The 62,493-nt window shown below is 46.0% G+C and overlaps 2 protein-coding genes across 4 annotated transcripts; one reads left to right on the forward strand and one right to left on the reverse strand.

Annotated features, from left to right (window-relative positions):
• Nucleotides 1-30,113: 30,113 nt before the first annotated feature.
• NT5M (5',3'-nucleotidase, mitochondrial) lies at nucleotides 30,114-39,728 on the reverse strand. Of its 3 annotated transcripts, none has more exons than XR_014541523.1 (5): nucleotides 38,673-39,728; nucleotides 36,333-36,433; nucleotides 34,397-34,457; nucleotides 32,339-33,423; nucleotides 30,114-32,082 (listed from the first exon to the last, which is right to left on the reverse strand). XR_014541523.1 is itself a non-coding variant. In XM_083585904.1 (5 exons), the coding sequence occupies exons 1-5, from the start codon at nucleotides 38,979-38,981 to the stop codon at nucleotides 31,703-31,705; spliced, it is 729 nt and encodes a 242-aa protein (XP_083442030.1). In that variant the 5' UTR covers nucleotides 38,982-39,698; the 3' UTR covers nucleotides 30,114-31,702. The 3 variants fall into 3 exon arrangements, 2 of the variants coding, with proteins under 2 accessions (XP_083442030.1, XP_083442031.1); XM_083585904.1 differs by having other exon boundaries at nucleotides 30,114-31,845; nucleotides 33,309-33,423; nucleotides 38,673-39,698; XM_083585905.1 differs by lacking the exon at nucleotides 32,339-33,423 and having other exon boundaries at nucleotides 30,114-31,845; nucleotides 38,673-39,720.
• Nucleotides 39,729-43,467: 3,739 nt separating this feature from the next.
• Nucleotides 43,468-60,416, forward strand: COPS3 (COP9 signalosome subunit 3). The gene is made up of 12 exons (XM_083585808.1): nucleotides 43,468-44,090; nucleotides 51,848-51,977; nucleotides 52,243-52,355; nucleotides 52,451-52,500; nucleotides 53,559-53,651; nucleotides 54,830-55,009; nucleotides 56,144-56,284; nucleotides 56,907-57,080; nucleotides 57,384-57,470; nucleotides 58,336-58,449; nucleotides 59,579-59,659; nucleotides 60,112-60,416. The coding sequence occupies exons 1-12, from the start codon at nucleotides 44,036-44,038 to the stop codon at nucleotides 60,163-60,165; spliced, it is 1,272 nt and encodes a 423-aa protein (XP_083441934.1). The 5' UTR covers nucleotides 43,468-44,035; the 3' UTR covers nucleotides 60,166-60,416.
• Nucleotides 60,417-62,493: the final 2,077 nt, after the last annotated feature.

Genomic DNA, 62,493 nt, shown 5'->3' on the forward strand with positions numbered 1-62,493 from the left:
TCCGTGATTTTTACGTTCCTATGTACTACAGGAAATGTGTGGTGTGTTTCTAAAACAACAGAGCCATTTCTTCTAATTTTGCATAGAGGCATTTAAATCAGCACATGCAAATGTCATGCCAAATCTGTGTCCTCTTTTCTGACAATGCAGAAGTAGCCTTCCTGGAATATCCTTAACAAAAAGCCACAAAGACTGGGGAAAGAAGGAGTTGATTTATGCAGTGTCCGTTGGAGCACATCTTGCCTGGGATCACCTGCTCTGATTGATTGCAGCTCTCCAGGGCTCCAGGTATTTACAACCTGCTAACTTAAACCCTCGTTGACCTGGAAATGCCGGGAACTGAACCTCAGACCTTCTGCACGCGAAGTGCAGGCTCAACCGCTGAGATACAGATCCTTCCCTATTTTGACAAATGCTCTGCTTGGACTTTGAATGCAGAAGAAAGCAGGAAACCCAAGAGGCATGGCTCGGATAGGAAGGCTGGAGCGCAGAAAGCGACAGGAGGGCTGCTAGATCTCATGGACTTCAGAGCATCAGAAGAGATGGCTGCATCAGGCCAGGGGTCCAGCAGCCTGTTCTCACAGTGGCCAAACTCTGGAAAACCAGCAAGCAAAATTCGAGGGCAAGTGCTCTCTCTTCTCCTGTGGTCTTCACCAACTGGTATTCAGAAGCATCACCATGGATTTGCCTAATCCTCTTCCAAAGCCATCCAGGTGGGTGGCCATCACTTCCTCAAGTGGGAGAGAGTTCCATAGGTTAACCATGCACCATGTGATTAAGGACTTCCTTCTGCCTGTCCAGAATTGCCCAACACTCAGCTTCCTTGCACTAAAGAAGGCTGATCACCGAAGAATTGATGCTTTTGAATTCTGGTGCTGGAGGAGACTCTTGAGAGTCCCATGGACTGCAAGAAGATCAAGCCTCTCCATTCTGAAGGAAATCAGCCCTGAGTGCTCACTGGAAGGACAGATCGTGAAGCTGAGGCTCCAATACTTTGGCCACCGCATGAGAAGAGAAGACCCTGATGTTGGGAAAGATGGAGGGCACAAGGAGAAGGGGACAACAGAGGACGAGATGGTTGGACAGTGTTGTTGAAGCTACCAGCATGAGTTTGACCAAACTGCAGGAGGCAGTGGAAGACAGGAGTGCCTGGCGTGCTCTGGTCCAGGGGGTCACAAAGAGGCGGACACAACTAAATGACTAAACAACAACAACAACAGCTTCGTTGGATATCCATGAGTTTTGGTGTTATTACACAAGGGAAGCGGGGACTTTTCTCTATCTGCTTCACAGCTGAATGGAGCTTCCATGTTAAGAGGCAGTCTACCTCTGAATACTGGGTACTGGGAACAAACTAGAAGGTGCGGCATTGCTGCATTCACAGCCTGCTTGTGGGTTTTCCCAGAAGGTTCTAGCTAGCCATTTCTTACATACAAGCAGCCTTTGTGTCTTGGTTCCGAAATCTGCCTGGCTAGAGAACTCTCTCGAAGGGGTGAAGGACAATCAGCCTGACCAAGAGGCACAGAAAGGACTTGCGGAGGGTCTTCTCTCTTCCCTTCTGCCCTAGATTTGGTCTCCAAGGCACTCAGGCCACCCCAATTAAGGCCAAATATTTTCCTCTCCTCTTTTCTGGAAATGACAGTGCGTCAGGGTGTTATTTCATACATTCACACAGTGACCTACTTCTGCAAGAAGCATAGCGGTGACACAGCATTACGATGACAGCGACTCTGTCGGGCCGAGAAAACTCAGCCCAATCAACGATGAGAGCTTCTCCCCTCTCCATCGATCCGCGCCAAATCCAGAGATGCAACTTCATCCTCCTTGCTCCCACCCAATTTTCTATCAATTTCAGCTTAAATGGACGAAAATGATGTGATTTTAAATAGGGCATTTGCTGTTTGTTTGTTTTTTTAAAAAGGCACAGCTGACTCAAGCTCTTAATGTGATGAGCAAAAAAATATATAGGAGTTTTCAGCTTCCCTCCACCCCTTCTGAAGGAGGAGGGAAAAGCAGTTACATCTTCCATTTTGCCTCCTCGCTTTACAGATAGACAGGTTTCACCGCTTTAACTGAAGCCTGTCAGTGCTTGGGCAGAAAGGACTTGGCTGAAGCTTCCCCAAACGAAAATTGCAGCAGGTGGGAGAGTGTGCTTTTTGTCCAGGTAAAAGCAAAATTAGTTTTTCTCACGCGTGAGACTCCTGGAGGAGAAAGAAAAGAGAAGGCCGTGTTTTCGTTCCAAAAAGGCTGCTCCAGATTTCTCCAGAAAAGAATAGCGAATATTTATTATTCTTATTATTTTCCACAAAGCACTCCCTGCTGCCTCGGCCTGCAGGTGTCCTGGGCTTTTTGTGTAGTACAATAAAATCATATAAACCCTGAACCAAAGCCGTTGTGAGTGTTTATAATGGGAGAAAGAAGGCATGAAGGGTAAGGACATTAAAGAGGGAACGCGAGGTGGATCCTCTGCAAAACAACCAGAGAACAAAAACAGCTTTCTAATGGCTTTTTGAAAAGCAAAGAGGGAAAGATAAAGGGTTATGTGTAGAGAGAAGGTGAATGTCATATTGCGGTCTGGGATCCGGGCGACAATCGCACTGTGCATTTAAAGCATTACAATACCACTTTAAACAGCTATGGCTTCCCCCAAAGAATTATGAGAGCTGTAGCTTGTTAAGAGGGCTGAGAGTTGTTTGGAGACCCCTATTCTCCTCCCCTGGTAAGAGGGATAGATTATTAAAGCACTCTGAGAAATATAGTTTTTTTTTTTCCATATTCAGTTTTTTCAGCGAAATTGCTTCTATAGGTTAGGGTTGCCATATTTCAAAAAGTAAAAACCAGAACACCTCAAAAGTTGTTGAGCCAAAAAAAAAGTGATTTTTTCGATTTACTAGCCCAAGATCCAGGACAAAGTGCCACCTTTTGGAAATTTCCCCCGGATGTCAATTCCGCCTTTGAAATCCGGGTCATGCCCAGGAAAATTCGGATGGCAGCTCTTCTATAGGTGAAAGCCATAAGGGTGTTTTCCTTTCCAGCATGTTTTTATATTTCTCTCAAACTCTATATAAGTTTATCCTAATTACACGGTTCAAAAACTTTTTATGTATTTTAGCTTTACCATACCACAAACATGCATGCCAGCCAAATTTGATACCATACCCCTCCAAGTCTAATAACTGAGTGTTCTCCAGCATTATCCAATCCTTTAACCAACACAGACATGCTGCCTCGTAATATAAATGAGTCATCTCAAAAGCTGCTCCACTTCAGGGGTGGCGTAACCTTTGGCCCATTGTCCTTGGCCACTGGTCATGCTGGTTGTCACTGATGGAAGTTGGAGACCAACAACAGCTAGTTCCCCGCCTCAGGTGAAGGCAATACTGAGGCAGCAGGGTCTCACTTAATCCCCATCCGCACCACACCACTAAAGCAGTATCGTACCGCTTTTGACAGTCATGGCTTCCTCCCTAAAGAATCCTGGGAACTGCAGTTTGTTAAAGGTGCAGAGAGTTGCACGGAGGCCCCTGTTCCCCTCACAGAGGTACAGTTCTCAGAGTGGCTTAACAACCAATCCGTCTTTCCCAGGGAACTCTAGGAGGGGAACAGGGGTCTCCTAACAACTCTCTGCACCCTTGACAAACTACAGCTCCCAGAATTCCGTGGGGAAGCGGCAATTCCCAGAGTTCTCTGTGAAGAGGAATGGTTGCATCACTCTGAATTGTGGCTCTGGGAGGGGAACAGAGGCTTGCTGTTAAATTCTCAGCACCCTGAACAGCTGCCAGGATCCTCTGGTGCAAGCCATGATTGTTTAAAGTGGTATCATCATCATCCCACTTTTGACATGACTTTTTGAAGTCATCTGAAGGCAGCCCTGTATTGGAAAGTTTTTAATGTCTGGTGTTTAGTTGCGTTTTTATATTAGGTGGGAAGCTGTCCAGAGTGGCAGGGGCAAGCCAGTCAGATGGGTGGGGTATAGTAAATATCATCATCATCTTCATCACCATCATCATCATCATGGCCTGAATGTGGCCCAGGATCCCGGCAGCTGCAGCTCAGGGCCCAGCCTCAACATTTACCACTGACTTGAGATACTGCATGCTCCAACTGTCCAGACCAGCGCCGGCCCTACCATTAAACTAACCTGATCTCGTTTTTTGACAGAATTACAAGCCTGGTAGATGAAGGGAACGCAGTGGATGTAGCCTACCTTGATTTCAGCAAGGCATTTGACAAGGTGCCCCATGATATTCTTGTAAAGAGGCTGGTAAAATGCGGTCTTGACTATGCCACCGCTCAGTGGATTTGTAACTGGCTGACTGACCGAACCCAAAGGGTGCTCATCAATGGTTCCTCTTCATCCTGGAGAAGAGTGACTAGTGGGGTGCCACAGGGTTCTGTCTTGGGCCCGGTCTTATTCAACATCTTTATCAACAACTTGGATGATGGACTCAAGGGCATCCTGATCAAATTTGCAGATGACACCAAACTGGGAGGGGTGGCTAACACCCCAGAGGACAGGATCACACTTCAAAACGACCTTGACAGATTAGAGAACTGGGCCAAAACAAACAAGATGAATTTTAAGAGGGAGAAATGTAAAGTATTGCACTTGGGCAAAAAGAATGAGAGGCACAAATACAAGATGGGTGACACCTGGCTTGAGAGCAGTACATGTGAAAAGGATCTAGGAGTCTTGGTTGACCACAAACTTGACATGAGCCAACAGTGTGACGCGGCAGCTAAAAAAGCCAATGCAATTCTGGGCTGCATCAATAGGAGTATAGCATCTAGATCAAGGGAAGTAATAGTGCCACTGTATTCTGCTCTGGTCAGACCTCACCTGGAGTACTGTGTCCAGTTCTGGGCACCACAGTTCAAGAAGGACACTGACAAACTGGAACGTGTCCAGAGGAGGGCAACCAAAATGGTCAAAGGCCTGGAAACGATGCCTTATGAGGAACGGCTAAGGGAGCTGGGCATGTTTAGCCTGGAGAAGAGGAGGTTAAGGGGTGATATGATAGCCATGTTCAAATATATAAAAGGATGTCACATAGAGGAGGGAGAAAGGTTGTTTTCTGCTGCTCCAGAGAAGCGGACACGGAGCAATGGATCCAAACTACAAGAAAGAAGATTCCACCTAAACATTAGGAAGAACTTCCTGACAGTAAGAGCTGTTGGACAGTGGAATTTGCTGCCAAGGAGTGTGGTGGAGTCTCCTTCTTTGGAGGTCTTTAAGCAGAGGCTTGACAACCATATGTCAGGAGTGCTCTGATGGTGTTTCCTGCTTGGCAGGGGGTTGGACTCGATGGCCCTTGTGGTCTCTTCCAACTCTATGATTCTATGATTCTAAACAGAATGAGGCAGTGGCCTCAGGCAGCAGATGCTGGGGGACAGAGGCCAGGAGTATAGTAGGAAGTGTGGGAGAACATAGCTGCACATAGGAGCCAACTCCTAGGGGCTGAGAGGTCTTCAGCTGCCCCAATAAAATATTTGAGTGACCTGGGAACACCTCAAATTCGGTGGGCATTGCCATTCAGATGGTGTGTTTGTGCCGTGCCATGTGATCGATTATGCAGGGTGGGGTTTGCCGACCCACGCAGCAATATTTTGTACAGGATGGTACCCCTGTAGCTGCCTGTGCCATGTGGTCTGCCCTACATCCCCTCCTTCCCCCAGGCACAGCAGAAGATGCTGACCCACGTTATATAAGATTCAGTTGTGCCAGTCCACTCGCCTTCTGTAGCTGGGCACCTCTACAAAGCCCTTGGAGTTATCAGCTGGACACTACACGGAGCAGTGCCCGGGTCACAGTGGAGGCTGGTCTCAGCATTGCCCCTTGTGGGACTCAGCAGCGAGGGAGATGGGAGAGGAAACTAGAATGAATTGCCTCTGCCTGGCATTGGCTCTCTAGCGCCACCTACTGTTGGGCTCCCTTCTGCCCTAGCAGCTCCAATGGGCACCAGGCACCATTGCATAATTTTTGAAATAGTGACTAGGGCCATGTATAATGCCAGAGGGAGGTATTTGATAGGGATTCCCTTTTCCTCCTGCTTCCCTCTTGTATCTTGGTTGTTGACACCGGTTGTGATGGACTCTGGCCATTTTTTATCAGCCTGGGATTTTACAGTCTCTTGCCACGGACCACAGCTGAACGGGGAGTGATCTTTGGCCCTGTGCGGCAGGTGATCACGGGATTACATTTATACCTGCCCTGGATTTATATCTCACCGTTACACAACCTGCAAGTCCCTTAGCTTTGGAAAGACCCTTAGCTCCAGATTTGGAAACTGGGTGTTTGTTTATCCACCTCCCGGTTAGGGGAAGGGGAGAAATTTGATTCAGGCAACTTGACCTAATTCTCCTTTTCCATGACAATACAAGAAATGACACACAGGCACCTGTTGAAATTTGCACTTCTCCATATTTTGCACTCCAGTTCTTCAACTGTGTCCAGAAATGTATATACTGTGCAGACATATACTGGTGGAAAGAACATACAAAGATGCATTATATTAAGGGAAACAGCTTTGCAAAAATGTGTACCTTAGGAAATGTTTCTCATTCGCCTTCAGAATTTCACTGGCACAGCTGAGAGATATGGCAGCATGTGGTTCTTTTCTGCCGAAGCATAATATCACTAAGAATTAAAATAGGGAGATTCACAAAAAGGACTTAAGGGGGAGGGGGGACGTGTCATAAGTGAAAGGTTTACAGGCCGATTCTTTTCTCTGTTTTGACAGAGTGCAGACCCAATGGCAGTTATCTCTCTCCAGACACCCCACAGATGGAATGGCAGCCTCGTGAACATGTTGGCTTAGCAGGTTTGCTGTTCCCGTTCGCTCTGATTGATAACCCCAATCGAGTGTCCAGGACATAGTGTTATCATTCTCTGCTTATCAGGCATTGTGTGTGTTTCACAAGAGCTATAGGAACTGAGAATTGCCATTGATGCATTGCCCGTTATGCTGAGGGAGTCGTATTCAACGCGGGTGGCGCTGTGGTCTAAACCACTGAGCCTCTTGGGTTTGCCAATCGGAAGGTCGGCGGTTCGAATCCCCACAACAGGGTGAGCTCCCCTTGCTCTGTCCCAGCTCCTGCCAACCTAGCAGTTCGAAAGTACGCCAGTGCAAGTAGATAAATAGCTACTGTTGTGGCAGGAAGGTAAACAGCATTTCCGTGCGCTCTGGTTTCCGTCACGGTGTTCCGTTGCGCCAGAAGCAGTTCAGTCCTGCTGGCCACATGACCTGGAAAAACTGTCTGCAGACAAACACTGGCTCCCTTGGCCTGAAAGCGAGATGAGCACCGCAACCCCAGAGTCGCCTTTGACTGGACTTAACCATACAGGGGTCCTTTAACTTTCTGCCTTTACCTTACCTATTCAAGTGTGTGCAGCTCCCGCTTACCAAATGCAATGCCTTCCCTGAAAAACATTTCTTAGGCAAGTGTTCACATAGCGAATGCATGATTTCCATCAATTCCTATGGGAACATTTCTAATCTGGGGTTTGTCCCATCTCGCCCCGCCTCCTTTTTTTCCAATGGAGTCTTCCTGAGACGGCTTCAGCCAACCAGCGAAAGAGACAAAAAGGAAAAACTAACTTGTCCCATCTCTCCTCCTCTCTGATTTGTCTGATTTTGCTCCTTCCCTGCATGGTTTCTGCCTGAAAATAGCTGCCGCCGACCAGCAAGGAAGTAAGGAAGTGGGCAAACTCCGGCTGTTTGGATATCTGAATCTGCAGAGTGTATAGTGAAGTTTGAGCATAATTCTTACTTTTGGATAAGTGAATTTTCACATAGCAAGAGGCTGGATGGTGGTACATGCATGTACCCTTCCTATCAGGCTGATTTCACTGGAGCTGTCAGAAACATCCCTACTTTACATCCTTGCTTAGCAGTGGGAAGATTTTGGGCTTGTGGGTTCAACTTTGTTTTTTACCGGAACCCTAAGACCCACCGTCCAGGGCCAAGTGAAAAAAAGCGGCTGAAGTGGGTGGACGCATATCAAGAATTAAGGAACATAATACAATGTAAGAACATAAGAAGAACCTAGGGGTTGGTACCTTTATGCACATGTGGTGGGACTGTGCGAAGTTAAGAAAATTATGGGATATATTATACATTGAACTCAAAAAGATCTTTAAATTATCGTTTCAAAAAAAAACCTGAAGCCTTTTTGTTAGGCGTTATGTCCATTGATATAAAGGTAAAAGTAAAGGGACCCCTGACCATTTGGTCCAGTCATGGCCGACTCTAGGGTTGCGGCACTCATCTCGCTCTATAGGCCGAGGGAGCCAGCGTACAGCTTCCGGGTCATGTGGCCAGCATGACTAAGCCGATTCTGGCGAACCAGAGCAGCACACAGAAACACCGTTTACCTTCCCACTGGAGCGGTACCTATTTATCTACTTGGACTTTGACATGCTTTCGAACTGCTAGGTTAGCAGGAGCAGGGACCGAGCAACGGGAACTCACCCCATCGCAGGGATTCGAACCGCCGACCTTCTGATCAGCAAGTCCTAGGCTCTGTGGTTTAACCCACAGCGCCACCCAGGTCCCGTCCATTGATATACCAAACAAAAAAACCCCACAAAACCCCCTTTATGTACGCAACCACAGCGGCGAGGACTTTAATAGCAGAAAACTGGAAAGGTGATGTAATCCCCACAAAAACTGATTGGCAAGCAAAGATGACAGAATATTCAGAACTTGCAAGGGTGACTGAGAGAATAAGAGGAAATTCTAACCAGAAATTTGGTAACACAAATAACACAAATTTCCCGACAGACTTGGTTTTTGCAAGGGGCAGCTGGAGTTAGGGCCTCGGTCTGCAGAGGCTGAAGTCCATTGCTGCAGTGAAGGAGATCTCTGCCTTGCTGCTCTCGAACCCTTGGAGATGTTACGTTTCGTTGATGCCCAGTCAAACATGGTGAAGCCTTATTCCCAGAAGCTGCAGCATTTGGGAAAGATGGTTCACTGACATAAAAATGTGGGTGGATGGTCCAGTCTCCGGTGGCCTTGAGGTGTCTATGGGGTCAATAAGGGCTGTATCCCAGGGACTGATACAGTCCCTTCCCATACCAAGGTCTCCTTGTCCCCGGCTGAAGTTCAGCGGCTCCTCCAATGTGGCGCTGGTCCAGGGCGGGTTCTGCTTCCAGCCTCCCCCTTGGCAGGTGATATCCCTCCTGTTATGGCCTTTGACATACTCTTCCCCTAAGAGAACAGATTGCTCTCACCTTTCCTCCTCTTCAAACACTGCAGGTTCCCCTTTGGCCCGTAAAAATACCTGCTCGGGGAGTCCATGTCTGAGCAGAAAGCTTCTGCGCAGTGTTATCGCTCTCCCCAGCTGAGTCCTTATCTTTGTTTCTGCTGCATTCAAAACATGCGTGAGAAATTACACCACAACAACACAATGCTGAGGGAGAAGGAGCGGAGCTGTGGACTTTGCTGAGCAGGCTCTAGCCTTGCCTCCGTTTTCCAAGGGAAGAGCTGTGAAATTAGGTCACTCTAATAAGAACATTTATTAAGAGGAGACCATGGAGAAGCTGCCATTCTTTGAGTGAGACCATTCGTTTATCTGGCTCCTCAATGTGTACACAGACGACCAGCCACACTCCTGGATTTTAGGCAGGAGTGTCTCCTGGAAAGCCTGTGAATTGAACTAGGATCTTCTACGTTTTCTTTCATGGCAGCTTGACACATTTTAGAGGTTGCACATTTTATATCACCGTTATGCCTTCCCCTGCTAGAGCATTGTTATATATTGCATTTTCTGTTTTACAATTTAGAATACTCATTTAAACTTACTTACATTATCAATGACTTCCCTTCTTCTCTTTCCGTAGTTCATTTTGCATATCATAAATCCCTGCATGTTTTACATAAACTAAACCATTCAGTATTCCATTATTACATCCATCATAACTTATTTACACTGTTGAATTTATCTTAATGCTGCCAGCGTTTTCAAGTGTACACAATTCCGCCCCCCCATATATTCAATAAACATTTTCCAATCTTCTTTAAACGTATGTTCATCTTGTTCTCTTATTCTATATGTTAAGTCTGCAAGCTGCGCATATTCCATCAGTTTAAGTTGCCATTCTTCTTTAGTTGGTTTTCCATTTTTGGGCCAACAAAACACGGGCCGCAGTAGTGGCATACATAAACAACCTTTGTTGGCACCTGGGAATTATCCCCAACAAAAATGACCCCTTTTTGGGGGGGTGGGGAAAGTACTTTTTGTTAAATGGTTTATCTAAATATTAAGGTTCATTATTGTTCCACAAGATGTGTATCTCTTTAAAGGCCAGAGTAAATATCATGACCTAGTTTTACAGCCGTGAAGCAGTATAGCAGGTGCTGTTAAGTTGTGTTAATTAAGCTGTGTCAGCAATTGGGTATAGTATATAAAGAGCAGCGTGTAAGTCTCTCAGTACCCTGGTGAATGGGTCGGGTCATGCTTACAGATTTAATGTAAGAGGAGTGTTAAGTTGTGGGTGAACATATCAGACGACACAGCGATTCTTCAAACAGCTCTTGTTTATTCACAGGCCAGGACAGAACTGAAACTGAAGGGCTCAGTCAGCCCGCTTATATAGAGCTCCAGTACCACGTTACTGTAACAACTTTCTAAAACTATCCGATCACTGAACGTCACTTTCGATCCTTCATTTGCATAACTATCTACAGTATCCCCCTGCTGGCCCAGGGTGAGAACTTCAGTACATAACAAGGAGTTTTTGTTTTTGTAATTAAAGCCAAGCAAAATATATTTTTGCGTTTCTTCATTGTTTCCTAAACGTGTGGTCTCCCCAGCACACTTTCTGCAGTGCAAATAATCTGCTAATTACGCAACACTTTTAAACATTTTTTTCCAATTCATTACAGATTATTTCCCAGCACTCTTTTTACCCTTTTACAGGTCCACCATGCAATGGGATATTTTTAACTGGGCACCCCTAAAATGCAAAATCAAGATCTGGAACAGAGACCAGAAAAGTGGGCCTTCCCGTAAATAGGGACTGTTGGAGCGTCCAAAAGCTGGTTTTGACCATGTGGCCATCAGAGCAATAAATTCCCCTTTCCCTCTGGGGTTGCCACTTGAGCGAAATATTTACAAGGATGCATCGGTTACCTTTCCCCCAGAGCAAACAGCAATAAATCACAGGTTGGGAAGTTTTGCAGAAAAAGTCAACAACGCCGTGGGGCTACCAGCTTCCAGTTCAGAGCTCCAGGGGGGTTAAAAGTATGCAAACCTTTCCGTCACATTCTCTCCTCCTGCATCAGGTATTCTGGTAAATCAAGAGGTAGGATTTCTCCTCTCTTGGAAAAGCCGAAAATCCGGAAAGTCCCCTCTCTGTCCCCACTGCTAAACGCGCAAGCCACGGTCGTGTGCTGTGATCTTGTTGTTGCACAATAACTCACTTGGGGCTATTCTACGTAGAAAGTGTATTCGAGAGCAGCTTCTTTACGGTGGTTTCACGGTTGTGCCCTTTCATTATACTCATGTCAGATTTCTACACCCAAGGCTTTTCAGAAGACCCCAAAGACTCCCCACCCCCCGATTGACCTGCAAGACATGGGATCGTCTGACTGAATTAGTCTTTCTGGCTCCGTTTATTATTATTTTTAAAAATGGTGTGTTGCTAAATCCTAGTTTTAAGTTTTCCAGTTTTGCATACACTTCGAGTTTTATGGCAAGCTGCTTTAGATGGGCATTTTGCATAGAAAGCAGCCTAAAAGCATTTTAAATAAAATAATATAAAATATTTGGGTAAAGCCGTGATGTTTTTAAAGCGATTATGGTACTGTTGTAAATGTATGGGGACAGATGGGGACTAGGCCAGACAATGATATGGGGCAGATCTCAGTCAAAAACGCATACCATCCAACAAGACGTGGCCCAAATTCGGGACACCACCTTCTGCGTCTGAAATCCCATCCAAGTCACGTGACCAGTGCAAGACTGTGGACCAGAAAAAGTAATTTACCCTGTATAGTGGTACCTTGGTTCTCAAACTTAATCAGTTCCAGAAGTCCGTTCCAAAACCAAGGCACACTTTCCCATAGAAAGTAATGCAAAATGGATGAATCCATTCCAGACTTTTAAAAACAACCCCTAAAACAGCAATATAACATGAATTTTGCTATCTAATGATTGAGCCATAAAATGAAAGCAATAAACAATGTGCTACAGTCACACAATCAATCAATCAATCAATCAGTAGCTGAACTGGTTCCACACAGTTGCAAAACCCCAAAAACAAAAATGCAAAATAAATAGCAAAAACAGACAGACCTCAACGTAACACTCAAAATGGAAGTGTGGCACTCAAACAGGAAGCGTAACACTCAAAATGGAGCACATTCGGCTTTCGAAAAAAGTTCACAAACCAGAACACTTACTTCTGGGTTTTGCAGTGTTTGGGTTCCAAGTTGTTTGAGAACCAAGGCGTCTGAGAACCAAGGTTCCACTGTAATCCTCAGTCTGGTCTCTGACATCACCACACAAGATTACAGACCCAGTAAAAAAAAAAGCTTTTTCGGGCACAGCACCCAAAATGTGTGTTTCAGGGTGCTGTGCAAGATCGTGGATCCCCCCCAAAAGCTGGGGGGCAGGATCTTGGCCCAATATCATGTTAGAGGAAGGCACCCCAAATTTTTGTCGTTCACTTGTGGGGCAAAATTGGATGTCCCAATTTTTCCGGGACAGTTGACAGGGATGTAAGCAAATGTCAAAATACTTGGTGTTCACCCAACAGTAAATCTGGTTGAGTTTACATGGTCTTTGTTTACAAAGCAATCTGGTGCTTAATTTTGAAAACGAGGCATGGCAGTTCTCCAGGCCACAGACCTGATTCCTGGCAGACCTGGCAGTCTAGGTTGCATCATCTACACATTTGTTTAAAAGAATTATAGCCAACTTGATGACCCAAAGAGACTCTCAAACAGGGGTTGCAAAAGTTTCCCACAAATCGCACTAGCAACCGAAACATAAATTATGGTCCCAGGCACACCATACGTTCAAACCAGATTTAACGCATGTTTAAAGCACATGGCTTACTCCAAAGAATCCTGGGAACTCTAGTTTGTTAAGGCTGCTGGGGAATTGTAGCTCTGAGGGGGGTAAACTTACCATTCCCAGGGTTTTTCAAATAATGTTTATTAATTTTCATACAAAAACATAACATAACCAAAAAAAAGAATATACAGTAATAAAAAAGAGAAAAAGAAAGAGTAGAGAACATAAAATGCTAATTTAATCCTAATTTAATACTAGGCCTAATTAGTTCTTTCGAGTGGTTACATATCTTTAATATTACAATATTTATTCAAATAGTCTTTAAATTTCTTCCAATCTTCTTGGTATTCCTCTTCTTTCTGATCACAGATTCTCCCGGTGAGATCGGCCAGCTCCATAAATTCCATCATCTTCATCTGCCATTCTTCTACTGTTGGTAGTTCTTGTGTTTTCCATTTTTTGGCTAGTAAAATCCGTGCAGCAGTTGTGGCATACAAAAATACTTTTACATCTTTTTTACATCTTTTTTGGGCAATTCAGAACCTGTTATTCCAAGGAGAAAGGCCTCTGGTTTCTTCATAAATGTATATTTCATCTTTTTTTTTAGTTCATTATAATTTTTTCCCCAGAAGTCTTTTACCTTGGAACAAGTCCACTACATATGATAGAAGGTACCTACTTTTTCTTTACATTTCCAACATAAATTATCACAGTTATGATATATCTTCGCCAGCTTAACAGGGGTTAAGTACGATCTATACATCATTTTCATAATATTTTCCTCTAACATTGTAATTCCCAGGGGGGGGGGGTTTAAGGGGGGGGAGCTATGGGTTTTAAATGTGGCTCCCAAACATAGGGTGTGTGTAACTTCCATGTTTGTCTGTTGGGAATGGGAGAAATTTGGTCAGATCGGCTTTCCGTGTGAACATCCCTAATTCTTATCCAGATAGCAAATGAAGATCATTCCAGTTGCAGCTACCCTAAAAGATAAGTAAAAGTGATTTTTTTGTGAGACGAAAAGTTCTATTCCCAGCTTCATTTGTCATTACCAATACACCGTGTTTAGAAACCTGTGAAACAGCAGAGATTTTTTTCCAGGGTCAAAAAATGCAAGAGGGAATAAGCTTTAAGAATCTGTGTGGTGTGGACAGGGGACAAGGCCCTAGCGAATCTCTGGGATGTTGGAGGAGATGTCTTTATAAACTCAAAGCCAGGGCTATGATTAAATGGGCACAAGATATTGGTCACAACATTATGTTTGCTGACTGGGAACAGTTGTGGACCACCGGTATGAAATTTACGGCATGTAATGCCTTAAGAGAGAATATTATGAAAATGATTTACAGGTGGTACGTGACACCAGTCAAGCTTGCAAAAATATATCATTTGCCCGATAATAAATGTTGGAAATGTAAAGAAAATGAAGGTACATTCTTTCACCTTTGGTGGACGTGCCCAAAGATTAAGGCTTTCTGGAAGATGATATATAATGAAATGAAAAAGGTATTTAAATATACCTTCCTGAAGAAACCAGAGGCCTTTCTCCTGGGCATAGTCGGCCAATTGGTGCCAAAGAAGGATAGAACTTTTTTTATATATGCGACAACAGCAGCAAGAATACTTATTGCAAAGTATTGGAAGACACAAGAGTTACCCACCCTGGAAGAGTGGCAGATGAAGGTGATGGATTATATGGAATTGGCGGAAATGACTGGCAGAATCCGAGACCATGGAGAAGAGTTGGTGGAAGAAGATTGGAAGAAATTTAAAGACTACCTTCAGAAACACTGTAAAATTAATGAATGTTAAAATGATGTTGGACTGAAAATAAGTGGCATTAGCAACAAAGTTAATAAGAATATGCAAAAATGAATTGATAAATGGATGGAAATATAGAGTTATAATATATTAAGATATAGAGTTAAGATAAACGAAAGAAGGTAAGGATTTGCTGATTTGATTATTTAAATGGGAATACAAAAAGGGGAGGTGTGAGGAGGTCAAGGAAACAAGCTAATGAGTTTAAAGTTACTAAAAACGGATTTGTTTTTTAATTCTTTTTTATCTATTTGTTTTTTGTATTTTGTATTTTTATTCCTCTTTTTTCTCTTTTATGTATTTTTCTATGTTTTCTTTTTTGTATCTTTTTCTTTCTATGTGACTTTTTTCTATTTTGTAAACTTATGTTTTTGTAAAATCACAATAAATATCTTTTAAAAATACATATATATATAAACTCAAAGCCAGAGATGGAGAGCCTGTAGCCCTCTAGATACTGTTGGACTTCAAGTCCCACCATACCTGGTCTTTCAACACGCAGTGAGGGGCTGATGGGAGGTGGCCTACAGGTTCCCCATTCCTGATCTAAACTTAGGGTTGTTGAGTTTGTTTAATACACCAGGCCTTTGATCTTAAGCACATCTTAAAGGGACCCCTGACCGTTAGGTCCAGTCGTGGCCGACTCTGGGGTTGCGGCACTCATCTCGCTTTATTGGCTGAGGGAGCCAGCGTACAGCCGGGTCATGTGGCCAGCATGACTAAGCCACTTCTGGCGAACCAGAGCAGCGCACAGAAACACCGTTTACCTTCCTGCCGGAGCGGTACCTATTTATCTACTTGCACTTTTTGGCGTGCTTTCAAACTGCTAGGTTGGCAGGAGCAGGGACCGAGCAACGGGAGCTCACCCCGTCACAGGGATTCGAACCGCCAACCTTCTGATCGGCAAGTCCTAGGCTTTGTGGTTTAACCCACAGCGCCACCCGCGTCCCTAAGCACATCTTAAGCCTGTAGAAATCCCAGTGGTGATTCTTAGGCAGACAAATCCACTTGCTAAATACCTTGTTATCACCCAGCTGTTATAAGCACCATAGCATCCATCTGTCTTGGCAGACAATGGAAGAGTGCATTTCTGGGGATAAGTCAAACTGCTGGAGAGTTACAGCACCTGCTGTGGCTGTAGAGACTGATATGGGAGATGCAGTATAGTGGGTTCCCAAGAGGCAAGACACAGTGATAACAGCAAGAGCCTTTATTGAACTAACAGAACTAGACACCAGGGGCAAAGCAACTGCTTATATACATTTCTGAAGGCCCGGGCCACTCCCACCCCCAACGCGATTGGCTGTCTAAACTTCCAAGCTGCAAATCATGACTCAGAGTTTAAGGGCCAATGGCAGAGGCCCAAATCCTGAAATGTTCTGTGATTAGATATTTTTAAGTTGTGGGTGAACATATCAGACGACACAGTGATTCTTCAGGCGGCTCTTGTTTATTCACAGGCCAGAACAGAACTGAACTGAAGGGTTCAGCCAACCTGCTTATATAGAGCTCAACTAAAAAGCAACAGTAACAATTTTCTGTAACTATCCAATCACTGAACATCACTTTCAATTCCTTATTTGCATATGCAGACCTGAGTGAAAACTACTGGTCAGGGTGAGAACTTCAGTACATAACAGATATCATGTATCAAATCAGAACACAGGGGCTCGGAAGCCTTAGTCCAGACTCAAGCTCAGGCAAACACAGACTACAGTGGACGCTCGGGTTGTGAACGTGATCCGTGTGGGAGGCACATTCGCAACCCGCAGCGCTGCATCTGTGCACACGTGGGTTGTGATTCGGTGCTTTGTGCATGTGCGAAGCGCCATTTAGCGCTTCTGTGCATGCGCGACCGCCAAAACCCGGAAGTAACCCGTTCTGGTACTTCCGGTTTTGGCGGATCTGTAACCCAAAAAATGCAACCTGAAGCATCTGTAACCCGAGGTATGACTGTACTGAATACATAACAGGGGAGACATGTTTTGTTGCAGCTGGGGCAGATGAAGACATCCAGGTGCGCTGCTGCAGCTGCACCATGGCGTTTCTTCTGTCTGCAGTCCTCCTAGTGGTCATTTCTCCTCGGGCCACTGCTGTGGATGCACAACCTGACTGTGTGTCTCCAGGCACTGCGATCGTTTGCAAGGAATGCCCAGATGGCGGGGTTGATGTCGCCAGCCTTCATATCACATTTCCAGGCATCTTTGTAACGCAGAGTTGATCTGCCAGCAGGGCCTGATGCTTGAAGCCAACTCCCCATAGAGCACATCATTTGGGGACCCTGCCATCTTCCATTCTCTGGACATGACCAAGCCAGAGTAGTCGTCACAGAGACAGGAGCGCGAGCGTGCTGGGAATGTGGGCTTGGGTGAACACATCATAGTCCGACACACTGTTCTGCCATGTGACGCCCAAACTCCAAATAAACACGAGAGCCTTTCCCAGAGAAAAATCTGGTTACCTGTCTTGCAGGTGGCATCTTCTCCCTAAAGCGTAACCTGCTCACAAGTTTGCCCCGGAGCTCCTGATCGCATCTCATTTTCCCCAGGCTTATCTTAATTGACGTGAAGGAGCTCCTTCTGTGTAGATTTATTTCCTTTACAGCTCAGCTCTTGCAAAGGTTATCTGCCTTATCTTAATTGCTGCGGGCAATACATTTGCTTAGCGAAAATTAATGATGAAATAAATACACTCTGACGAGAATGAAAGCACAATTCAAAAGGCTTTTTGTTTTAAAAACCCCCAATAGGGAGTCATTGTGGGTTTAGGGCCCAAGGAGGTTGCGCTGGCAGCCTGCCCCAGATTTTTGCAGCCTAACTGTACCTTCAGGAGATTTGAACCCAGAGACCTCAGGAACCAGAAGCCAGCAAAGTGAAAGGTTAATTCTTGGAACATGGCATCTTCTTTGTATTGCTTTGCTTGCGGATTCAATGATTAACTGAAGAGGACGGATGACGTGGAAAGTCCTTTTCGGACCGATTACTTCAGTGCCTTTACTGAGCGTGTTCTTATTGGTGGATCAGTGCAAGGCTGCCTGTCTCTGTGTGCATCAGGGAATGGGTTGCCAACAGGGATGGAGTCACACTCAATAGTCAGCTGTTGCCCCATATGCTCCAATTGTCCCAACCAGTGGAGGCCAATACCCATTGAGACTGGTTGGGTGGGTTGGACATGGGAAAAAGCTAAGGGATTTTGGGAAATGATATATATTGAAACGAAGATGGTGATGTTAAAATTGTTCATTCCCCCAAAACCTGAGGCTTTACCGCTCTGAGCCCAGCCTTGGCTGGGGAGGGCGGGGTATAAATATATTATTATTATTATTATTACTTCTAGGGATGCTCTCTGATGTCCTTGAGGTCTACAAAGAAGATGGCGCTTTGCATGCCTCTGCACCCGAGACACGCAGCCTCAGCTCTTCAGTGTCTCTTGAAGCTGAAGTTGAGTAGCTGCATCACATGGTGCATATTGTCTGCAGCAGGCATACCTGCAGACATCTTTTAAAACAACCAGAACCATGCATTGCATAAAGAAACAATCAAACCCATGTTTGCCAAGGATAAGGACAGTCAAAAAAACAGAAGCCAGAATTTGCCTGCATGACAAATTGTCGTGTCAGCAAAGTTTGGCAGATTATGTTAGCTGCGGGGGGCAAACCTCACTGTAGAGTTGTTTGATCAGAGAGGGTTAACTAAGAGAAGCCATCTATCAGGATTCCTCAACCTCAGCCCTCCAGATGTTTTGAGACTACAATTCCCATCATCCCTGACCACTGGTCCTGCTAGCTAGGGAACATGGGAGTTGTAGGCCAAAAACATCTGAAGGGCCGAGGTTGAGAAAGCCTGATCTACATTATCAGATTATCCTCCACCAGGGCCAGGGCCTTCTCAGTGATGGCTCCGACCTGGTGGAATGCTCTGTCCCATGAGAGCAGGGCCCTGCAGGATTTAACTTCCTTCTGCAGGGCCTGTAAGACAGAGCTATTCCACCTAGCTTTCAATTTGAACTTAGCCTGATCTTTTATTCCCCTTCCTTCCCTCCCCCTCCCCTTTTTATGAAGATTACCCGCTCTGGGATCTCACAGCTGCTTCTCCCCTGGTCTCCTCACTGGCCCAAGTAGGACTAATTTAGCCAACTAGCCCTGGTGATCATCTAATGTTTATTGGATGGATTTCCCCCCTAAATTGATTTTTGAATTCTGAATTTATTGTTATTCATGTTTTATACTATATTTTATGCTGTTTTTTTGTTGCATCAATTAAGTGTTTTAAATTTGTTGTCAGCCGCCCTGAGCCCGGTTTCCTAAACCGGGAAGGGTGGGGTATAAATAAAAAAATATTATTATATTTATTATTATAGTTCCTGTTTATTGAGTATGCATGTGATGGATCAGCCACCAAATTCACAAGCTCCTTTTTGGACGGAAGCAGAAACGAAAGCATATAAACCAAGTTGCATAAGAGATATTTGCAAAACATCAGAAATAAAGGTTCAAGCACAAAGTTGGCTGCAAGTAAAGCTTCTGTGGCTTTATATCATTATTGTTTACTGTTCTTTCATTTTATGAGTGTATATTTATATATACAAAACATAGCTAAAACTGAAACAGGGGGATCTATTGTTCCTCTCTAGCTTTTAAATGAAGGAGCTTGGCTCACATACACAGCACTGTGAGAAGATCTTTGTGTCAGATGACTTTGGACTCCAACTCCCATTATTGCTGACTGTTGGCTATGGGAGCTGATGGGAGTTGGAGTCTAACGACATCTGAAAGGTACCTGATTTGGGGAAGGCAGTGTTAAGAGTGTACATTATTCTATTTGTAAAAGTCTGTGTTTAAATTTCATTTTGCAAACTCTCTCTCTTGCAAAGCAAAACTCAAATGTAAAAGCTCTCTTGGGGGTTGCAAAATTGGATCTAGCTATACCAAGTTTTCCACCAGAAATTGGGAAGAATTTCATTTCTGTTCACATTGATAGGCAAACCTCTTTCTAATTTGCACTAGCTGGAACAGCATGCAAATTAAAGCTAGCCTTCAGAATCCGCACTTTTCTGAAAACAGCAGTTCTCCAGCCAAGGAATGTGTACGAAAATGTATATATTAAGGTAAGGCTTGCAATAAAATGAAGATAATAGTGAAGATAGCATACAAGAATGCATTACATTAAAGAATATTGCTTTGGGAACATATTAGGCAAACTTGCATGAAAGAGTTTGTATATATTGGACATTTGCATGAAAAGGCTCATGACTACTTGTTTTTAATAAATTCTCAAATGCATTTAGAACTGTGGGGATCTGAACTTAACAAGTAGAAAATTGAGAAATCAAAACTGATAGATTTGCCCATCTCAATCTGCCATCCTTACGCACCACCCCTCCCTAAACTTAGAAAAACCCCAATGCTTTAGCCTGCCAAAATACGGCTGGCAATGCCATCATAAGAACATGAGAGGAGCCTGCAGGATCAGGCCAGCGGCCCATCTAGGGCAGCATTCTGTTCTCACAGTGGCCAAGCAGATGCCTGTGGGAAACCAGCAAGCAGGATCTGGGCACAAGAGGAAGTCTTCCCTCCTGCGGTTTCCAGCAACTGGGATTGAGAAGCATTTATTGTCTCGAACCAGGGAGGCAAAGCATAGCCATTATGAGTCTGTCCACTCCTCTTTTCAAGATCTGGCGGCCTGCACTGTGTCTTGTGGGAGTGAGTTCCATAGTTTAACTATGTGCTGTGTGGAAATGTCCTTTTTTTATCCGAAGAAGAAGAAGAAGAAGAAGAAGAAGAAGAAGAAGAAGAAGAAGAAGAAGAAGAAGAAGAAGAAGAAGAAGAAATTATTTATACCCCACCTATCTGGCTGGATTCCCCCAGCCATTCTGGGCGGCTCCCAACAGAATTAAAAGCACAATAAAACATCAGACATTAAAAACTTCCCTCAACAGGGCTGCCTTCAGATATCTTCTAAAAGTCAGATAGTTGTTTATTTCCTTGACATCTGATGGGAAGGCGTTCCACAAGGTGGGCGCCACTACCGAGAAGGCCCTCTGCCTGGTTCTCTGTAACCTCACTTCTCACAGCGAGGGGACCACCAGAAGGCCCTCGAAGCTGGACCTCAGTGTCCGGGGTGAACGATGGGGGTGGAGACGCTCCTTCAGGTATACAGGGCCGAGGCCGTTTAGGGCTTTAAAGGTCAGCACCAGCACTTTGAAGAGAGCCAGCATGGTATAGTGGTTAAGAGCAGTGGACTCGTAATCTGGTGAACCAGGTTCGCGTCTCCGCTCCTCCGCATGCAGCTGCTGGGAGACTTTGGGCTAGTCACACTTCTCTGAAGTCTCTCAGCCCCACTCACCTCACAGAGTGTTTGTTGTGGGGGAGGAAGAGAAAGGAGATTGTTAGCCACTTTGAGACTCCTTAGGGTAGTGGTATAGCGGGATATCAAATCCAAACTCTTCTTCAAATCCAAACTCTTCTACTTGGAAACATACTGGGAGCCAATGTAGGCCTTTCAGGACTGGTGTCATACGGTCTCTCCCAACATTCAGCTTCATTGAATGTCCCTGAGTTCTAGTGAGGGAGACAAAACTTTCTCTATGCCATGCATAATTTTATAAACTCTTCACATGTCGTTTCTTCCTTGCCTTTTCTCTGAACTCAAAAGTCCTGAACACTACGACCTCTTCTCAGATGGGAGTCGCTTCATCCCTTTTATGTTTATGGTTGCCTTTTTTTCTGAACCTTTTCCAACTTCGCAATACGTTGTTTGAAGTGAGGCAACAAGAACTGGACATGGTGTCCAAAACATCAGGACACATCGCATCCAAAACTTAAGGTGAGAGCATTAGGGAATAGTGCATAAATAAATAAAATGGAGGCTCTTAGCTGCATATTCGATAGTTTCCCCTTATCCACCCCATCGGTGCTGGTGTTTACAGGAACAAAATGCCACTGAGACATAAGCAAGCTCAATTAAATGTCCGTCCAGCTCCCTGGCTCTGGCTGAAGGATGAAAACAACCCCTTCTTTCAGACAGCCCTAGAACTCTGCCAATTTAATTCAGCAGCCGAGGATTTGAAAATCCAAGGGCACCGTTTCCCCAGCAAAGGGACAAAGCTGACCAAACTCTCCTTGACGTCAAACCACTCCAAAGTTTCCCTACTTGAAATTTGGCTGGCTGCAGGCTGCGGATGCGTGGAAAAAATAAAAATAAAAGGAGTTTGTGTGTGTCTTTGGGGTAAGGAAGGACAAGAGGGCTTACAAACCTCTGGGTGCATCTACTGTCTGGAGCAGGGAAAGGGGAAATACCAGGGCCATAAATCATAGGAACCTTTACGAATTTCCTTTGCACAGACGTGCTTCGTAAGAGTCTTCTTCTCCCCCAAGAGATGTCTGCAGTGCAGGTGTCATTTATAGAGTAAGCCTATGCTCACCTCTTCATAAGGAAGTCCCATTGAGTTCAGTAGCAGTTGCATAAGTTTTATGCATAAGATTGCAGCCATCGTGATTTTAGACGCAGCAACAGAATCACAAATGAAGCACAGATTCAAGCAATTGCCCTCTATGTTTTTTGGGTTGTTGTTTTTTTGCTAAACCTGTATGCTGGGAACAGTGTGACCACATGCAAAGGAAGATGGGCCCCTGTGCTTTTGATATCTCTGCCGTAGAAGGGAGATTTGTGGGTTTAAAACCAAAGCGGCTAATCCTGTGTTTGAGGATTATCGTGCACATTGTGATGGCCTGGGACTGGGGCTCGGACTTGGAACCAAAGGAGACTCAGTCTGCACCAGATCCTTTGCCTCAGGCACCATCTGAACCAAGTCTGAGGCCTGATCCTGAAGAGTCCCAGTCTGCACAGGTTCCCCTGCAACAAACACCAGCATGGCCGAGTCAGGGGCCTGAGCCTGCCCTGGCTCCAGATGTGGGGATGACCTTGTTGCCTTCAGCTGAGCCATCACTTACAGCTGCTCCACTACAAGTTGGGTCAGGGGAGGCTGAGGCGGCCTCTGGGTCTAGTAACCCACCGACGTCTCCTGAGCTGCAGAGACTAAGGTCTGAGAGAAGGAGAGACCTAAGTACTCGCAGGAGGAGTGCTCACCTTCGGGTGAAACAGGGAGGTGAGTCTCTGGGGGATCAGGACCGGCCGTTACCCCAACAAAGATAAAAGGCTGTCAGACCCCGCCCCAGGTTGCTGTATGCTAGATCCTGCCTGAGATCCTGTACCTGTCCTTGCCTGGTTTCCTGCCTCGTGTCCTGCCTTGGCCCTGTCGGACTGACTCCCAGTGGAACTTTCAGATTCTGGACTGGTCCTGCTCCATGTTTCATGGGTTACCCCCCGGGCCCAGCACACACATGAATGAGCTGAGCATAAGCCCAAATGGCGACGCTGCAGCAGAAAGGGTCAGTGCTGGAGGGGTGCACAAATGCCAGGGGGTGGGGCGCGGAGGGTGAAGGAGCCCACCGCGGAACCCCAGCCCTTGCCACACCGCCCGAGTGACCCCGCACTGCAGTGGAGACTAGCAGGGATGTGCTGCGCCACCTGCCCACCCCCACAGGGATCCTGGCCACCCAACGTGGCACTTGGTGGGTGCAAACCAGGCACCCCCACGCCGGTTCCCCCAGTGCAACCCATCAGGGTGCTCCTCTCCACAAACGTTGGTTCCTTCAATGCCAGGAGAGGAGCGCTGGACTGGGGCATGCAGTGCGTGCCTGGGGGGTTGTGCCTGCTTCACGCCCTGAAAAATCCCTGCCGTGGGCCACTGCCCCTCTGGCAGCCCCCACGCTACGCCCCTGCTAGAAGGGCATCCACAAAAAGGAGGAGGAGGGCACTAGAAAATTTAAAAAGGTAAAGGTAAAGGAACCCTGACAGTTAAGTCCAGTCACGAACAACTCTGGGATTGCGGTGCTCATCTCGCTTTACTGGCCGAGGGAGCCAGCGTTTGTCTGCAGTTTTTCTGGGTCATGTGGCCAGCATGACTAAGCCGCTTCTGGCAAAGCAGAACAGCACACAGAAACGCTGTTTACCTTCCCGCCAGAGCGGTACCTATTTATCTACTTGCACTTGATGTGCTTTCGAACTGCTAGGCTGGCAGGAGCTGGGACTGAGCAATGGGAGCTCACCCAGTCACGGGCAATAGCAAATAGGTGGGCGGCTGAAGGAAGTGTTAGAGCAGAAAGCAGCTTTCTTGCCAGAGGGTCTCTATGAGAACTCAAAGTCTCCCCCACCTGGAACAGGTGAATTTGTCAATTTCGGTTTTTAATTTTAAGTTCAGTTCTCCACATTTATGCATCAGTCTGCAATTAAAAGAAGTCCTTGTGAAAATTTGTCAGCGTTTCTCTTCATGCACAACGCTTGCATGCAGTTTTGCCTAACACACACATACACACACACATTTTGCAAGCAAATTTCCTTAATAGAATGCATGCTCGCGCCTTGTTTTCACCTAATCTGTGCATTAGGTGCACTTTCTCTTAAAATATGCATTTGTGCACACATGATTTCAACGTAGAACTGCACCTCGAAATTCAGAGAAGTGCAAAATTTTGAAGGAGAGCTGTATTTCCATTCTTGCATTGTATTGGAAAGTGCAAAATAGGTAACTTCTCACTAAAATTTGAACTGAAACCACATTTCTCCCCCTTCCCTACTTCTTATTTGCTTTGGTCTCTCTCGTTGGCCCTTGGATGCTACTCTGATCCCCTTAGAGAACCAGATCTTCAGGCCTCCGATTGCTGGAATGCTACCACCCCCATGTGGGTTAGAGAGGATGACAACCACTTTCTGCTCCAGAACTCTTGTTGTGCAGGACTTGACTACATGGACACTATATATACATGTAGCACCACCTACCGGAGGGATATGGGATTCCTTTCAGGCACGAAGAGGATGCAAGGCCTTTTTTCTTTGTTCTTGCAAGCTAATGAATAGGTGGAAGCAAGCGAGACCTGCAACTAAATATTGCAACGCACCCTCATCTCCTAGCAGAAGCGCTCCTGTTCAGAGTTATAGTACCATTATGAAAATCTGGCCTTTCCTCCCAGTGGAGCCCAGAGCAGCAAACGACATTCGATGAAACAGTAAAAATAAAACCATCTTACAAACAATTCCAGTACAGATGCAGACTGGGAAAGATCTCCACTTAAAAGGGTTTGTTGGAAGAGCTCCCTCCATGCAGTCATATCCATCTCCAGGATACTCCATTCCATTTCTCCTCCACCACATTTTCTATTTTTCTTTATCAATAGAGTGATGGTTACTGAGCATCCTTAGCCCTCATTGGGCTGTTTTGGGGGCTTTAAGGAGGTTTTGTTTCGTTAAGTTTTGTACTTCTGCGAACCTCAGTCACCAGTCTACTTGCCACATGCTGAATTAGTTGCAGTTTCCGGGTCACCTTCAAAGGCAGCCCCACGTAGATCTCATGGCAGAAGTCCAAGCAGGAGATAACTAGAGCATGCATCACTCTGGCGAGACAGTCCATGGGCAGGTGGGATTTCAGCCTGTGCACCAGATTGAGCTGATAAACAGCTGCCCTAGACACAGAACTGATCTGCACCTCCATGGACAGCTGCGAGTACAAAATGACTCCCAGGCTGCGCACCTGGTCCTTCAGGGGCACAGTCACCCCATTCAGGACCAGGGAGTTCCCCACACCTTCTTGCCCAATTCCTCCTTCTGTTTTGTCGGGATTCAACCCAGGGGCGTAGGAAGGGGGGCGATGGAGGCGGACTGCCCCTGGTGCCCTCACGGAGGGGGGTGACATTGGAAACGCTCGCCCACAACTCCCAAGCCTACCCCGAGCCATTGGAGTAAGGGGGGGAGCTATGCTGCTTTGCCGGCAGCACTCCCCCCCTTCGTTTTGGCAGCTTGGGGGAGGCTTGGGAGTCGCGGGTGGGTGGTGCGCTGAATGTCCGCCGTGGGCGGTTCGCTCCACCCCCAGCTGCAGGGCATGCGCACCACTCCGAGCACCCAAGCGACTATCCCGCGTCTGGGAGGGCACCCTCCGTGCCACACCCTCCTCGGGAGTGCGCCCGCCCTGGGCAATGTGGGCATATACTCACCCATCCTCCAAACATTCACTGTTGGCACTCACCCCTTGAATTCTCTGTCATGAGGATTGAGTATACAGTGGTACCTCAGGTTACATACACTTCAGGTTACATACGCTTCAGGTTACACACTCCGCTGACCTAGAAATAGTGCTTCAGGTTAAGAACTTTGCTTCAGGATAAGAACAGAAATTGGGCTCTGGCGGCGCGGCGGCAGCAGGAGGCCCCATTAGCTAAGTTGGTGCTTCAGGTTAAGAACAGTTTAAGGTTAAGAACGGACCTCCAGAACGAATTAAGTACTTAACCTGAGGTACCACTGTACCGGTTCGTACATAGCCAGTCATTGCTCGGTAAATCTTTTTGACTCTTTGCGTGTGAATGAGTCATCACCTATCAAAGATCATCACAGTGGATATAATCGGGTTATACATTCAGCTGTGAGTCAACAAGCGTCGAATTGGCGATCTGCATGATGTGTTTATGCACTGTCAGCAGAGGCACTGCATCACCAACTGAAGAACTCAAGAAGAGACTTCTGGATCAGGCCCAATAGCCCATCTGCTTCGTGTTCCTGGTCTCACAGTGGCCAATCAGAGGCCCATGGGGGCGTGTTCAGAAGCAAGGCCTGAACACCACAGGTCTCTCCCCTCCTCGTGCTTCCAGCAAAAGGTACTAGCTCTGAGAAAACAACCCAAGTACAGCGGCCACTCATTGGGTTCTTACAAATGGACCAGGTTGCAGTTCAACATAGGTAAAAGAAAGGTAAAGGACCCCTGGACAGTTAAGTCCAGTCAAAGGTGCCTATGGGGTTGCAGCGCTCATCTCGCTTCAGGCCGAGGGAGCCAGCGTTTGTCCACAGACAGCTTTCCAGGTCATGTGGCCAGCATGACTAAACCGCTTCTGGCGCAACGGAACACCGTGACAGAAACCAGAGCACACAGAAATGCTGTTTACCTTCCTGCCGTAGTGATACCTATTTATCTACTCACACTGGTGTGCTTTTGAACTGCTAGGTTGGCAGGAGCTGGGACAGAGCAATGAGAGCTCACCCCATGAGAGGGATTCAAACCACCGACCTTCCAATCAGCAAACCCAAGAGACTCAGTGGTTTAGACCACATCACCACCCACGTTCCTTTAGCAGTTCAGCATGGTCCTTTGCCAACAAACATGAGCTGCTGCCGTTATACCAACAAGGGACCTTATTCAAACTTTCCCCTCCCTTAAGCTGTACTTTCTATAGTAAAACGTTCTTGGAAGCAATGTACCGTTTGCCTGACAGTGTGTAACTAGCAAAACAAAAAGTACTTTGGGGGTTTGTGCCTTTAAAAAAAATCCATGGAAGCTGGAAGACTTCTCAGGAAAATGCTCATGAAAACAAGGTGAGAAAGTAAATGATGTCTTTGCACATATTGCCCTCTGGTGGCTGACTTTGGGATCGGGGGGAAAGCCACACTGGGACTTTGCCCTGTATGAAGTTTTTTTTTTTAATCTGTCCTGAATTTCCCAACATTCATGTTCCATCAATATGCAGATGATACCCAGCTCTACCTCTTTTCAAGTCAGAACCAGTGAAGGTGGTGAAGGTCCTGTGTGAGTGTCTGGAGGCGGTTGGAGGATGGATGGCGGCTAACAGATTGAGGTTGAATCCCGACAAAGCAGAAGTACTGTTTTTGGGGGACAGCCTGGGAGTCATTTTGGACTCATAACTGTCCATGGAGGCGCAGGTCAACTCTGTGTCCAGGGCAGCTGTTTACCAGCTCCATCTGGTACACAGGCTGAGACCCTATCTGCTCGCGGACTGTCTCACCAGAGTGGTGCATGCTCTGGTTATCTCCCACTTGGACTACTGCCATGTGCTCTACGTGGGGCTACCTTTGAAGGTGACTCAGAAACTGCAACTAATTCAGCATGCAGCAGCTAGACTGGTGACTGGGAGCGGCCGCCAAGACCACATAACACTGGTCTTGAAAGACCTACATTGGCTCCAAGTACGTTTCCGAGCACAATTCAAAGTGTTGGTGCTGACCTTTAAAGCCCTAAACGGCCTCGGTCCAGTATATCTGAAGGAGCGTCTCCACCCCCATCATTCTACCCGAACATTGAGGTCCAGCGCCGAGGGCCTTCTGGCAGTGCCACTCTGGCGAAACAGTCCACGGGCAGGTAGGGTCTCAGCCTGCGTACCTGATGGAGCTGGTAGACAGCTGCCCTCACTGCAAGAAGCCAAGTTAAAGGGAACCAAGCAGAGGGCCTTCTCGGTAGTGGCACCCGCCCTGTGGAACACCCTCCCACCAGATGTCAAAGAGAACTACTACTACCAGAATTGTAGACGATATCTGAAGGCAGACCTGTTTAAGGAAGTTTTTAATGTTTGAGGCATTACTGCATTTTAATATTTTGTTGGAAGCTGCCCAGAGTGGCTGGGGAAACCCAGCCAGATGAGCGGGGTATAAATAATAAATTATTATTATATTATTATTAGTATTCAGCTCACTTGGACGCCCACGACTTCTAGTCTTATGAGAAATGCATTTCTGTTTCTGCTTTCTCCATGCCATGCAAAATTCTATAAACTTCTATCATGCTGCCTCTTCTCCAGAATCTAAGGGGAGCCCCTTCACCCTAGCTCCATGGAAGTGAATGGTCACATTTGTTCATTCATATATGTGGAGGGAGAGAAAAGTAGGGGTGTAAGTAGGCGTTGCTTTCTGCTCCACCCTGTATTTGTGTCACATGCAGTACTCTTTCTGTTCTGCTGCAATTCGCCTTCTGCCCGAAGAATTATTCGTCTCTCTGTCTGCTGTGCTGAAATTGCATTGCGCCTTACACAATGTCATCATTACGTCATCAGTTCTGCACATTCCTTTCTTGCTGCATTATTTTGTCTGTTTTATATTGTATACAGCCAAACTTCGTTTCCTGAACTCCTCCATTTTGGAACGTTTCGGCTCCTGAAAACCTGGAAGTAACTGCTCCAGTTTTCAAACGATTTTCGGAAGCCAAACAGCTTCCAAGCCACATTTTTCATTTCCCCCTGTTGACTTTGCAGCTATCCCATTGATCCTCGGTTTTCAAACTTTTCGGAAGCCGAACAGTCTTCCGGAATGGATTAAGTTCGAAAACCAAGGTTCCACTGTATTGAAATCTGCAGATGGAAGGATGGCACGCAAATTTAATAAATAATGAAATAATAATTCAACCCCATTAATTTCAGTGCAAAGGAAACACAATGCAAACGTGTATGCGAGCAATTACATAGCATCTGCAAACCGAAAGCGACAGCCACAGCATATTTGCTGGATCAATTTCTGTTGCAGATTACAGGCGAGTAAGTGAACGTTGGCAATTTCTGCTCCCGTTTCTATTAACCGCCAGAATTCTCCAACGTCCCTAGAAAATAAAATGGGTGAAAATTAGGACAACGGGGTGTGAGAATTGGGAAACGGGTCCTATCCTCCTAACCCTTAAAAGATTATCTGGATTGGACTGGGAGGCCTGGAATTCTGCCGCCCTGCTAGTTTGACTGTCCATTCATGAAACTCTATCAGGGACGGAGACTTTAAAACCAGGGGGAGGGGGCAAACATGGCCCTCTGGACTTCTCTATCTATCCCGTGGGACTCTCCCCAAGCCATACCCCCTCTCCGCAAGTCACATCCCTCCCCAGCTCTGCCCCACACCCTCATTGAGAGTTTCTGCCTGGCTGGAATGTGTCCTTGACTCAGATGATGGCTCTTAGCCACCTGGGTGTGCAGAGAGTTGTGTGAGAGGGTAGGCAGGAACTGGCTTACCATACAAGGGTATAGCATGTGGCCCTTGAAACGCTGGCATGAAGGGAATGTGGCCCTCAGCCAGAAAATGGTTCCCCATCCCCGCCTGAGAGGAAAGATGGAAAACAATACAGGACTCTTGGATCGTCTGGATGGAAAACAGAGGAGTGTGTGTTTTGTAGAAATTAGCCTACTGTAGAAAGGGTAGATTTCCATTCATTTGCCAGCTGACAGTGTTGGGGTAGCTCAGTTGGTAGCGCATGAGACTCTTAATTTCAGAATTGTGGGTTTGAGCCCCACACTGGGCAGAAGATTTCTGCATTGCATGGGGTTGGACTAGATGACCCTTAGGATCCTTTCCGACTCTACCACTATATGATTCTATGATTTGCTTCCACCTGTTCCCCAAGAGATGCCCAGATGAGCACATTTTCCTAGCTTGAATCAGCTCTGCAGAAATCCAAACCGATTCTAATTCTGTCAGATTTATTTCTCAACATGACTGTTTAGGAAAGCTGCTGAATTTGGGGGTTTTGAACCGGGAGAATGGAAACAAGAGGACAGCGTCGAAGCACGGAATTGAAAACTTGAAAGGGCTGCCTTTAAAATACATTGACGAGCCAATCTTTCCTTCCTTTCTCATTTTGTAAAAGACTCAAAACAGATTTCAAAAGCAGAACTTTCAAAATATTGCAGATTCACAGAGCCAAATTAATTCTGACCATTTGCCCAATTTCAGCTTGAGGGGGAATCCTTTTGGCTTTCGTCCTCCGGGAACAATAAAGCTTTCTTCCTTGTGTGCTGTCACAAGCTTTTTAGCTGCCGGGTGTTGGGAGGGAATGAGAGCGTCTCATGATGGAAGACCTCTGTCCAGTGTCACTTGACTGAGACACTAGTCAAAGACCTACATATACCGCAAATGCTCCAGAAAGTTCCCTTCAAGGCGAAGCTCAGACCTTGCTCCTATGGACAGCAAGTGTGAAATGGTCGGCCTGTTCATGGGCTGCCATATCTGCTTCAGGATATGGGCCCACATTGCAGTGTTCTCCTGTCCAAAAAATAAAATAAAAATTCCTCTGTATAGAAAACCAGCAGGCTAGAATATTTCTCCCTGGCATACTATTCTTCTACCTGGAGGGATCGTTGGTGGGGTATAAAGTCCATTCGGTCTTGTGAGTCTATCCGCGAAAAATGACGTGGATGACCTCCTCTCTTGCCATTTGTGAGAACTGAGGCCTCCTCGCCCAACCTGAGATTCCACAGGCCTTCTTACGTCAGAAGGGCAGTCGATTTGGCTTACACCGAGAGCCCAAAGGAGAACTTGGCTGGAACCAGGTCTCAGCTCAGAAACCTGGGTTTGTCGACCAGCCGCCATTTTGAACCATCAAACGCTATGACAGAGAGGATGTTTCTGGGAGTAAGGGTAGGGAAACTGTGGCCCTCCAGATGTTGACGGACTCCAACTCTCATCATCCCCAGCTAGCACGACCAAGGATGATGGGAAATGGAGTCCAACAATGTTTGGACCGGTGACTGGTTCCCCAACCCAGGCTTTCCCCCTGGCAAATGAGCTACCACAGTTCACACACACACACACATATTTTGGATTTTGAAGTGGCTCCCAGACTGGCCTGCCCCTCAGCTCATTTCAACGTCCTCCCGAAACAAACTAAATTTCAGTCCTGGAGATTGGGAGCGGACGTTAAAGATGGCGGCCATCTTTATGGAAGCCAGATATAAAGCTAAACAGTGCTTGGTGGGTGGTGAACACCCCTGGCTGGGCCTTCCTTTGGGATAAGACGTCTTTTGGACTAGGCCAAGCCAGACCCAGGAAGGGTGCTTGGCAAAGGTCCTTTGGTGGCCCAGCTTTTGTGATGGCTTTAGCAGAATGGCCAAGCTCCTTTTTCTTGGGAAGCCTGCCCTCGTCTCTGGCTCCATAGCTGAAACTAAAGACATGTTTCTTCCTGCTTCTCCCCACGGGGCCAAGATGTGGTTTTCGGGCCTGCACCACTGATTCTGGCCCCTCGCCAGGCACGTTGAGGAGTCTCCCAATGAGCTCTACAATGCCCGCTTTCTATCCAAGATGGCCTTCCAGTCGTCGGCCCACGAGTGCAGCCTACGACGAAGAGGAGGCAGCTGGAGGTGCTTGTTGTGGCAGGCCGTGAAGAGGACGTGCTCCCAGCTCGGACTCTTCTCAGCTCCTGGAAGGCAAAGAAAACAAGGCAACTCAGGACCTTTTTAAACTGAATAACGTCTGTCTGTGGGGTTTTGTTTGTTTTTTTAAAAAAAATCTGTCACCTCACTACGCTATGGAATCTAATAGTGGGAATGAAAAGGGGAGAGAAGTTTCTAGTCCTCATGGGTGTAAAGACTGGCTTTACAACAGCTGGTGAAGTCTCACAATCCACTAACAGAGGTCTGCGCTCCAGTCTGCAGAGCTTGTATATCGTGGGAAGGCAACCTAAGGCCCATGGGCCAGATACGGCCCAATCGCCTTCTCAATCTGGCCCACAGACAGTCCGCGATTCAGCGTGTTTTTACATGAGTAGAATGTGTCCTTTTATTTAAAATGCATCTCTGGGTTATTTGTGGGGCATAGGAATTCGTTCTCCCCCCCCCCTTCAAAATATAGTCCGGCCCCCCACAAGGTCTGAGGGACAGTGGACCGGCCCCCTGCTGAAAAAGTTTGCTGACCCTTATTGTATAGGTTTCATGTTTTGTTTCTGTCCTCAAAGCAGAATTCTGAATTTCTGCAGGGTAGACACAGCCCTGTGTGTGCTATATGCCTGTAAACCCCAAAGTCTGTCGTAAGCGACTTTGCTTATTTACTACAGTAGCAACTGGCAGGGAGCCATATAGTGTACTAGCCAACAGATACCTGCAGCCGGGAGCAATGTGATCTAAACATGCCTACTTGGATGTAAGTCCCACTGCGTTCAATGGGGCTTACTCCCAGGTAAGTGGCTGTAGCCTCAGGAGTGGCTGGATGATGTTTGTCGTGACACACAGAAGAATTGCCTAAAAGCAAAAAAAGATATTCTCACAGCTCCTTCACATCCCTGCCCTGCCAATAACCTCAGAGCTCCTCTGTGTCCCTCCATCCCTGCTCCATTGAAATTCCTGCTGTTGTTTAAAACCATCATTTGAAATCCTGCTTCTCTTTCACTCCCCCTTCACCCTTGCCCTGACTTCATGCGAATCCAGGATTGCGATGCAGGCCCAAAATGGGAGTTGTGTGATGACAGCCTTATGTTTTTATGTCTATAGGAAGATACAAACTGAAGCTCAATCCAGATAAGGCTGAGACACTGTTAGTGGGTGGTTCCCTAGACCGGATGGATGGGAGGTTGCCTGCTCTTAGCTTGGATCTATTGGTAGCTTGGATCTATTGGTCTGGATCTATAGCTGGATCTATTGCTGTAGCTTGAGGCTCAGGTGGCCTCGGTGGCACAGAGTGTCTTCCATCAGCTTGGGCTGGTGGTCCAGTTGTGCCCCTATCTGGGCAGGGATAGCCTAACTACTGTTGTCCAAGCTCTGGTATACACATTCAAATAAATAAGCACAGTATGTGTCAATGTTGAAGGGCTTTTGGGGCCTTCACTGCCTTGCACATCCATCCACCCACCAGCCCCCGATGCCCTTTCCCTTGGGACAACCCCTTCACCTATTATATCAGGCCTGTCGTCGATCAGCAGGTCGCCAGAGACCACCGTCTTATCTCGGGTGAGGACGATCTGTTCCAGAAACTCTTGGCCCAAGTGCTTCTCCACCCAGGCGTACTGGAAAGTGGAAAAGGAAACAGTGGAAGAAAAAAGTTTGTGGGCAGAGGGTGTGAGGAGGATGGAACTGGCACCGGCATGACCAGCAAACCACAATGACCAAAAAAACCCCAAAAATAAACCCCATTATGGGGAAGCAGGGAGAGGGAAGTGGAGCTTAACTTTGAGCCAAGACTTGGGAGACTCCAGATGGGCTGGGTGTCTGCACAAAATTTGACTGCAGTCTTGCACTTGGTGCAATTATGGAACCAGCTCCCCACTGCTTTGAGGCTGATCCAGGAGTCCATGCCTTTTAATTGGCTTTTCATATCAGTATTTTCGTGGAGAGTTCTGCTTTATTCGTCACTTTAATGCCCTCTCCTGGTCTCATCCTGGCTCCCCGGAGTTTCACTGCAAATTTGATCACTTTATTTTCGTTCTTGATTTCACTTACTTCTCAGCAATAATTACATACCGCTTAAAATACAGAACCTCTTTAAGAAGTTTATATAAAACGTACTATAAAATTGCAAAGGTTAATATTAGCCAGGTGTCTTCGTTGTGATGTTTTTGACACCGGCTAGAAACCTTTTTTTTGTTCCGGCAAACACCTCCAGACATAAAATTAATTGTGCACATCTGTTATTTTTAAAACTGTTGATGTTGCCTATATTTTGATCATTCTCTTGTGCCTCCTGTTTTTCAAAGTCTGCTTTTGCCACTAGTTTCAATGAATATTTAATACCAGGAAAACCCAGGAAATGTATTGGCAATTTCCAGCCAGGGAAAGCCTGGCTAAACAGATGGGTTTTCAGAAGGCGGTCAAAACACACGGCTTAGTTCCTGCCTCTCCAGACTGCACGTAGGAGGGTGTTCCCGTCAGAAAGATTCTGAATTTCGTCACTGTCCTCTGCTCTGGGAATCCTTTCAATTGAAAGGCTGGCTACGAATTGTCTAAATGAAGAAATAGTAATAAAAATAATATACACGTTACCTTTTCGTATGGGCAATACCGATACTTCTTGATGGGACTGGTGCATATGAACACATCGGTCCTACCATGACAGAAAAGAGAGAAGGTGAAGCAGGGAAGGAGAGAGACAGTGGAGAAGAAGAAAAAATCCACTTTTGCATTTATCCCTCCTGTATGGATTCTAGCCTTACTGCAAAAAAAAAAAAAAAGGTCAAGTGTGCTCTGCATAGATATAAGCAAAGGCTGCCTCAGATGGACCACTTGGTCCAGGGGTCGGAAAACTAAGGCCTGGGGGCCAGATGTGGCCCCCCAGGCTCATAAATCAGCCTGCAGACCCTGCTGCCCGCTCGGTCAGTCCCCACGCACTGCGGACGCCTCGCCATGCGGGGACTGGCTTTCGCAATGCTGGCACGGCTTCTGGGCGGGCGACGACGCTGACGCAGCTTCAGATTGTCTGCAGGAAGTTTCCACCCAATGAGACTTATTAAGATGATTGTGATTGTGATTATTCATTTCTACACCGCTTTGTATTTAAAAGGGGGAGAAATCTCAGAGAGGTTTACAACATCAAATAAAACAACCCAGAATAAAACAAATTCAAGCTTCCTGGGAAATATTTCAGATCCTTCTCTAAGTGACATTTTGCTGTCCCCATATTTATTTGCCTACTTAATTTATAGAGCTGCCCCATAGCAGAAGGACTTTAGGAAGGCAGTGGGGTGTAGTGGTTAGAGTGTTGGACTAGCATCTGGAAGATCAGGGTTCAAATCCTCACTCAGTCAGGAAGCTCACTGAGTGACCTTGGGCCAGTCCCAGCCTCTTCACCCACCTCACAGGGTGGTGGTGATGATTAACTGAGGAGGGAGGTGAACCATAGACTGGGATATAAATGAGGCAAATGAGCTCTTCTGCTTACCTGCTTAAGAAAACTGGATGGTTCAGCCCGCTAGCCTGGCATCCAGAGATCTCCACGTAGGCGCAATTGGACCCCAAAACACGCCTGGCGCCTGGGGGATTTCCAACACTGGCCAGAGCCAATGACAAACGGAACCCACTGATGATAGTTTTATCCCTATTCTCATCCTCCTTCCTGCCGAATTCTGCAACAGGCATCACTGAGACCGTGGAGGAGGAGGAAGCTGGCAGCCAGTGGATTGCTTGCAAGTAAGAAGGCAGGCAGGGGGGGCCTAGCAGAGAACAGACTGAGGGTTTTTTTATGGGGGCAGCACCCCATCTCCCCTAACAGACTAGCCCCTGCTGCAAAATGCTCTCAGGCTGCTTAGAGGGAAAATACAGAAACAAAGGCAAGTGACCGATCACAAATCAACAGAATAAGAAAAAGCAGCAGTTAAAATAACAACTGACAGTTAAGTCCAATTGTGAACGACTCTGGGGTTGCGGCACTCATCTCGCTTTACAGGCCGAGGGAGCCAGTGTTTGTCAGCAGACAGTTTTTCCGGGTCATGTGGCCAGCATGACTAAGCCGCTCCTGGTGAAACCAGAGCAGCGCACGGAAACGCCATTTACCTTCCCGCCAGGGTGGTACCTATTTATCTACTTGCACTTTGACATGCTTTCGAACTGCTAGGTTGGCAGGAGCTGGGACCGAGCAACGGGAGCTCACCCCGTCGCAGGGATTTGAACTGCCGACCTACCGATTGGCAAGCCCAAGAGGCTCAGAGGATTAACCCACAGCGCCACCCGCGTCCCTAAAATAACAACAGCCGATAACAAATAGATAAAATGTTGCTGTTGTTGACTGATTCATGCATTTAGTGTCGTGTATTGATAGATATCGCCCGGCCTTATAGCTCATGCTCGCCCTGGGACCATTTGGTGTAGGGAGGGCTAGAAGGACAAAATAATGAAAATAAAGGAAGAAGCCCGGCTGGTGGAAGAGCAGGGGTGTGCCTGCATGGGAAGTTTCTCCCTTGCAAATTCCGCCAAACATACTCACTCTTTTAACTCGGCCATCTGCTTGACAGCTTCCACGGCCCCTGGGAGTGGATCCAGTTCCAGAAAGAAGTTCTTTGACTCCCAAATGCCAATTGCCTTTTCCTGCAAAGAGGTTTGGAGCGAGAAGGTTGGGGAGGGGAGAACATTAGCCTGTTAAGTCTGCGGCCCTCTTGGCTGCTCTCCTGAACAACAGAATCCACGAGAGCAGCTTGAGCAGCAACATTTGAATAAGGGCTGCATACAGAGCACATTTAAAACACCTGACTTTCCTCAAAGATTCTGGGGGTTGCAGTTTACCCCCTCGCCAGCCTGCCCAGCCCTCCCCGCTTATCCGATCAGTTAAACCAATAGCAGAAAGAGAGAACAGAATCGCTCTGCCCAGGCCCAGGTCAGAGTTAGCTACTCGCTGCTCGGTGGAGCTTGCAACCTCGTGGACTTTGAACATGCTCGGACTTTTGTCATTAATAAAAACACAGAGACGGGGTTGTGCAGCGGATGGAGAACAGGCCTGAAACTTGGGTTCAATTCCAAGGCACTTACTTACCTCTCAGCCTCATTTCCACTCTATGCAAAAGGTAGATAACAGTAGCCTACCTTATAGGGCTGCTGTAAGCATTAATAATAATAAAAAGCGTTGGAGGTGACTTTGCCTATTTAAAAGTGCTTGTTATTATCTACTACTCTAAACAAATGCGTATTTATTTATTTCTATGTGGGTCTACCCTTGAAGAAGACTTCGAAATTTCAACTGGTCCAGAATGCAGCAGCCAGATTTCTGCCTGGGGTTCCTATTCATATAACCCCTGTTTCAAAACTGTGTTCAGGTTGGTTTTCAGGCCCAGTTCAAGGAGACAGTGGCAGACTTTGGATTCTCAAATTTCAGCAGTGCTCTGTGTGGCACTAAAATGTGGCACCCCCCCTTGCCTCTCACACATCATTGTTGCAGTGCTGGCACACAGCGCTGTCAAACCAGTCACACTACACTAAAACCGCCTCACATTTTAGGGTTCAAAGCCCTAAATGACTTGGGGCCCAAATATCTGAAGGTTGCCTCCTTCCCCACAGACCCTCCTGGGTATTCGGATCTTGGTAGTTCCATCCATCGCCTGTAGAAACTCAGGATGGCAGCAGTGGCCCAGAAGAGGGCATGCTGCTTTGTGGCAGCTTTTGGGATGTGGAATTCCCTGCTCACAGAGATGTGTCGGGCACCTTTATTGTATGGTTTCCTTGACATGCTGAAGACACACTTGACCTAACCTAGGCTTTGACACACGAGATAAATATCTGTACACATTCCAGGCTACTCTGCACCCAGTGAGCTGCCAGTACACATGACTTGGCCACAATCCGTACCTATCCTGTCATTTATTTATGAAATACTGTGTTTTGATGAATTTCCCCAGCAAACCAGCTTCAATCCAAATTGAGAAAAAGAACGACCTAGCTGTGTGGTAAGCCGGTAATGTGTACACAGCCAAATTTTCAGGACCCATCCTTTTTTTTTTTTTTTTTTTGGAAATGTTGTACAGAATGCTAATGTTTTGTGTTTCTTCCTCCCTCCTCCTTAAGGCATCATGTTTTTAATGGCATTACCCCGGTATGTTTTACATGTAAGATGCTCAGAGACCTTTTAGGTAACAAGTGATTAATAAGTTTCAAAACCACAACAGTATTCCTGCCACTATACAGTGGTACCTCGGGTTAAGAACTTAATTCGTTCCGGAGGTCCGTTCTTAACCTGAAACTGTTATTAACCTGAAGCACCACTTTAGCTAATGGGGCCTCCCGCTGCCGCCGCCACGTGATTTCTGTTCTCATCCCGAAGCAAAGTTCTTAACCCGAGGTACTATTTCTGGGTTAGCGGAGTCTGTAACCTGAAGCGTATGTAACCGGAGGTACCACTGTAATTTGTTTCAACATAAAATAGTGGTAACCTGCCCTGGAACCTTACTGTGAATGGTAGATAACAAATCCAACAAACAACAACATCAAATTTCATTTGTTTTGCTCCAGCTGCATTTCCCTTTCTGTTTCTCTCTGGTCTCCCTTCTGTTTAATTATATACTGCAAGCCCCTTGGGGTTTTGTATTTACAAATCCCCTTGGAGATTTGTATTTTTGTATTTTGCAAGGCACTGTGGGTGGTGTTGATGCTAATAATGAGCAATTTCCTTCATTTTACTCCAGCTGCAATTCCCTTTCTGTTCCTCGGTGGACCTCCCTTGCGTCTAGTTATATATGGTAAGCCCCTCGGGGCAGAGATCTGTCCTCTTGTAATCTGCAAGCTGCCTTTACTGACATGATGTTGATAACAACAAACAACAACAAGGCCACTGACTCACACTCAGCTCCGATTCCAGCTGCCCATACTGCTCCGAGACCCAGAACCCCCTGCGGTCCTCCAAGGAGATGTAGGGCTTCTCCGGATACTTGGCTCTGAACTTCTTCAGGAAGCCCCCCTCGAAATCCGCCAGCACCCCGTCCATGTCCACCAAGACCCGCAGGCGCCGGCGGCGGCCGGGGGCGCAGCGCGAAGAGGCGCTGCGTCTGCTGCAGTGCGCAAAACAGCCGGCGCCCGAGGCCAGGAAAGGGGCGCAGCAGCCGCGCAGGGCTGGCCGCGGGTGCAAGAAGAAGCTGCTCATGGCTAGCATGGAGAAGGGCGGAATCTCTCTTAAAAAACCGGGGAAGAGCGCCGGATCACGGTTTCCTCGTCGCTGTGCTCCCAAATCCCCAGCCTCCTTTTCTGCGTCTGCTGCATCACGCCAGGTTTTCTGTCTCTCTGCGGCGCACGGATTTGGGGACCCCACGAGGTCCGCCAAACCCGCAGATAATTGCTATTATTGGTGCAATTCTTGCCGCTGCAGCACGGAGTCCTGCCGCTCCCTTCTCGCTTCCTCGCCCCGAATTGCAGCCAAAGAGGAGCCCCGGGAGAGGAGATGGAGAGGGCGGCGAGGCGAGGCGAGGGCACCCGGGCCGGCTGCGCAAAAGCAGCGGCAGGGTGGCGCGCAAGGAAACGAAGGTGGGCGCGGGTCCGGGTGCGCTGCGCTCGTCCCGCGCAAGATCCGCACGGGCTTCCTTCTCCTCGCCCCCTTTGCGACGGAGAAGGGCGCTCCGTGGGGCGCCGCCGCGTCCTCTGGGCGCTTTTGCAGCGCTGGGGGTGGCCGGGCGCGGCTTGGCGCTCCGGTGCGCGCGCCTCTGGGTTGCCGCGGGAGCCGCTCTCTCGCCCTCCTCCCGAGGCGCCGGCAAAGCAGCCCAACCCGGCAGTGCTCCGGTTCTCCTTCCCATCGCCCGCGGGAGGAGCTGCGGGTGGGGAGGGGGTTGGTGCTTGCGCTCCCGGCAGCTCCAAGCGCCGCCTCGCAGCAGCGGCATGTTTCCAGCGCCGGCCGGGAAGTGCGCGCCACCAGCTCCTCGCATGGGATCTCCTGTGTCCCCCCCCACTCCGGGGTCTCTCCCCAGCAGTGCCGGATTTACGTATAAGCTAAACAAGCTATAGCTTAGGGCCCCCCTCTCTTGGGGGCTCCAAAAAATATACTTCTTAATTGTATTTCACTATTAATATACTTCTTAATTGTATTTCAGTTCAACAAATACTTTGATAAAATACATACTTTGTTATGTGCAAATGGCTTTGGATACCTGTTAGGTCCATAAATTACCACAGAGCATATATTCGACACAAAAAACAGCGACAATTTGTTGTTGACAAAGGACAGCTGGACATATAATGGGCCCCATTACCTTCAGTAGTTTAGGGCCTCATCGAACCTAAATCCAGCCCTGGCAAGGCTAAATACCTTTAAAGACAGTGTCAATAGCAAGCAACCTAAATCTGGCCCTGCCCCACCACCTCCCTCCTTGCGCTGGAAGTAAACCCAGGGGTAGGAAACACCTCCTCAATTGGGCCGCTTCCCCCGCTGCAAAAAAGACAGCCCAAGCAAGGTCAGTCGCGCAGCACAGCCTGATCCCATACCCTCCAACATTTATCCAATGAAAATAGGGACGTCCATTCTATAGTATTAGTATCCCACCCATCTGACTGGGTTGCCCCAGCCACTCTGGGCGGTTTCCAACATGAATAAAAATATAATAAAGCATTAAACATTTTAAAACTTCCCAATACAGGACTGTCTTCAGATGTCTTCTAAAGGTAGTACTTTATAGCTACTTATCTCCTTGGCTCAGGAGTTGCAGAACTCCATCCCCTCCAACATCACTCCGATGAAAATAGGGACGTCCTAAGGAAAAGTGGGACATTCTGGGATCAAATCAGAAACTGGGATGGCTTCTGTAAATCTGGGACTGTCCGCAGAAAGTAGGGACATTTGGAGGGCATGTGATCCTGCGTGTGTTTACGTGGAAGAAAGTTTCGTTTTGTTCAGCGGGGCTTTCAGGGTGCATGAGGAATACGGGCAGGCTCAGCTCTGGAATAATCAGGTTCTGACGCCAAGATTCAACATGGTGTATACAATTAGAAGTGGGCCTCTGAGCGTGTGCAGAATGCCTTTCCAGCAAAGGTTGATGAGCGCACAAGCAGTTCCAACATTGAGGTGTCGGAGCTGAGCTCCTGTGAGCTCTGGGTGAAAAAAAGCCCCTATTATTATTTTAAAATTATTAATCACCCTAAGGTCCCAGGGTGAAAGTCCAAGCAACCTAACTAAAGGTGCTCATATTCCTTGGTTGCCCCTGCTCCAGCTTTGTTGAAACTCAGTGGAAACTCCTGGAAGCATAAAACTGTCTTTTGTGATTGTTAAACTTTGCAGAGAATGCTGTATTTTATTGTGCAATAGCAACTACAGGCAGAACTAGCCATATCTTTTGAAATATACTCAGAGTCGCAAAGTGATTTCATGCTCTTTATTCAGCTCATAGTGGTGAGGAGGAATGAATGAAAGTCCCCTCAAAGCATCTGCTTTATATACATTATTTACACAATGGGCTGCACATGATTGGCTAATTCCGGAATTCTACTGTAAGCCAATCAGGTTGTGGATTCACTTCTATCTGGAGCATGATTGGGTGGTTCCTGCCAACCAATCATACTGCTGCATTGTTCTAGGACCAATCAGACTGCTGCATTCTGAATCCTATTGTTCTAGGACCAATCAGACTGCTGCCTTTTGGATCCTATTGTTCTAGGACCAATCAGACTGCTGCAGTTTGGATCCTATTCAACTCAGTACATAACATCTTTAAAATAATATAATAGTAGTAATGAAAGCCAGGGGTTATTTTTCAGCAGGAACTTACTGGAATTCGGTTCCGGCACCTCTTAGGTGGATGCCATTGCCATTATAAGAGAACAAGGGAGGCGTCGCGGTGAGTTCCAGCACCTCTTTTTCAAGAAAGATGAAAGCACTGGTGAAAGCCATTTTTTCACAAAACATCTCCTAGATCATAATTATCTCACTTATTCTCAACTGTAGCCCAGAACTCGATCCTCACGGCTTCTTGAGCAAATCCTATTTCCTCCTCAACGTTTCTGGAAGCATAATAGACTGCAGATTGAAGGAGGCCTCATTCACATCACCTGTTTATAATATGTGGGTTACAATACACTATTTTTGTTTACTCAGAACAGCTATTTGCCATATGAACATATATGGTTTTCTGGAGCATAAGACATGAGATGATGAAGGTGAGAAGAGGTCACTGGCAAAAGAGATGCAGCTTTGCCAAAAAAACCACCCTGAACTGGAAGTGCTGTTCCATTATTAGGTACAGACTGGATATACATCAGCCCCTGATGTCCACACTGGGAATATCAAGTGAAGGATGAGCTCATCTCTTCTTAGGATTTCCTGGTATCGTGCTGCTCACAGCACAACAACTGATTTCCCCTCTCTCAAATGGGACCTCTTAACATTGGCGCCTGAAATGCATTTCTCAAAAACAAATGTCATTTTTAGAAGGTTCCAGAAGAAGCATTGAAAGCTGTTTCTGAGGTGAGGTGGATTGCTTTGTGTCTCCCAAATAATTGCTGCCCTGTTGGCAAGGAAATTAGAATCCTCAGTAGAAAGTTGGCACGCAAAAGTGCCATGCTCAGCAGAAAACAGGAACTCTGTGTATTCTTTATGGATTTGAGTCTGCTTTATCTAAAGCAGGCTTCCTCAACCTCGGCCCTCCAGATGTTTTTGGCCTACAACTCTCATGATCCCTAGCTAGCAGGACCAGTGGTCAGGGATAATGGGAATTGTAGTCTCAAAATATCTGGAGGGCTGAGGTTGAGGAAGCCTGATCTAAAGTATCTGATGAAGTAGATTCTCCAGTCCATAGAAATTTGTGCCATTAGGCACCTCCTGCCCCTGAGCTGTTTCTCCGCAAGTCAGTCATTATGAGAACTACTATTTAATAAAGGTTGCCTGAGTTTGCTTTCTTCCTCTTCCCTCCCTATCCATTTGGATTTTATTATTATTATTTAGATTGTAAGGCTGCAGGCGGGAGGGACGCGGGTGGCGCTGTGAGTAAAACCTCAGTGCCTAGGACTTGCCGATCGTATGGTCGGCGGTTCGAATCCCCGCGGCGGGGTGAGCTCCCGTCTTTCGGTCCCAGCTCCTGCCCACCTAGCAGTTCGAAAGCACCCCTAAAGTGCAAGTAGATAAATAGGTACCGCTTTCTAGCGGGAAGGTAAACGGCGTTTCCGTGTGCTGCGCTGGTGCTGGCTCGCCAGAGCAGCTTCGTCACGCTGGCCACGTGACCCGGAAGTGTCTTCGGACAGCGCTGGCTCCTGGCCTCTTAAGTGAGATGAGCGCACAACCCTAGAGTCGGACATGACTGGCCCGTACGGGCAGGGGTACCTTTACCTTAAGGCTGCAGGCAGGGACTGGCTTGTTTATAACTGATTTTATGCAATTGGCTGTGCTTTTCTGGCCCAAGAGTAGGGTACAAATGCACCTAAATAAATAAATTAAAATGTGTTGATCTTTAAAGTACCACAAGGATCTTTTGTTCTTTTTGCTTATGCAACTGTGCTGCCCATCTCCAAACAGCAACAAAACAATGATGATGATACGATGATATGATAGTGATGTGATAAGCAGGGAAGTGATAGTAAGCAGCCATAACTGGAAGATGCCATGTGCTTCTGAGTAGCGTGAAGTACTCTCTGTGATGTCACACCGCATATGACGTCACCCTGGCCCTTAGCAACCAGACTGGGTTCTCGCTGCATTCTTACTATGTTTTTGCCTGCCAGACAGGGTAAAAAGCTGCAAAGGGCATTGTGGCCACCTAAATGTCTTATCTGGGAGGGAGATAAGGCAGTTTATTACGGGCTGGGTGCTTCTCTATGATGACAATTTGAAAGCAGACAAGGCGGGTTGCGGCGCCAGGCTAAAGAAGCCACCTTTCCCCGGTCCAAAACGCGCAGCTACCGAGTCGACAGCGCGAGTGACAGTTGGCGGCTGCCTGTGTTTACACCGGGGAAGGCCGCTTCCGGGTTGAGGGCCTGGAGCGGCGGTTCCCATGGCAACGCCCTTGCTTAGGCCCGCGCGCGCGCGCCGGCAATGACGCCCGGGGAGCTCCGCCCCCGCGGCCCTCCGAAGCGGCGTCTGATTGGCCCTGCGCGGGCGGAGACGCCGCCTCAGGAGGGAGAAGAGGCGACTTCCTCTCCTCCTCCCGCCCCCTCCCCCTCCTTCCCCGGCGCGGGGCCCGCTCCGTCTCCCCCGCCTCGCTGCTCTCCCGCCGCGGCCTCCCGCGAGCCGCCAAGATGGCGTCCGCCTTGGAGCAGTTCGTTAACAGCGTCAGGCAGCTCTCGGCCCAAGGTGACCGCCGGGGACCCGGGCTGAGGGGGCGAGGCCGGGTGGCTGGCGGGGTGTCAAGCGCGGGGACCCGCCGGGCGGCTCCGGCTCTCCTCGGCCCCCAGCCGCGCACGTGAATGGCCAGAGCGAAAGCGGCCTGGTGGGAGGAGGGGGACGTGGGTTCGAATCCCACCCCTGGGTGGTGGTGGGTGTCGGGGGAAGAAGCCCCCTGGCTGCCTTCTCGGGAGGGAAACGGGCGAGGCTCCCCATTTTCGTGTGTCGTTTTAGGATTAACCCCTTTAACGTTTGCCTCGTGCAAGTGATTTTTTTGGGGGGGGGGGTACAGATCCGACGCATGTTGTAAAGGCGGTGGGGACAGGTATGCCTTTATAAAGGCTAGATTCAGTGTTTCCCCATCAAACGTGTTGGGTAACAGACTCTCCAACGGACAGATCTCACTCCTCTGTGACTGTAAAAGTGGATCTATAGAATCGTTATACCATATAATCTTCTGTTGTCCATTACATTCGGCTTCACGGTCCAAGTTTCTGGCCCCATATTTATCGAGAATTGCTGACGGACCTCAGGAAGCCCAAATAATATACTTATTAAACGACGAAGATACAAGTAGATCCCTTGCAGTCGCTAGATACCTGATGAATGTTTTATTTCAAAAGAGGAGAAATGGATCACTGTATGACTCTGACAGCTTAGCTAAACTTAAGAACCATCAATAAGTGCCAGAACTAAGACGCATACCCCCCAAAATCTGATGGATTTGAATTGCGGTTTACATAGAGGGAGCTTATTGTGTATAGTGTTTACTTAACTGAAGTAAAATTAGTTTTATATGGGTGTTTTAACTTGGAACTGTTTAAATTGTATTGTTTATGGATAAATTTTGATGTATTGTTTTTGATATGGGCCAATGGCCGCAATAAATCTATAGAGATAGAGATAGGCGGTGGGGGAAGAGGTTTAGGGATGGTTAGAATGAAATAGCGCTGGAACTCGTGGATAACCAGTGAGCCTAAGAAGATGAGAAGAGCCCTTGTGGATCAGGCCAGTGGCCCATCTCGCCCCGCATCTTACTTTCACAGTCAATGAACATTAGCTTGCGGGGAAACCAACACACAGGACCTGAGCCCAAGACCATTTTCCAGCAACTGATATTCAGAAGCATTGCTGCCTCCAACTGTGGAGGCAAAGCTTAGCCACCAAGGCGAGTAGCCCTGTCCTCCGTGAATTTGTATATTCTGTCTTTCCAAGCCATCCAGGTTGGTGGTCGTCATTGCCAATGTGGGAGCGAGTTACAGTTCAACTATGCACTGCTTGAAGATCTTCCTTTTGTCCGACATAAATCTTCCAACATTGGTGAATGGTGGAATTATAGAATTGCAGAGTTGGGGGGACCCTGAGGGTCATCCAGTCCAACCCCCTGCAATTCAGTAATCTCAACAAAAGCATCCATGACAGATGGCCATCCAGCCTCTGTTTAAAAACCCCCAAGGAAGTAGGGCCCACCACCTCTCTCAGGAGTCTGTTCCACTTCCAAACAGCTCTTAGTGTTCGAATGTTCTTTCTGATGTTTAGTCGGGATCTCCTTTCTTGTATCTTGAAGCCACTCGTTCAGGTCCTATGCTCTGGAGCAAGAGAAAACAAGCTTGCTCCATCATGTTATGTGGCCGCCAAGACCACATAACACCAGTCTAGAAAGACCTACGTTGGCTCCCAGTATGTTTCCGAGCACAATTCAAAATGTTTGTGTTGACCTTTGAAGCCCTAAATGGCCTCGGCCCAGTATACCTGAAGTAGCTTCTCCACCCCCATCGTTCTGCCCGGACACTGGGGTCCAGCGCCGAGGGCCTTCTAGCGGTTCCCTCACTGCAAGAAGTGAGGTTACAGGGAACCAGGCAGAGGGCCTTCTTGGTAGTGGCGCCCGCCCTGTCGAACGCCCTCCCATCAGATGTCAAAGAGATAAACAACTACCTGACATTTAGAAGACACCTGAAGGTAGCTGTGTTCAGGGAAATTTTTAATGTGTGACATTTTAATGTATTTTTAATCTTTGTTGGAAGCCACCTAGAGTGGCTGGGGAAACCCAGCCAGATGGGCAGGGTACAAATAATAAATTATTATTATTATTATCTTCCATGTCCCAGTCCTTTAGATATTGGAAGCTGCCTTTCATATCTCCTCTCAGTCTCCTCTTACCCAGGCTAAACACACCCAACTCCCTCAATTGTTCCTCACAACAGATAAAAGCAAGGACTTCTTACGCAGCACTTAGTTAAAACTATGGAAATCGGTTCCCGCAGGAGGCTGTGGTGGCCACCGACTCTCCTATGAGAAAAGGTTGCAGCATTTGGGACTTTCTAGTTCAGATCAAAGAGGTGACAAGAGGTGACATAGTAGTTTATCAAGAAAGCGGGAAGAGAGAGGTTTTTCTCCCTCACTCAATGCTAGAACTTGTGAACATCTAGATTAATAAAATGTATGTTAAAAAAAAAGAAGAACTTGTGAACATCTAACGAAGCTGAATGTTGGAAGATTCAGGACAGATAAAGGTCCTCCTTCACACAGTGCAGTTAAACTGGATGACTTTAAAAGAGGATGAAACACATTCATTGAGGACAAGGCTATCAGTGGCTACTAGCCACAATGGCTGTGTTGTACCACCACTGTCACATGTCATACTTCCGAAAACCAGTTGCTGAGAATTGCAGCTCGGGAGAGTGTTATTGCATTCATGTCCATCTTGCAGGCTGCCCTCGGACATCAGGTCAGCCACTGTGAGAACAAGATGCTGGACTAGATGGCCTGATCCACCCGGTTCGCCTTACGTTCTTATGTTGTTCTCATGTCCTGCTTGTGGGTTTTGCGGAGGCTCGCCAACCCGTGTTGCTGGCTGCTGTGGGATGCTGGGCTAGATGCGCCTTTGCTCCAATCTGCTTGATTTTGCGTTCTTAGGATGCTACTGCGTCAATAAGCCTCATGATGATAATGCAGCCTTGAAACAAGCCTACCAATGTTACTGTCTGCAAAACATTTCTACCAGCTTGCTGGAATCACTAAAAAAGGATGTAGTGCACTGTCTGTTCTGCAGCAGCCTGCTGTGTTTCTGTGCTGGGTGCTTGGTGTATATCTTAGGTGCAGAAGAGCAGTGGAACCCTGCATCCTTCCTTCATCAACCACCTTATTCATCTGCATGGAATTCCTTTTTGGATATGGTTATCAAGCTAATGCTAAATACAAGACTGTGATAATGTGTGCAGCCCTGAGCTCTTTGAAGGTTAAGAGGGATATAAATGCTAAAACTAGGTAAATTATAATAATAGTAATAATAATAATTTATTATTTATACCCCGCCAACCTGGCTGTGTTTCCCCGGCCACTCTGGGTGGCTTCCAACAAAATATTAAAATACAATAGTCTGTTAAACATTAAAAGCTTCCCTAAAGTAAGGAAGGAGAAGTTTCCTTTTAGTGCCTTGCAGCAGGTGGCTGTGACAGCTACTACTATTACTACTAACAGTAATTACTACTACTACTACTACTACTACAACTACTAATTGTTTTTTCCCTATGTTTTTAGCTATTCATATTTTCACCTTGAGTCCCTGCCGGGGGGGGAGTGGGGTGTCAATAAATGGATTCAAATAAATAACTACCATTGTTATTGGGGCTTTGAAGAATAACATTAAAAAGGACAGATTCCTAACCAACAAGGAGTTTAGTCTACTTTTTGACAGTAGAAAAGGAATCTTACAGAGATGAGGGTAGCAAGTGCGAGTAGCTACTAATCCTTAGGTTTGATTTTGAGCTACAAGCCTTGAGGTGATGGCTTTTGAGGAAGGCTTTGAAGTTGTTGGGGGGAGGGGAGAGATGGAACCATCTACCCATTCAGAGCAAGGCTTCAAGGCACAAGGGGAAGAATGAATGGGGGCAAGACGTGAATGGCCATCTTGCCAGAGTTATACCATGTTGACAGAACATTAGGAAAACCCTACCAGCACAAGGAGATCCTTTAAGTTTTATTTGAAGGTTTATGTCTGCAGACAAGGAAGTTTCTAGCACTAAGGTGAAACTGTGACACTCCCTTGCTATTTTCGCTATCTTTTTTTTTTTACTGCTGTTGTTTTGCTATGTTATTATAAAATTATTTTTGTATAGTTTGTTTGAAATGTATTCCTGTTTTCTGTGTTGTTAAGCCACTTTGAGCATATTTTTTGTAGCAAAGCAGCGTACAAATAAAATGAAGGAAGGAAGGGAACAGATGCTACCAAAACAAGCCAGCCCTAACTCAGCACAGCTCTGTTCTTGCTCCCTCTTCAAAACATATTGCTGCATCTGCTCAGCATTTGTTAAGTCAGGGTTTTCCAGAGATAAGATGGGCAGTGCTACATGCATAGGAACAAAGGCTCAATGTCTATAGGGGATTTTCAGGTTTAATCAGGGAACAGAAGTGAATAATCCTGCAAGTTCTTTTCAGACACAGCCTGACACTTTGCATTGAACTTTGTGGCAGTTGGAAAAGGGGTGCCAGCATGTTGGGGAGGAAAATGAGGAGGGGTGAGAAGTGTTGGGGAGCACGTCTTTCAAACGTTTTGTGTGCTATGTTTTACTGGTGTGGTTGTTTTTAAACAGCAGTGCAGAGCAGGGAACCTGCAGCCCTCCAGATGTTTGTGGAATCTCAACTCACATCAGCCCCTTCCCAGCATGCCCAGTGGTCAGGGATGATGGGAATTGTAGCCAGAAGCATTTGGAAGGCCAGCAATTAGCCATCACTCATCTAAATAATTGTTCATCTTTCAGAGAGGAAGGAGTATATGTCTTACAAAAAAGATACAATTTATGCTGCCATTCTGTTCCCTGATTCATGCCCAAACCTTGTATTCAGAGGTTATGGGGCATCTTTTGCATGTGACTCTTGTGTTCTGCTGATGAGGGCTTCATAGTGTTGATCTAACTGGTAAAGTGTATGTGTGAATGAGAAACACTGAGTGTCTTTATACATACTGTAGAAGTCAGCTTAATCTCCCCAATATTGTTTAAACTCAGGTTATACTCTGCATGCACTTAATTTTTAAAAATCTTGCCAGTCTCTGAAATATGCATTGTGTTTAATGATAACTTCTATGCACTTTGCAAAACAGTTGGGAAAAAGCATCCTAGTGAAGAGATGGTAATTTTGGGGGGGTCAGACCTGTTTGAATTCATGACTTAGCATGTGGTTGAAATCATTAGAATAGCTTCACAGTGTTCTGCAAAACCTAATGTACGTTTCCTAATCTTTAGCACAGCTATATGTCTTGCGGAACCCCAACCCCATGCCAGCTACCGCTTGAAGATTCTGCATGCAGTAACATGTATCTTGTTTGGGACTGTTAATTGGAACAAAGGGAAGCTTTAAGGTTGTCTATGTTCTTTAAAAAATAGCTAGCACTGATGCTTTCTAATTTTGCTCCCAGTCACTTTTGACTGAGCCAAAGTAATATTTCGTATTTGTGGTCATTAGTTTTGAATTTGGAGCACAGCTTTGTGTACCAACAATAGATGTGCTCAGAGCTGTAAAAATTTTCATACTTCAAGGAATCCAGGTGTGAAAGCATTTGCATTATTTTTTTTTTAAAAAAGCTCAGTTTTCTTGGAGAATTCACATTTACTTTATTTAAATATATAAGCAACATTGTACAGTACATTCATTTTATTTTTTTGCATTGTGGAGGGGTAAATGTCAGGCTTGAGGGATCTATTTTTCCCCCCTAGATCCCTGAGATCCACTAACTAGAGCCAGATTTTTGCATAGTACTGTAGCTGAGTGCACAGAGCTCCACTTGAATACATGCATACCCCAATAATTTGTTTTTGTTGCCAGCTGTCAGCTTTGTCACAAAAAAATCCCCTTCTCATCCCCCATTTCAACTTTCCTTCATTTCAGAAGCCAGTGACAGAGGCTTTCACTTGTTGTCATTGTTAAAATGGCTGGCAGTCAGAAACCCTTGCTGGGCTGCTCCACATCACGCAGATATCTAATGCTAAATCTAAATCTGCATTTGCCCAGCCTGCTCTATATAAATGCTTCATCTAAGGTTTGAGGAAAGATTGTACTCTTTTTTTCACAAGCTGGCCTAGGATTTCAGCTGTGGTGCTGTCCATGGTATTTCATGTGTCTCGGGATTTTCAGTCTCTTACCTCAAATTCCAGCTGTTTTAATCTGAGAATTAAACCTGCCACAAAAGTGATGCATAATTCAGATTATTTTAGAGTCTACTTAAACTCCCACAAACTGATGCTCTTGCTTATTTAAAGCTTGGAGACTAAGGATAGCTAATATGATTATCTCCAGATCTTGTTGGACTCCAAACCCCATCAGTCCCAGCCAGCACAACATCTGGAAGGCACCAGGCTGGCTGTCCCTGTCACATTCTCATGCTGCACTTAACTTTGGGTGCTTCCAACTTGCTGGACAATTTAAAAATACAGTTTGCCGAAGTTCATTAGCAACAGACCCTTCACTGACATGACTGGATGTAAGAACAGGCCAGTTTGATTGACCTCTTTCCCACAGTGCCCAACCACAGCTCTCTTCTGATATTCTGTGGTAGACAATTTCTGAACATGGATGCTCCCTTCAGCTGTTGTAGCCAATAGCGATTGATGAACCTCTACATCTCTGTGGATTCGTCTAATCTAGCCTTTCTCAACCTTGGGTGCCCAGATGTTTTTGGCCTACAACACCCATCATCCCTGACCACTGGTCCTGTGAGCTAGGGATCATGGGAGTTGTAGGCCAAAAACATCTGGGGACCCAAGGCTGAGAACCACTGGACTCTAATCCTTGTTTCCCAAGCTGCCTTCCAGCTAGTGGTGATTGCCACACCTTATGACAGTGGATTTTCAAGCGTCGTGCGAACTGAAGGTGGGGAGATGGACAGTAGCACACCGTTCTCTTGCACTTTCTCACCCGGAGCTCTGAGCTCAAGTTCTGTATGGCGTTGTGATGGGTGTTGTCGATGGTGTTGAGTAGGAGGGGCACTAATTTAGTTTTGGCTGTGGGCAGTGGTGGAGGGGTTCACATGGTGTCTGCAGAATAATAGCAAAGGAGGCGATCAGTTTTATCTGCAGCACCTGTTAAAACACCTCTCTCTCTCTGTAGAAGGCGCCCATTGCCTTCCATTATTCCATCGTATTCCATCACAGAATTGTAGAGTTGGAATGTATCTCTCTTCTTCTGTAAGAGGCTTTTCACCACTCCGAATGTACTTCTGAAGAGCCATTTGGTGCAAACAGGTTCAGCTCAAAATATAGCTAAGGTTCATTTACAGCACACACACTCCCTTCTCTTCTCTGCCCCTTTTTTCATTTCTTCCTAGACCGTAACAGCAGTGCTTCAAAGATAGGTGTGTCCTTCCCCTCTAGTATAGCTCACGGAGGAGAAAGGATACATGTGAAGCATTGTCTTCTCACTCATTGGCCAAGATAATGGTGCTGATCATATTTCCATGGCACATGCTTTTCATGCAGAAGGTCCCTGGTTCACTCCCTGATTTCCCCAGGTAGGACTGGGCAGGGCTTCTCTCTGAAATCTTGGAGAGATGCTGCCGGTCAGTGTCAGAAGTACTGACCAAGGTGAGCCAAAGGTCTGACTTGGTGCAAGGGAGCCTCCTGTGTCCTTGCACTTGGTGCAAACTCAGAGGATACATAAAGGTGCAACGGGGAGCCTTTGCTTTATATACTTTTATTGAGCTGAAATGTAACAGCGCCTTTTTCTTGTTCCAGGGCAAATGACTCAGCTTTGTGAACTGATCAACAAAAGTGGAGAGCTGCTAGCAAAAAACCTCTCTCACCTGGATACCGTGCTCGGTGCCCTGGATGTTCAAGAACACTCCTTAGGGGTTCTTGCAGTCTTGTAAGTTACTTTCCTTCATTTGAAATTTCTGGAGCGAAGGTTTGAAAGGGTGTACGGACTTGCTGTATGCGAGTTTTTATATTTTTATTCACGAAGGTTGCAGATTACTATGTTTCCATTGCAAGAAATGTTAGAATGTGCAGATTGAAGCAATGGTTCATTGCCTTTGGAGCAGTCCTGTTCTGCATTCTGGCAGCTTTAAAGAGCCCTGCCCATTTTCACGTGAAAGCTCCTGTTAAAACGTGGGTTCTGTCTTCGTTTTCAGGTTCGTGAAGTTTTCCATGCCCAGTGTCCCTGACTTCGAAACGTTATTCTCGCAGGTCCAGCTTTTTATCAGCACTTGTAACGGGGAACACATTCGATACGCAACAGACACTTGTGAGTTACTTCAGCAGCCTTGCATCTTGCCACGTTTGACGTGTTCCCTTTGTGGGGCTTCTCACTCTTTCTTTTTCTTGTTTCGTTGTCTCTAGTTGCTGGCCTGTGTCACCAGTTAACCAATGCCCTTGTGGAGCGGAAGCAGGTAAACAAGCCCAAACATGCTCCAGATTCTCTTTAGGAAGCTGGGCTAGTACATGTTTTCTGGGCAACTAAATTTTGCCTTTCCTCATGCACTAACTCTGAACCTTTTCTCTTTTCTGTTGGTATGTGCCTGTTCACTTCTTTGGAGTATGTTGCACAATATAACTTTGCTATTTTTATACTAGAGGAGGTATTTTTATGCTGACCCTGGGACCAGCAGTATGTTTCCCAGCCCTTCCAGTGCCTGGGATACAGCAGAACCACCATGCCATGTTAGATCACTGGGCCTGGTAGATCACTGGCATCATAAAAGGAGGCCTTGCAGATCGCATTCCAACCTGTTGAGTGTCATCTGGCACCAGTAGAGAGAGGGGCCTTCTTCATGGTAGTGCCTAGCCTCTGGGGTGCCCTGCTCCTTGGTTTTTTTTTGGGGGGGGTGGGAAAGACACTGATGATTTGGTGCCTCTGCCATTTAGTAAAAACTTTATTTTATTTATTTATCGTTGCTTTTTTCAAAAATGAAAATCAGCGTGACCTACAAAAAATGAACATTAAAACAGAATTAATTGGTATTTGTATAAATTGTATAATTGGGGTAATATTGGAAAACCAATACAAATTATTTCGGGGACGACGACCAAGGATTGAACAGCCTAAAATGCCACCCTGCTAAAATTAACATCCAATACTTGGGTGAATGAGAGTGTTTTTGCCTGCCACCTAAAAACTGCTAGTGATGGTGCCAGGTGTGCCTTCCTGGGAAGAGTGTTCCATAAAAGTGGGGCCACCACTGAAAAGACTCATTCTTGGGCCCTCCCTGATAATTCACACTTCTTCCTTCTGCTCTTTTATCAGTGATGCTTGTTTCTCTGTTTTAAATGATTTGAACTTTTGTTTTCCTTTTGTGATTTGCTGCAAGATTTCTTTTTAATGTAAGCGGTAGAGATATGTTATTTATTAGATTAAAGTCAGTCGTCGGTGGCTTTTCGTTTATAAGTGCTGCCGCTTAGGGTCCCTTGCGGAGGCTTCCCTAATGGAGACCTGTTACCTTTCCGACAGCCCCTGCGAGGAATTGGCATTCTCAGGCAAGCCATAGACAAGATGCAGATGAACACCAACCAGCTGACCTCAATACATGCAGATCTTTGCCAGGTGAGGGAATCCGGAAGGCTAACAGGCTGAGTGCTTTTGCTTCAAGGGTGCTCACAGTGCAGGAAGCTTCATCAAAACATCCTCACGATCCCTTCCAGCCATGTATATTCCAGTGAATAGCTTGAAACAAAAGTAAAGACTCATCAAGTATGTCTGCTGCTTGCTGTGCTGCTGCAGAACTTCTGAGTCACGGCGACCTTTCCTGCAGCACTGCAGAGTTCCTTACAAAGCTAGTTGTTCACAGTGGGCAGTTGGTCAACAGTGACATGGCATCTCTCAGTTTAGCTTTCGACTCAACCCCGGGAATAGATGAAGTTGCTTATAGCAATAAAGTATTCCAGATACCTTGTGCCGACAGTAGCCTTGCGACTCCAGGTAGCTGTGTGAATTGGCATCAAGTCACTTCAATAGACAGAGAAGCTTGTTCCGTTTCTCTTTCAGTCTGGCTCCAGAGATGAGACAAGCTGTAGTAAGAGGATCTGTAATGCCATGCTTTAAACAAAAATAAAGCCTAACCAGAAAAGTACCAAATAGAAACAAACGACGCTTAACGCACCTTTGTATAACATGCATAACCTTCAATGGTTCGGTGTGCAACAGTTAACATGTTTTAGCATGAATAATAGTGGGACTTGCAGGCTTATAAAGTGGGAAGGCAGTCAAAAGTTCTGCTACACCTACATAAACCCAGTTTTTTGAAAGAGTTATTCAAGCATCCTGATGAAGCCATTTGCATGTTTTGTAAATGCAGTTGTGACCACCCTCTAATCCAGTCATGGCCAAACTTGGCTCTCCAGCTGACTACAACTCCCATCATCCCTAGCTAACAGGACCAGTGGTCAGGGATGATAGGAATTGTAGTCCCAAAACAGCTGGAGGGCCAAGTTTGGCCATCACTGCCTTAATCTCACTCTCTCCTGACTGCCAATGGAGTGGTCCATATTTCTCAGGAGCCCAAATTATTAGGGTTATTTCACTTCAGGGAGGAAACGGGGCTGAGACTCCCAGCTTCTTGTTCTTTCATAAGGTTTCATAATGTAATTCTGTTAGCATTTTGCCATGACTTGTGATTAAAGCTCTGTTCTTAAATCAGGAAAGATTGGATTTGAACAAAGGCAGTGTGTGAAAGTAGCTGGTTGGTTTGCTTTTTTTGGTAACTCTGGTCTGTTTTGTTTCAGCTCTGTTTGTTAGCAAAATGCTTTAAACCTGCCCTTCCGTATCTAGATGTGGACATGATGGATATTTGTAAGGAGAATGGGGCTTACGATGCAAAGCACTTTCTATGTTACTACTACTATGGTGGAATGATATACACTGGGCTGAAGAACTTTGAAAGAGCACTGTACTTCTATGAGCAGGTAACTTCCCCAACCTCACCTGTGTGTTGAAGGAGAGCTCTCTGTGCCTCAGGAGGTGTAAACATCAGGCTGTAACAGCTCTGTTGATAGGCGCATCAGAAGCTACTAGATTTCCCCAGTCATTTCTGGTTGCAGCAAGAGCCTACAAATAATGAAAAAGAAGACTTCCTCCACTTACTAAATCTATCCTCACCTGGAGACAATTCTTCACACCTATAACAGTATAGGCCGTTAGCAATTCTGTGCTGTGATTCAGCATAGCTCAGAAACAAAGCAAAAAACATGTCTGCTTCCCTTCGTGTCCAGCAAAAGCAACATACAACCGAAGTTCCCAGCAGACTGTGCTGGACGTAAACAGGCATGTGATACACAACAGTCATGCCTGACCCTTTTAAGGTGGAATGGAACTATATCCTAACAGTGTTCCCTTTAACTGACGTTTCTGCCTAACAAATGGATTGATATACAATATTGGGGGGGGACCTATTTCAGCCTGAGGGCACATCCCCTTCTGAGTGACCTTGCGAGGGCCACAGGTCAGTGGTGTGTGGAGGCAGAGGCATAAGTGGGCGGAAGAATGGATGTAAATGTTACCTTGGGTACAATAGGCTTGTTTCTGCGCGGGCACACACACCCCTCTCTCCTCCATCCAGTCAAGCAAAAGGCCTGATCAGAGTTCAGGGAACGTATCCCAGCTGGGCAAAATTGCCCAGGGTGCAAAACAGGGACGTGGTCCGGGGGAGAGTTCCAAAGGCCAGATGGAGAGGCTTTGGGGCTGCATTTGTCCCCTGCAGCTGAGGTTCCCCACCCCTGGTATACAGCTATAAAAGGGAAGGAACAAAGGGAAGTGACCAAGCCATTCCCATATATACCATTCCTTGTTTATTCCGAGAAAATAATGACTGGGAACCCAAGAGCAAGCATTGATTTAGGATTGTGGTTTGTTTGGAAGGAAACAGAAGTTTGTTTCTCTACTGGAGCACAGGAGGAGCAACAGGGGAGAGCTTTTGCTGCATGTGCACAGGATAATCTGGCTCACGGATTAGGACTGAATACAAATGCAGCCTCTCTCTGTGTATTTGTTTGTTTCTGGTGATTTTCATTTGCTCCCTTAATTTTTCTTTTCTTTTACAGGCTATAACAACTCCTGCCATGGCAGTCAGTCATATTATGTTGGAATCCTATAAAAAGTATATCCTAGTTTCATTGATACTACTTGGCAAAGTGCAGCAACTGCCGAAGTATACCTCCCAGATAGTGGGTAGGTTTGTTAAGGTAAGACTCCAGAAATCCTCTACTGGTGCATTATTTATTTTTTTTAAGGCAAAACTGTGATGGAGGAGGAGGAGAACTTTAATTACAGTAGTTCTTGGGCCATAGCAGTGCAAAAAAGTGGAAAAAATTAAAACAGAAAACAGAATTTACAGGAACATGCATCAAAATCAATACTTGCTATTTAAAATTGAGCATTAGTAAAAGTAATAATTGGAATTAATTAAATTAATGGGCAAAGCTGTGCAGTCGGAGTTGTCTGTTTTCTCTCCTGCTTTTAGGAAAAAACAAAAGAACAGGAGATTTTTGGGAATAGCAGACTCATTCCAGGTTATAAGGAGAAGAGGTGTTGCTCGGTGGTGCATAACCTTTGCAGTCCACGTCCTCTATTCAATCCCTGGCATCCCCAGCTTACAATGATTTTGGGTAGCAGAGGTGGTGAAATCCTGGGGCCTTGGAGAGCTGCTTCCAGCCAGAGCAGGCAGTACTGGACTAAATAGACCAATGCTTTGTGTTGGGATAAGACAACTCTTGAGACCACTAGCTCCCGATGGGGGTCCTCATTGGTGTTTTGAGTTGCCCTTCTCTGCATTTGAAAAAGTCTTATTTTGCTTTCTCATCACAGCCACTTAGCAACGCCTACCATGAATTAGCGCAAGTGTATGCAACCAATAAGCCCTCGGAGCTACGGAATCTGGTGAATAAGCACAGCGAGACCTTCACCAGGGATAATAATATGGGTTTGGTGAAGCAGTGCTTGTCATCTCTCTATAAAAAGAACATTCAGAGGCTAACTAAGGTGAGGCATCCGTTCTGCTGTATTCTTATGAGTCCTTGGGAACATTATGCAGGTGTGTCTTAACTGAGGGTATTTTGCCACCTGGCAAAATTGCTTGTCTGGTTCTCATGGGTGCTTTCGTACAGTCTAAAATGTTACCTGCCGACAGCATCACACACCTGGCTTCTGATTATCCTGGCTTCTGCCCTTTTGCAGGCTTTCAGGGGTGGTCCTGGGTGCGCTGTACAGGATGCTAGTTCCCCATGGGAGTTGATCAGAGTTTGCAGAAATCTCTAATGAATCTGCTCTGCTTCTGGATTTCAGACATTTTTAACGCTGTCGTTACAAGACATGGCAAGTAGAGTGCAGCTATCGGGGCCTCAGGAAGCAGAAAAATATGTCCTTCATATGGTAAGGAATGTTGCTTTTTGAACGAAATGTCAAGTCAGATTTATTTGAACGTCCCTTTTCTGCATATATTGCTTTCAGTAGCAATCAGGTTAATTGTAAACAATTGAAACTAGAGATCATATGGAACATGCACAACTTGTGGACCTAACATATAGAATAAGAGAACTAGAACAACATACGTTTAAAGAAGATTGGAAAATGTTTATTGAATATATGGAGGAGAATTGTGCTTATTTAAAAACGTGGGCAGCATTAAGATAAATTCAACAGTGTAAATAAGTTTTGAGGGATGTAATAATGGAATACTGAATAGTTTAGTGTATCTAAATTATGCAGGGATTTATATTATGCAAAATGAACCATGGAAAGAGAAGAAGGGAAGTCACTGATATTTCAAGGTTGCTTAAATGAATATTCTAAAATGTGAAATAGAAAATTTAATAAAAAATTATAGGGGGAAAAAGAAACTAGATGTCATTGCAAGTAGTCAACTTTAACCAGTACAGTAGGATGATAATGAATATTCCTAACAACTTAATTTACCAGGATAGGCAAAGTTATTATGATATTATGATAGCACAAATCAAAACGTATTGATCTTCATGTCAAAACAAGGGTGTTTTTTAAATTTTAATTTTTTATTATTATTATTATTATTATTATTATTATTATTATTATTATTATTATTTGGAGACCACACATTCCTGGTTATGAGATGGGGAGGCCTTCCTTTCTTGGAGGTTTTGCTGGCAGTTAAGATGCGGGAAATACAGGCAGTTGGAGGGTCTTCTGGGTGGGATGGCAGAGGCAAGATGAAACAGGAACAGGGCCCAAATCATAAAACACTAAAATCTTGTTATTTCAGATAGAAGATGGCGAAATCTTTGCAAGTATTAACCAGAAGGATGGTATGGTATGTTTCCATGACAACCCTGAAAAGTACAACAATCCAGCTATGCTTCACAATATCGATCAGGAGGTAAATAACCCTTCATTTTCACCTCGGTTATGGTTGCCATGAGCAGCAGAACGAGTCAGTAGAACAGCAAGCTTTATGAATTCCCTATTAATTCTTTAAAAAACAAGCATGCAAATACCTAGCACAACGCAGAGCTGGTTCTAGTCACTGCTGTGCCAGCTTTCAAATTTTCTGGGAGGTGTTCTGATTTAACTCACAGGAGATAATTGAAAATCATTCCCGCCCACCCTCCTGCCAGGAAATCTGAAGCAGCATAGTTCATTCTGTCCCCACCTTCCTCTTTCTCCTGTATGGACAGAGCCCACCCCCAGAATCTTCCAGCCTCACAATTAAAGCCCTTGGGATGAATTCAGGCAGTGAATTTGTGGAAAGCAAGCACTTAAACTGATGCTGCTTATGAAGTTGAAAGGCAAGATTCTGGATATAAGAGAGAGTGAGAGCTGATTTAAACGGCGCTGCTGAAAAATCTCTGCATTTTTACTCTCGGATAAGTCGCCCTGAGTTTCATAGGCCTTGTTTCCAGGTGTGTTCATAAGATGGCAGTCCTCTAAGCTGGGAATCAATCGCTGAGCCAAGTGCAAAATAGTGGCTGGGGTCCTGGTGCAGATTGCTGCGGTTAAACAATTGGGCATCAAGGACGCCTCCTGCCAGCCTCTTGCAGACCACCCAGACACCTTTCAACAGATCCTCTTCCACCTTCTGTCTGTTCCTGCCATAGAGACAGCAGAGGGGATGGGCCAAATTCCTTCCTTGCCCTTGGTCGCTGCATTTCAGAATTGATTGTGGCTTTGGGCAGCGGTGACTTCCTGATGGTTACCTTGACCGGCCCAGTGAAAACGCATTCAATGTTCTCTTCTTCCTTGCTGCCCTGCCCCGGATGCCTGGGTTCTTAGCAACAAACACGTATTTGTAACGATACCCAAATCTGTAAAGCAGCAGTCTTGAAGTGAATGGCAAGGGAGAGAGGATAAAGAGTTCAAAGTGGTTACTGGGATGGATTCCAAGAGTCTGGCAAACAGGCTATATATGTGGTGCCTGGGAATTCTGACACACGTCTGACCATAGGGCTTCAATGTGGAAGCTGAAGCTAACAAACTGTGACTGTCCTGTATAATCTGACTCTCCCCAGATGCTGAAATGTATAGAGCTTGATGAGAGACTGAAAGCCATGGATCAGGAGATCACTGTGAACCCTCAGTTTGTGCAGAAGGTAAGTGGCAGGACTCAGCTCTGTTTGGCCTTTTTCATAGAATCATAGAATTGTAGACTTGGAAGAGACGTTGAGGACCGACTAGTTCAGCCCTCTGCAATGCGGGAATATGCAGTTGCTGGATTCACAAGGACATGTTTCTCTTTGTCACCCCCAAATTACAGCTCTTAGTAATTTCCAATGTTTAGAAAAATCACATGGGGAAGAGGGAAAGAGGCGTCGATTGTTAAACTGCTCTGGGAATTGTAGCTCTCTGAGGGGAACAGGAGTCTCCTAACAACTCACAGCATCTTTCACAAACTGCTACAGCACTCAGGACCTTTGGGGGAAGCTGTGACTGTTTAATGTTGTATCATAGTGCTTTAAATGTATGGTGCGAATGTGGCCTGTACTTTTTCTTATTGCCTGTGCTTTGGAAGTAGGTACTAACAACTTTTCCCTTTCCTTGACAGAGTATGGGCTCCCAGGAAGACGAATCAGGAAGCAAACCATCCAGTTATTCTTGAAAATCACATTTTACTTGCTACTCTGTCATAGAGCAACAAAAAACAGAAAAAAGAGAACCACCTTTAGGATCAGAGTGTTAAAAAAAAGAGAACTGTTTCGCCTGGACATTGAGCAAAATTAAAATGATGTCTTCTCAGTACTGTGTGATTCCCCAAATATTCTCTGCAAGGAAAGGAAAAATCTCATTCTGTTGTGGATTTATCTTGAGGTTAACATCGTTATTGCATTAAATAATTTACTTTTTGTTTTACATGGCTTTGTTTTCATAATGGCCCTTCTTTTCCTCCATGAGACATTCAAGAAGTTTTATGTTGCTTCTTCAGGGAACAAGACAGGGCTAGTTGGTCTAAAAGCATTTTTTTTTTGCCTCATTTGTTTGAAATACAACCTTTCTGAATGAACTTTGTATATAAGCAGGATAGCTTATTATTAAGGGAGGGGGAATGATTTATTCTCTCCCCCCCCCCGCCACGCCTAATTAAATTGGTACATACCTTTACTTGGTGGTAGCTATTACTAGATTAAAGACTCCTCCAATCTGACTGGCAAGGGATGAATGGAGAATATTCTCCCAGATTGTACCTGCCTCTCCCATTTCTAAAGCAGAGAAGCTGGCCTCATGCTAGACCTTTTGATAAGGGAGCCTGTGAACTGCCCGCCATGAACAGAAACTTCTGCCTGGCTAGCAGCCACTGGCTCCGCCGGCTGCTTCCCCTTCTCAGCCTCTCAGCTGGGCTTCTCCCATCAGGACCACTTGCTTATTCCAGCCCTACCTGGCTTGATCAAAAGGTAGAGAGGAGATGCTGTTGTGGTCCTGCAGCACCCAGTACATTCTAGGGCATCTCTTTTAAATGATGTACTGTACAGGAGGGCAAAATGATCCTGCCATCCTTTAAGAACAAGGATCTGTCTTAAAGCTACACATTCAAAATCAGTCCAGCCAATGGAATTTAGTCACCCATGTGTGGTTCAGAATTGATCACTGCGATCCGCTCTGGCATGGAAGGTCCGAGTGAATCGTTTCCATGGCTGGTGTGGCTCCACTGTATCCTAATTTATTTCTGTCGCATTGAGAGCATATGTGAGCTCTGGAAAGGGATTTGTGACCACGGGGTGGGAGTTAGTATTCTTGAAGTCATCTTCAAAAGGGGTTTGTGCATGTGTCTTTAGATACTTTTGCAAAACCTGAAACGGGATGTAGATGAGTTTTGGAAAGTAGAACATATAAAACACTGATTTTTATTTGTTTTTGCACTCTTCAGAAGTTCTTGTGGCACTTTATATACCAGAGCTAGGAAACAGGCATGGCATTTTATATTCACAAGCGGTTTTTAATGTGTATGAAAAATACAGGTTGTAGCATATATGTATTTTTAAAGTTTTGCTTGCTCTGAAGTTCTCTTGCACAGTTCTGTTTTTTAAGGTGGTGGGGGATTTAATTCAAAGACTCTGGAAGGAAGCCATGGTTAACACTTGCTTGGGGGCTTTTAACAACCGCATCGTTTTGTAACTTCTGTAAAGTACCTATTGGATTAAATTTAACACCTGCCTAGTGTGTGGGCTGGTGGTTCTCAAATGATAGGTACAGACCCCCACTCAAAGAAACTTGAAAGATAAATTCAGAGCGTTTTGAAGATTGGTGATGTGCAGGTGTTTTATCAGGGGCTAAAGACAGAACAAGCTTGAAAACCTAAACAAGACGGCTAGCACAGTGTCACGTGTCACAAGTGAAGATTTAGAATTTTAACCTTAAAAGTGAACCCACCCTAGTTAGCATCGCAAGCATGTACCAACGCTTGCAGCAATTTGAACTGGAGATGTGGGGTTATCACAGTACTGATATGGGAGCAGCCTAGTTCCCCGACAGAAGAGTTATATCAGGGATGGGAAGACATGTTTGTTAGTGGCTACCGGGTGCTAAGGCGCTGGAAGAATTCTGCTCTAGGTGAAACCTGATCCGATCCTGCAAGCTCACATGCTGATGCAACAGGACATTCTCAGGGTCACTTAAAACAGGTCACTTTGATCAGGGTTTTTCAACCTGGGATCCCCAGCTGTTGAACTACAACTCCCATCATTCCTAGGAATTCCTCCTTATCCTGGCCTTTGAAACCTGAGGTGCGTGCTTTCCTGTGATTGCAATCTGTTTTAGCAATATTTAATTTTGATTTCAGATGGCTGTAACCTGCCCTGGGACTTACTGGCGAAGGGGTGGGTAAGGAATTTAAATGATGATGACGATACTGGCTGATCTGCCTGGGGGATGATGGGAGTTGTGGTCCAACAACATCTGGGAACCCTAGATTTAATGAATGCTACCTTCGTCC

Source organism: Podarcis filfolensis, assembly GCF_964270895.1.
Source record: "Podarcis filfolensis genome assembly, chromosome: 14".
Taxonomy (NCBI): Eukaryota; Metazoa; Chordata; class Lepidosauria; order Squamata; family Lacertidae; genus Podarcis; species Podarcis filfolensis.

What these genes read in the sequence shown, in the direction of transcription:
- COPS3 (XM_083585808.1), top strand. Translation starts at nt 44,036, where the DNA reads ATGGCGTCCGCCTTGGAGCAGTTCGTTAACAGCGTCAGGCAGCTCTCG. An exon ending in ACATTCAGAGGCTAACTAAG is followed by an intron (nt 57,081 to 57,383) that starts GTGAGGCATCCG and finishes TCTGGATTTCAG; the next exon opens with ACATTTTTAACGCTGTCGTT. An exon ending in AAAAATATGTCCTTCATATG is followed by an intron (nt 57,471 to 58,335) that starts GTAAGGAATGTT and finishes TTGTTATTTCAG; the next exon opens with ATAGAAGATGGCGAAATCTT.
- NT5M (XM_083585904.1), bottom strand. Translation starts at nt 38,981, where the DNA reads ATGCTAGCCATGAGCAGCTTCTTCTTGCACCCGCGGCCAGCCCTGCGC. An exon ending in CAGATGGCCGAGTTAAAAGA is followed by an intron (nt 34,458 to 36,332) that starts GTGAGTATGTTT and finishes CTGTCATGGTAG; the next exon opens with GACCGATGTGTTCATATGCA. An exon ending in CGACAGGCCTGATATAATAG is followed by an intron (nt 31,846 to 33,308) that starts GTGAAGGGGTTG and finishes TTTGCCTTCCAG; the next exon opens with GAGCTGAGAAGAGTCCGAGC.